The 72,089-nt window shown below is 36.9% G+C and overlaps 3 protein-coding genes and 2 pseudogenes across 3 annotated transcripts; 2 read left to right on the top strand and 3 right to left on the bottom strand.

Moving 5' to 3' along the window:
* Window positions 1-1,748: 1,748 nt before the first annotated feature.
* On the bottom strand, window positions 1,749-2,504 carry LOC113326878. The gene has a single exon (XM_026574545.1). It carries the CDS (start codon window positions 2,502-2,504, stop codon window positions 1,749-1,751), a length of 756 nt encoding a protein of 251 aa, XP_026430330.1.
* A 3,934-nt stretch (window positions 2,505-6,438) lies between these two features.
* Window positions 6,439-7,680, top strand: LOC113326046 (transcription factor MYB80-like). Its single transcript, XM_026573850.1, has 3 exons — window positions 6,439-6,571; window positions 6,675-6,804; window positions 6,921-7,680. Exons 1-3 carry the CDS (start codon window positions 6,439-6,441, stop codon window positions 7,678-7,680), a joined length of 1,023 nt encoding a protein of 340 aa, XP_026429635.1.
* A 3,675-nt stretch (window positions 7,681-11,355) lies between these two features.
* LOC113326801 (CBL-interacting serine/threonine-protein kinase 9-like) lies at window positions 11,356-15,848 on the bottom strand. Its single transcript, XM_026574460.1, has 15 exons — window positions 15,495-15,848; window positions 15,310-15,372; window positions 14,781-14,852; window positions 14,560-14,667; window positions 14,383-14,463; window positions 13,684-13,734; window positions 13,433-13,558; window positions 13,228-13,317; window positions 13,031-13,156; window positions 12,763-12,873; window positions 12,512-12,628; window positions 12,339-12,395; window positions 12,000-12,074; window positions 11,837-11,907; window positions 11,356-11,697 (listed from the first exon to the last, which is right to left on the bottom strand). Exons 1-15 carry the CDS (start codon window positions 15,684-15,686, stop codon window positions 11,694-11,696), a joined length of 1,344 nt encoding a protein of 447 aa, XP_026430245.1. The 5' UTR covers window positions 15,687-15,848; the 3' UTR covers window positions 11,356-11,693.
* Window positions 15,849-33,404: 17,556 nt separating this feature from the next.
* Window positions 33,405-54,008, bottom strand: LOC113326877 (annotated as a pseudogene).
* Window positions 44,339-46,908, top strand: LOC113326694 (annotated as a pseudogene).
* Window positions 54,009-72,089: the final 18,081 nt, after the last annotated feature.

The raw sequence follows: 72,089 nt of genomic DNA, 5'->3' as shown, positions 1-72,089 counted from the left end.
TGAATATAATTACCATACAAGTGAATGTGTCCGCTAAAAGTTGACCACCGAAAGGCATTTGCATCCAAAAGTTATAACCGGCCTTCTTCGACCCCTTCCTCCTTTTCACGTCAGAAACCAACTCCTTAAACTTCAATTCCTTCTCTTTTGGATCTCCTTCTATTTCCATTGTTAAATAGAGTTGCTTGTCCTCAACATTTGCGTCCATTTGTTTTCTTGCATATTCGATTTGGGTGAGTTTAAGTTCGTCGTCTTCATTGAAATTCCCTAATTGTTTCGTTGCAACATGGTAACCACAATTTCCATCCCCATCAACGTCGTCGGTGGATATAAGGTGATCTAAGATGATGTAAGTAAGTTGTTCGGTATACTCTTCGTACAAAGTGTAAGCAACACATACGATATGGTCTTCCTTGCGAATCTCTAAGGGTGCGCGGATTAACTTTTCTTCCTCTTATCTTCACCATTCTACTAGTTTGGATTTGTTGGGTATCGACCGCATGTTCTACAACATCCATGTCTGCCTTTGACCGACCCCTTTTCTTGGGAAGAATAGAGTTCTCATACTCCGTATATTCCTCCTGGACAAACTCATAACGTGATGGGTCACTTGTGCAGATCTTGTCCGCATTCACAGTTTCTCTAAACGACTTTTTAGTTGTTGGTCTACCCGGTGGTTTTTGTTTGATTGGTTCTTCTTCTACTCCCAAACTTTAACGGGCAGCCAGCCACAAATTAGAAACCAATATTTGTCCTCTTGCAAAATTCATTTTTCGATATTTCTCATTGATGTACTTGCCAATCTCTAAGTCCCTAAATTGTTCATCAGTGGATCCGGTGGGATTTGGGGTGAATGAAAGTTGCTTCCAAAATGGATCGATATCTTCAAGAGGAATGGTCACCTTGTACCCACCAAGCTTATGTTTACACGGGAGGCCAAGCCACGTCTCGGTTGTATAATTACATTTAATCACTTTTCCATTTGAAGCTTTCTCCCGAAATTTGTTAAGTTCAGTCATCATATGCTTTATTGCCCACCATGATACTTGGTGTGCAATACCCTTAGCAATTCTTTGTATTCTATGTATTGCATCATAAACGGTCTTTACTATACTCCATTTGAGTCACTATCTTGCTTAGATCATTCTCGGCGTGCCGTGAATAGCTTCCTGTACCGTAACTACCCCACATGTGTTCTCTTCAAGATTTTTTTTCAAACGTCTGTGAGACTTCTCTGCAATACTCGTGGACTCATTTTTGAAGTGCTTGTACTTATTGATTCATGCATAAACAAACTTCTCCTCCCAAGGATTCAACCATGAATCCAGGCAATAGTCGACCACCTTGTTATGTTCCGTACTCCAATCATCAATAAACTTCTGCAAATTAGAATAGTACTTTACTTTAGTCTTCGAATGAGCCAAATGGTCCCAATATTTGCAGAAATCCTTCAGAAGATCCCCCTCTTCATCATATTTTTCCTTTTCTTTCTTTTTCTCTTCCGCCCTTTTTTTTTGAGAGTTGGCTTAGACGCTCGTCTTCCTCCTTAGAACGTTGATTACCTTTCACAGGTTTGATCTTCTGGATATGATTATTGCAATTAGAAAAAAGATTATTTTGGATGTGCCACGTACAAAGGAAATGTTGAGAAAGTGGAAAAACTGGACGAACGACACTCATAATTGCAAAATCCCTATCCGTAAATATAACCTGCGGTGTTCTTTGCCACGGTAAATCAACCTCACTTGTTACAATGCCCAAACATAGTCCTCTATTTCTTCTTTTTCCATGAAGCACCATGCCACGGTAAATGATTGCTTATCCGAAGTATGACTAACCACATTCAACATCGGCATGTTATACCTGTTGGTATTATAAGTACAATCTATGAGCAAGACCTGGTAAAAGAATTGAGCCAAATCCACCATCCTAGGATGGGCAAGAAAAATATGAGTTACTTTGTTGCCCGGACCCACCCTTGTTTGCATGGCGTAGTTTAATTTTTCTGCCAACCACTCTGATTGTTGCATAACTAATCTACCATCCGATTCGGTTCTCTTAATCGTTGCTTTGGCAGCGTAGATTGTGGAAATAGTAGACGCGTTTGTCTTATATTCCTCCCTTATTGCATTTAGGATCTTAAAGGGCCTAAATCCCTTCATCTGACGGACCTTTTCCATTTGATGTGGTTTCAATCGGGCATATGCTGGGTGTCCCAAGAGACTTTTAGGTGGAGGATGGTTGTGACGACTATCCGGAATACTATACAATCTCCATAGATCAGTTTCATGATGCCTTTTGAACACAATCCTGAACGGGCATTTAATCTTCTTCGACGAAGTTTTGTAGACCCTCGTCGTCTTCTTATCATACTTGTAATTCTTTCTTTTCTGACTTTCTTCCTTATCCCCCGCTCTCTCGCATACCATCTCCATTTGCTTAAAATCGACGTGTTTTCTTTGAATAACTACGTACATCTTCTCCTTTTCCTTGGAAATATCCATTCCTTGACCTCAGACTTAGTTTTCCACGTCTATATTGAACAAATAATACGTTCATGAGAACACTAATTAAACAAATTTCAAAAAGATATACATCGATTCAAACAATAAAAACGTACCAAATCGGTCATATAGTGCTGGGAGGTATCCGGACCGATAGTGGAGGCGCGTTCAGGTTGAGAGATCGTCTGTACAACCAACTACATAGAAAGTACAATTTTTTCATTAAAGGATCGTCAATATATAAGATGTTAACATGACGACTCTATTGTTTATTTTAGTTTTCCATATAAAGGGTCGTCATCTTTACATTTGCAGAATGACAACCCTTAAAGTCGTCACCTTATTTTACAGGTTAACGACTTATTTGCCTGAAACTCTGATCTTCGTCCCAAGGATAGAGTCGTCATGGTGTGTTTTAGCATAACACCGATCCTTTTTAACAAACCCACGACGCAATTTAAACGCTGACGACTATACATTGACAAATATACACCATTATGTTCAGTTTTCACCTTGAGTTGTTACTGTATGTATATCTAACATGACGACTATATATGTAGTTATTGCAAATTTTGAAAATCAACGGTAAGTTTGACTAGTACGAGCAATTATTGCAAAGGTAACCGTTTTTTTTTTAAATTAGTCGTTGGGTACTTTTTTCTATAAAAGAAGACCTATCCCTTTCAAAGTTATTCACCCATCACTTTCAATCTTCCCAAATCAATCACCCATCACTTTCAAACACTATAAATGGCTCAAACTGAATTCAATAATCAAGAAGATGTTGTTATTTTTAGAGCACACATCACGATTACGAATCACGAATTTGAAAGATAGCACTGGGTCGCCAGTAACCACAACCAAACCGGAGATCCGTACCTTAACATGGGCCAAACATCCGATGCTTGGTGGAAACGTGTATTTACGATATTCAAAGCACTAAACGGAAATCGTTATAGAAGGACGCTCCAGCAGATAAGGGAAAGATACGATTATTTATACAATGAATGCGTATTGCTGAGAGACGAATTGAAAGCTCGGGCTGACGCTCTTCCCAACGAACCTCGACTGGATAGAGTAAGTTTGTGAATCAATAGGCCGTTCATCAAAAATTATTTTTTGGTTATTTTTGTTCAACAACGCTAACTTATAATTTTTTTTTACAGTACTCTTTGGGTCGTATTCAATACGAATTAAAGTACGGCCATGAGTTTAATTTGGCATGAGGACTGCTATCGTCTCTTGAGGGAACGTGAATGGCAATTCACCACATATGATTAAACTCGTTTAGGTGTTCAAACGCAATGTAGTGAACTATTTTATGTGTTTTCCTTCTATTTTATTTCATAGTACATGTATGTTTTTTTGGATTCAATAAAATGCATGAGTTCAATTGATTCAGTAAATATAATTCACAAAAGGGTCGTCAGGGTTTGTAAATATACGAGTGACGACTCTATAGATTGTTTGAAATTGCAGGTATGAGTCGTCACTTTTGGATAATAGACAGGTTAATGACTCTAAATGTTGATAGCGGAGTCGTCAGCCAATTACCATAAAAAAATGACGACTCTATGGAGCTTCAAGCGTCGTCACTTTGTTAATTTGACCGGTAACGACCCATTTAACAGTTTATGTAAATTTTGAATTCACCAAATGTGGTTGAGTCGGCCAACAGTTAAAAATTCAAATAAATGACTGTTGGGTCGTTAAATTCTATAAATAGAAACCCATATCTCACCTCTTCCTCACCCAAACCATAATTCTCAACCTTCTCTTCCCATTCTCATATATTTATCATCCAAGAGGAAAAACAAGAGGAAACACCATGGGTACTCCCTACACTTTCGAAGAGAATTGTGCCATTTTGAAAGCTTGGTTGATAGTCACAAACCACTTTGAAAGTCAAGAAAAAGACATAGATGAATCATCGGATGCTTTGTGGAACCGTGTATTCATCGTTTTTTGGCGTTAGACGGAAATTGCAACTCAAGGTCTTTGAAACTCGTCAAGGAACGGTTCGAGGAGATAAAATTGGAATGTGATGCTTTCAAAAGAGAAATTAAGTCCGTAAAGGAAGCCATGCCCAATATGTTGGGTGCTATAAGAGTAAGTATTTAAACAAGAGGTAAAATTTATCAAAAGCTTTGAACAATACTAACTATTTTTTTGTTTTGTGGTTTCAGTTGTGGAAGGCGTATGTGTGATATGAGGTGCTTTGTGGGAAAAAGTTTGAGTTTGACGATTGCTACTTTATCTTGGAAGGAACTATGTATAGTTACGCAATTTATGGTTAAGTGTATAAGTGCACCGTTGTTATCTATTGTGTTTCATTTCCTTCAATGCAACGATATGCAAGATGTATGCCTTTTACGATTCAATGAAATGATTTTGTGAAATCAAAAATCTTAAAATTCAACTATATGGGTCGTTAACGTATAGTACTATCGAGAGTGACGACTCTAATTAAAATTCTTAATGGTTGGTTAGGGTCGTCAATGTATATGAATACCCATATGACGAAGCAGAGAGTAAGTTTTTTTACAGATAGTTTGGATTTGAGAATCGTCTGGGTATAAAAAAGACACACTAACGACTCTGGCTGAAGTATCAACACGAGTTGTCACTTTTTAGCACACCAAGCTAATGATTTTTCAGAACCTGTAAAAGTTGCAGGTTAGAGTCATCATTGTTAGTGTCAACAGACTGACGACTTTGTAGAGTCGTTAGTGAATCCTAACCCCGACTATAACGACCCTCACGTTGAGTAGTTCCATAGGGACCATCAATCGACCACTTGGAGCACCATTCAGACAATTTCAAGAGTTTATGAGGTTTACCTGATTGTTTTGAGTTGTGGGTTCTTCATTTTGAGGATTGGTTCATTCATGTTGAGCAGTAGGATCTTCATTTCAACCGTTATTCATGGCTTCCTCCATTAACATCTCTTCATCAAACATCTAATCCATATCATTAGTTGAGACAATCTTCCCATCAGCACAATCATGGTTGTTATTTGAACCTTCACCAACATCATTCCCTCCATTTGAATCTCTCATTTTTGAAACCCTAGTTTTTCCTCTTGAAACTCCTCTTCTTCCTCTCAAAACACTAAAACTCAAAAATAAAATCTACACAAATTTTTATCCCAAAATCAAATTTTAATCTAAACACACTTAACTTAATTAACATTCATTAATTCTTAATACTAATCATTTAGGGGAATTTTAACCATTTAGAAAATAAATTAATAAGGGGTGACCCAAATTAGGATGAGTGATCTTTTTTGTCCTCCAGTGCATAGCCCCCAAATAGTATTCATGGCCCCAATTAAACGAGGTTAATTAGCCTTTCGAGCAGCTAGCATTCAAAACTGAGGTTTGAGGCTACTGCTGGTGATGTAATTCCAAGTTTTTTTGGATGCCGCAAGAGTTTAGATCAAGTCCATCAGAGATTCAATTACCCAAGAAGATACTGTGGAGCAGGAGGAAGAAGATGTTACTAACTAACTTGAGAGGGAATGCACTTTGGATTTTCTGCGTATGCTCATGTGAAACTGCATGACTGGTTAAAGAATATACAAAATTGTAATGCGTGTGAGCTTCGCACGTAGCTTCGACGTTGAAAGAATGTTGACCGAGCGTCTTGAGGGTGGGCTACCGGTACATAATTCACGCACATAACAGCGTTGAATTCTTTAAGCAAATCATGCATAATCAATGCCATAATGCATCCACGTGAGCACTTCTCCTCTCTTATTCCTTTTTGTTTAAAAACCTCTGCACACTAATTCTCTTCTCACTCACTTACACATTATTCTTTTTTTTTTCTCCATTTTATTGCCATTAATCAAGCCGATCTCTCTTCTAAATCTGTTTGTTGTTAGAAGTTTTTTAATTAACGGGAAAGAAAGAGACAGACTGCAGAAATTAAGATGGGAAGAATTCCATGCTGCGAGAAAGACAACGTGAAAAGGGGACAATGGACACCTGAAGAAGACAACAAACTCTCTGCATACATTGCGCAGCATGGTACTCGCAATTGGCGCCTCATCCCTAAAAATGCTGGTGTGTACATATATCTATAGTCTATAGAACACCCTCTCATTTTTTTAACATCTTTTTTTTTGTTTGCTTACATCTCATCATGAAATTTGGTTTTGTATAACAGGTCTGCAGAGATGTGGTAAGAGTTGTCGTTTGAGATGGACAAACTATCTCCGTCCCGATCTCAAACATGGTGAATTCTCTGAATCCGAAGAGCAAACCATCGTTAAGCTTCATTCTGTTGTCGGAAACAGGTAAAAAAACACATAAATACATCTTACTGGCTTCAAAATTTCTTCCATTTTCCGGTGACTATTTAGTGTCATCATATTCGTTATCTAATTTTGCGGTAAATTTTTTTGGTGCTCAGGTGGTCACTGATTGCAGCACAACTGCCTGGTCGGACTGACAATGATATAAAGAATCACTGGAACACTAAGTTGAAGAAGAAGCTGTCCGGAATGGGAATTGATCCGGTTACACACAAACCATTCTCCCATTTAATGGCTGAGATTGCAACCACATTAGCCCCACCGCAGGTAGCTCACTTGACTGAAGCTGCTCTCGGCTGCTTTAAAGACGAGATGCTTCACCTTCTCTCGAAGAAACGTGTCGCTTTCCAGTTCCAACATTCAGGAATTTCTCCACCTAGATACGACTCGCTCGTGCATCCTAACGCAAATCACCCTGCATCGACAGCTTACAACAACATTGCTGGGAAACCGGATGACAGAATCGATGAGACTATACAGAAAATAAAGATGAGTGTTTCAAGAGCAATGCAGCAAGAACACGAGAAACCTTTAACTCGACCTTGGCCAATGATAACGTCCACTGAAGAGACATCTGATGATGGGTTTATGGATGGTTTCCCCGGTTCCGCATCTGGATTTCAATATGGTCCTTCATCATATGGCAATGAAGGAGATATTAGTTCACCATGGAACCAGAGTATTTGTACGGGAAGCAATTGCACTGGTGGAGATCAACAAAATGGGCTTCAGGACAAAGGTAAAGACAGGGAACATACCGACATCGGCGCAAAATCCATCGGATTGAAGTCAAGCGAATTCGGTGCAGATTGTGTCTTGTGGGACTTATCAAATGATCTGATAAATCCTATTGTGTAATGGGTTCCCATATGTTTGTTATAGGGAAATACAGAAAATAAGGTACTGATGCAGATCAGCACCCCCCTGTCAAATGTTGATTTTTGAATATTAATAATAAGATAAGATGTGTCCATTTTAACCAACAATTTAATACTCTTACCAAAATGTCTCTACCAAATTAACTTCATTTCCACCCACACAACAACCAATTATAAAGTTGTCTTAGTTCATGTAAACACAGTACCATGACATATAGTAGATCATATAAGAAACGCCTAATACATTATAACTTTATTCATACTACTACTTAATACTACTTAGAAAACTAGATAAGAAATTTAAAACAAACTAAATGAACCAAACAACATAAGCATATGCATCATATATATATATATATATATAATTAACTGAACTACTCTTCGACGGTGAAGTACGAAACAGGAAAAGATCGATAAAGGCCAGTGGGTGTCTTGAACGTAATCTTACTCCCGGACTTCTTCTTGTCGTCTTTGTCATCCCCGGAAACGGTTAGTTCATTAACCGTGATCCAAATCAAGAGTTCTTTGGTCTTGATCCCAGTGACTTTCTTAAACTTCTTGTTTTCAGCATAACCGGTAACTTCAGATGCATAAGAAACTAGCCTATCTAGGTTCTCAAACTTGTGTTCGAGCTTGTACTTTCTTTTGAACCAATAGTAGCCCGTCTCTCGTACGAAACCACATTCATCAATGTCATGTAATGGTAGTAAACCATTTGGTAACTCATGTAGTTTTAGAAACTCTTTCACTTTCTCTTTGCATATCTCATGTCCGTAGTAAACTTCAGCTTTTGGTTTCATCTCTTCAATCACCTTTGAGGTTGCTGGTGTTGGTGATGTTGCTGCTGCTGCATTTTTCTCTTCACTCACCATTGAGGTTGGTGTTGGTGATATTGCTGTTGTTGCAGTTTTCTCTTCACTCACCATTGTGGTTGGTGTTGGCGATGTTGCTGCTACTGCCATCTTCTCTTCACTCACCACTGGGGTTGGTGTTGGCGATATTTCTACTGTTGCCATTTTCTCTTTACTCACCATTGAGGTCGGTGCTGGTGATGTTGCAGTTGTTGCCATTTTCTCTTGATCACTCTCTGCTGCTAGATATCTCTTAATATTTTTTCTTATGTAATATTTTGTTTCTTGCTAGTTATTGAGAAAGTTGAACACAATGGGGAGGGTTTATATAGTTGAGGGACTAGTACCTGGTCCTTGTTTTTAAACCACGAAAATGTCCTCTAAAGTAGATGACTATTACACCAACACCAACAAATTTCATAACTAGCTAAAAAGGTAGTATAAATGAATTAACTGATATATATTTTTTTACCCAAGTTAAAACTTCACTTAAGCGTTAACTAATTCTTCATTACATTAACATCATGTATTTTTTTTTATTATTTTCGGAATCTGACTCGTCTAGATCTGACTGAAATCACTTGATTCATTTGAAATTGACCGTATATATTTGTTTTTGAATCAAACATGACCCAGCTGACTAAAAAAATTGTGAGTCAGCGACTTGGATCATGAGTCGGGATATTTTATTCTCCAATTTAAACGGATTTGTCGAGTCAGAGATTAGGTTTGAGTCGTCAGGTTTGACTTAAATTAAGCGGCAAACGGTCCGACATCTGGTCAAATCTAAAAACCGAGTCAGCAAAAAAACATAAATACGATGTAAGCATATGTGAAACTGCATAACTATCGATATACATGAGCAATGACTATAACAATAATCCAACTTACTGAACTTGGCAATCTGACTAAATAGCTGGTCCCATGGGGCATGGGTAGCTAAACTATTTTCTGTTGGTTTAGCTGAAATTCTTGCCATTGTCAGGGATGAGTGCAATGACGTTAGTATAATGCATATTAGCTTGTCGACTTCTCCAAAACTGGCAAAGAATGTAAATGAGGAGCTGCAAAATTTACCATGCCAACTAAAATAGCGGGCACAAATTTAATGCTAGAACCTATCTCTCGTGATAGTGGTTCTTATATATTTGTTAACAAATATTATCTTGTACGGACAATTTCGGCAATGCAGGTGATGAATATTATTGTTTCTTCAGCTTTAGACCTTTTAAATGATGCAGTTGAGATCGTTGGGTTCAAATGTAGAAATAGAAAACGTGATGGGGGTATTGGGGGGTTGTAAAATGCTTACAGATGAAGCAAATGTAGTTGAAGTTATAGTTGTAGTTATGCACCGACGTACATAGTAGATGTTGGTGGGCAAAGGCATTTACTAGTCAGGGTAGTTCTACTTTAACAATTGCTATATAATCCAACCATTTCTTAACCACATGATATTGACTTTCTCCAAATTGTCACATCGACTTTACTCCGGTTTATGTCTCTGGATACGTAAACTCTTAATGCTGTTGATGTTAGACTAGAGAGCCACTTAATAAGGCTACCAAAGCCAGTGTCACATCAATTTTACTCTGGATAAACTCTTAATAATGCTGTTGTTGTTAGACTTGAGGGCCACGTAACAAGGTTTCCAAAGCCATTAATTCATGAAGCTAACAGTCTAAGACCATGAAATACCAGGTTGTCACTTGGCAATTTAATTATAGCCTTATAGGCCTTCGACACTTGGGGTCGTATTCAACTTTTTAAAGCTGAAAAAGAAATTCATAAAAGGAACTTAGATCGATTTATCACGATGTTTAGTTGGTCTCTTAGCAGTAAGTTTTTTTTTTTTTTTGATGGTTATTCATTGAGCACCTTGATTTGTAATTGGGAAGCTATAGTAGACAGCATTTAATTAGCTATAGCTTTTTCTGTAATTTTGAAACTTCATTATTACTCCCATGATGTTCTTAATAAATAAGTTCTGTCAAAAATTATACTTATAAACTTCTGTTCGGTTAAAAATAATATAAAAAATACCGTTTCTAACGAGAGCCCAAATAGGGCAATATAACGAGACACAAAAATGTCAAAAATAAAATAAGCCAACGGTATTTAAGGATTTTAACAAGTAACTTCACCGCAAAAACAAATCGATACAGCTTTGCGGGTGAGTACAAAATACCATGGATGATTAAAAACATGCACCGCGTGTTCTATCTATATATATTAAGAATAACTGAATAATATTAGTGTCAGCGTTCATCCTTCATTGTTGGACAGGGAACCCCTCAGTACGGGGGGATTTATTTGGCTTCATTTTCCTAATTACGCCAAACATTTCAGCACCAGAAGGCGTTCTTATAATTGGCTAATTTTTAGAGTCAGATATGCATCAGCCGAATGCCAAGATTGGTATACCTATTTACCCACATAATCATTGCCTTCACAAGATTAGTGTCAGCGTTCATCCTTCATTGTTGGACAGGGAACCCCTCAGTACGCAGGGGCGGAGCCAGCCCATTGCAAGGGTGGGTAGTTGCACCCCCTGCCCAGCTGGCTCCATAGCCTAATATAGGTCCAACAAGATTTTTTTTTTAAAACATAAGCCTATTTTTGCTCTTTTGCACCCTTATAATATTTTTTTGAACCCATTAGCAAATTTTGCACCCCCTTCTCATAGTTTCTGGCTCCGCCCCTGTCAGTACGGGGGGATTTATTTGGCTTCATTTTCCTAATTACGCCAAACATTTCAGCACCAGAAGGCATTCTTATAATTGGCTAATTTTTAGAGTCAGATATGCATCAGCCGAATGCCAAGATTGGTATACCTATTTACCCACATAATCATTGCCTTCACAAGATTACATCTTATCATTATACATCAATAGTTTATGTTTACTTTCACACGGAAACATAAACAGAAGACCTCTCTAAAATCTAATCTGATCACCGATTAGCTTTGGAAGAAAAAGAAGAAGAAAAACCAAACAACCGGCAAAGACTCAAGATTTAGATTTCTTTCCCCACCCTAATATATGTATCATTTATACGAAAGGGACAACTCTTCGACAATCCCATATCCTATATAGAGTACGTATACAATGAAGGGTGACAGCAAGCCCGACTAACAAATGGATCAACTGCACAAGTAAGACAGTAACATTTTAATGCTCAACTTCATTTAAACCTACCCCTACATCTCGCCCACATTATGGCCCGATGTGGGTGGGTATTACTGTACTATACAGTGAACCAAATAAAAGAAGCAGTATAACTTACCTTGATTCTTCCGGTATTTTTTCTGCTTTCCAGACGATATCTTTTAATCCAGTTGAAAAGCTCTCGTAGAACTGTCATTTATTCCAACAACCATATTTTTTTAAAATGCCATTGACCTTAAAGACCAAATTGAAGTTTTCAATGTACAAATTTAGCTACATGCCTGTTTAAATTCCAGTGTATCACCACCAGTCTTTCGAAGCTCCACCATGTGTAGAGACGGAGCCACCTCAAAAACCTGGATGTTAGGTGATTAAAGAAACTCCAGGAGTGAAAAGGGGATAGGTAGTAGAGAATCACAAAAAACAATGATAAGCCAACTTCATTTCTTGGTGTGGTTTTGAGTTTAATCTCTTAATGCTAGTGCGAGTAGCCATACTTCTTCTATCAGTGCCACGGCATACTGCAGATTTAGGCTTATAGTAGTGTATTCTTTAAAAGTAGGCATGCTTTGTCCAACCAATTAAAATGGATGCATATCCTAAACATAGTTGGTATGTACCTCTGTAGCAACAGAAAGATGGCCTTTTCGTCCTGTTTTATCACCTTGCAACTTCATCTACAATGGGTTCAGAACAAATAAGAAACTAACATCAGTCCCTACTGTTGCCAGACTTAACACAAAAATGAAGAAGAACAATTTGTAAAAAAACCTTGAGAAGAGTAAGAATATACCTTATAATTTTGTTTGCGAACATTAAAACCAAGAGGTTTAGCCGTTTGTTCAATCTTACACATTATCTCATTAGCAGGACACTGAGAAGTAAAATGCGTTTCTCTCTTTATAGAATTCTGTATACACAATTACTATGGAAGATTAAAATAAGAACACCCAGATTTTTTTTTTTATGAGAACTGAATAATGAACACAATAAGTAAGAATTTTCCTGCCAAGTAATTTATCTTTTGTAGTTTGTAAAACGTACCGTTCGGTGGTTCTCGAACAAATTGCCCAGGTTTAGACCTTGAGACTTGGAAATAAGTTCGAATGCATTCATTGATACAGGTTTTTCTCTTCTCTCTGTTACCAAATGCTCCTGGTAGGTGAGAACAAGAGATACAAGTAAGCTACAAATTTGTAAATATTGTTATGTGTTAACCAAACAGGGTAGAGAAAAACACCAAACCCTGCTAATAACTAAGCATTTACGGGTAGTCCTGATAAACATATATTTCGACAGAGGCATTGATTACCTCGGAATCATTAAAAACTGCATCAATGTCAGAAAGGCTTATATCCTCCTCGTCCTGCTTAAAATTTGGTGGCTTATACCCTTTCTTAAACCACTCAGTTTCTAAAATTTGTGGAATTGTAATCCTCTGTAATGAAAATAAATGATGTTAAATAGGGAAATGTTTTTACTCAAAAGTGAGAAAAGGTTGACACTTACAGTAGCAGGATCAGGATCAAGGATACACTTAATAAGTTTCTTCGAACTTGATGAAAACCATCCAGGAAATGAAAATTCAGCTCTGTAGATCTGCAGGTTTTTGAGATATACAAGATAAAGAAAGTGTTATTCACTTCTTTGTTCAGTATTCTAGAGTGCGAGAACGCACGAGAATCATATCGGTGATTATGGATCATGCACCTACTTTTCGGTATAAAGCCATGATATTTGAGTCATCAAAAGGCAAGTAACCAGCCATTAGAACAAATAGAATGACTCCACAAGACCATACATCGGAAGTTGAACCATGATAGCCTTTGTCTTTAAGCACCTAATCATCATGATACCAAATTAATAGAAAATATATAGGAATTTATCAAGAGATCAATGAAGTAGAACTGTAGAAGTTCAAGAAAAAGAAATGTGTGAGTCTTAAAAACATGGTATGATAGATACCTCAGGCGCAACATAATTTGGAGTTCCACAGGCTGTGTGGCAGAGACCATCCTACAGTAATTAATATATCAATTAGAATGGCATCTTAGTGCACTACACTAAGTGTGCTTGATATAGCAGACTGAATTTATCACGAACAAGCAAAACCACGATGGAGCGAAAGAGATAAAATTTGGGATGCAAGATTCCTTGAGAAATTATAGAGACGGTGAAGCCCAAACGACGAAGGTGTGAAACAATTCATAAAACTCTTAACTAGATTAAGAGACAACGTTGTCAAAGAGTTTGTATTAAAAACAAGTAATTCCATACTTGGCCAAGTAGAAGGATCACATAGAACTCTAACACAGCAACAAGGACCACAGCCAATGTCTTCGGCATCTAGACAACTTAAAGTTTGGCCAAGCCTCAGCATCTTTAGATGCTTAAACCTTGCAAATTTCTCAAACTAAATGCAATGCAAACTTCTAATACCAAATTATATGTATCCAAGGGTTAAAATAAATCCAACCTCAATTCATACAACCGCAAGATTCAAGACAAACTCATCAAGCAACACTCAGCGTTTCAAATAAAGATAAGAGTGAATTGACGCCAATTTGAGCAAACGTTGTCCTTAAATCTTGCACGACTGATAAATTCGGTCACAGCGGATTTGGATTCCTAGATAAATTGATGTAAATCCAAATACTTAATTACCTGTGATTCTTGTGAAAATGTGCTTAATCCGAAATCTGTAACTTTAAGAACACCATGTGTATCCAAAAGCAAATTTTCTGGCTGCACTATAAAAGAAAGGATCAATAAATAATTTCACAAGCATATAACCAGCATGTATTCATCTACATATCAAAAGTAGAAGATTGGGAAGTTAACCTTCAAATCTCTGTGGTAAACACCTCTACTGTGGCAATAATCCACAGCATTGATCAGTTGTTGGAAATAACTTCTTGCTTCATCCTCCTTTAACTTTCCACGGTGAGCCTAATTAATCAACTCAGAATCGATCAAACATCTCAAAGAGCAAACACATCTCAAAATCAAATGTGATACACATGTATGTTAACAATACGCACAAAGATACGTATTCAACTTACAATTTTGTCGAAGAGTTCACGACCATCAACATATTCAAGCACAATGTATACTTTTGTCTTGCTTGCCATAACCTATATGCATACATACTTACAAGTGCAATTAATGCTGATAATAGCTTATTAAAAATTACAACAAACTCGACAATAACCCATATATGTTTTACTGTGCAGGCTGCTCTAGCATTTTTGATCTAGTTATAGCAGCATCACACCTACCCATTGTGAAATATGAACAACATTTGATCAATCGAATTAAATTTTGCCAGAATAACAATCACCAACCAAAATGGTTGGTTGCAATGCTGAAAGATTAAAAATGCTCAAACAGCGACAATAAAAAAAAAAAAAAAAAAAAAAAAAAAAAAAAAAAAAAAAAAAAAAAAAAAAAAAAAAAAAAAAAAAAAAAAAAAAAAAAAAAAAAAAAAAAAAAAAAAAAAAAAAAAAAAAAAAAAAAAAAAACCCACCAATCAAAGGTATTAAAGCCTAAATAAATGAGAAAATAAAGAAAGATATTTGTCAACAATGATACCTCATGAAGCTGTATAACATTAGGGTGCTTAATCATCTTCATTGTCGAAATTTCTCTTTTAATCTTCAAAATGAAATCAATCACACAAATCAAGAGCTGAAAATTTCTACAGACGAGTAATTGAACAAATGAATGTAATTAAAAACCCAGAAAATGAATAACAAGAAATTAATAAATTTTTGTACCATTTGGATCATTTCATGACGGAGGACTTTATTCTTGTCAAGGATTTTAATGGCAACGCAATCACCATTTTCAACATTCTTAGCGAATTTCACCTTTGCAAAACTACCTTCGCCCAATGTTCTTCCCATTGCATATTTTCCAACCCTAGTGCGTGGGGTTCCGCTTCCACCATTGCTGCTGCCGCCGCTCATCTTTTAGTTTTGCAAAATCTCTCTGGTTTTTCTTGGATTTCTAGTGCGAATTACTATCGGAGAGAAATGTACGGCGGCTATGGCCGATGAAAAACGCGATGATATACATCTCTCTCTGGAGAAGTTTGGTTTGTTATTTTCTCTCCGGAGTAATTGTGATTTGTCATCAGCCGAAATTATAGGGTCTTCGTTTTTCTCGCCACTTTCTTCTTCCGGGTCGCCAATTTTTAGTTTCTAGTTCAGCCCACCAACTGGGCTAGGGTTTGAAATTTTGAAATTATTTTTTTATAGGAAACTTTAATCATGCGAAATAAATCAAGAGCAACACAAAAGTAAGTCACTTTTTTTTCATTTTACAAGATAAAAAGAAAATATCAAAAATAATTAAATAAACTATAATAAAATTTAAAATATCCAATTAAAATATAAAAACGAATTACCGTTAAAAATCTAAATATTTTTTGGGTTTGGATGGAAGACAATAATATTTGACAAATAATTTCTTTTTTCTTTTCGTTTTTAGCATTCCACCAACTATTTACATTTTCATGCATTGCGTATAGACACCGACAATGTGCCAAATTGTTTGCGCTAACTTTTGGGCACATACTAAAATTTTACATCAATAAAAGAGTTAACATCGTATTTTTCTAGAATTACAGACTGTCTCTTTTTTATTTAGGGTATCTGTTACATCTCCTAGAACAGTCGCAGTGACATTAGTTGCTTCACCTTCAATAAGATTATGTTAAAAAGAAATTTTTCGTCTGTCGCATACGTAATTTTCAAGCAATAGACTCTACCAATAATGAAGAACTAGATTTTGTGTGATTGTTAGCTCCTGCTACTCCACTGTTAGGGAAAATGCAGCATCCACATTGATCTTGATGGACTGAGGTTCTGGAGGAGTCCAACTATGATTTCGAGAAGCTTGAGCATTAATAGTCCTTTCTTCAACAAGTTCATCATCCACGGATTAAAATCTTAAAGCGCATTATTGATGAATAAACTCTCTGACAAATTCACTTTAGGAAAAATCATATCATTTCTCATTTTCTAAGAAGATTCTAAACAATGCATATCCTGGTCATAAACTTGTGATCTAAATTATATATCTTCCATCCAGTCTGTTAACATCTCATTTTAATTGTCCACAAAATAGATAACTTAAGTTCTATCTAAGACCAATTTTGTTCTAAGGTTCTAGGACAATCAAATAGTAAATGAGAAGTAAATTCTTCCTCCTGCCAACAAAAAGTGCATGCAATTTCAATATTGTAAACTCATTAGTGACAAAAAAAATGTTTTACTCATCACGTGACATCCCTTAGCTCTGTAGAATGGATGGTCTAAGTACTTCTTTTTTTTTTGGTCAATCAACATATTTCGATTCATTTTAAAAGATATACTGATTACATGATCGCTTACAAGAATAACAAAAACATAAAATACAAGATGATTAAATCCCTAATACAATTAAAGATAACAATTACAAGTATATCGCTAAGAGAAAGAGCGATAAACCGTAAAGATACCCAATTTTTGTTTATATAGTAGGGAAAAATGATGGTATTATCCGGAATCAATCCTGACCATTTAATATGATTTTATTCTTCTTTGATAAGAGATGCTCCTGAAACAAAGGAGTACTTTGCCCGAAATCTTGTATACCCAAATTAACCCGGATGCCCTAAATCTCTTATGTTGAAAATAGATTCAAAGCGATACCGTGTTGAATGATTGATATTTTTGAACCGAGAATAGCAAGCCACGATCTATCCATGAAGATTTGAAAAAATCGCCCGCAAAGCGAAGAGACAATCGTCCAAAATGACGAAAAAAAATCGCCCCAAATGGCGAAGAAATATGCCGAAAGACATCAAAACAATAGAAAACATGTTTTATTTGATTAACTAAAGACTAAACCTTAAAAAAGAAATGAAATCTTGCTCAACTATGGTCCAAAGGACCAAATCTGAGCAAGAGGTTGACGAAAGGTTAGGTTTTTTTTTCTTCTTTTGGAGAGAGGAGGAAGGATTGGATGGTCTAAGTGCTTGATGATTCCCTTGAATATTTGATGGTGCCTAAAAAATCGTTTTAAAAAACGTTCAAGTTTATGCTTTAACATGAAACCAAGCTAGCACGGTGGTTCAAAGCTTGCACCTGGACTCCATGAGCGTTTTAAGTTCGAGTCCGAGTCAGACTCGTGGAGTCTCATCAACTGTTGACATGTTAAATAGTTTTGGATTGTGATTAAATCAAAAAAAGTGTTCGACTTCGGGTCCTATCTAAAGTGTCAAATCGTGGATCATTCAATCTTTCTGAATTCAATAGGAAATTAGAAGAAACAAGGAATCAGACGAATCATGAGTTGACTCGGCGATTTACCTTAGAAAAGCCGAGACACGGTTAAGAAAACCAGGAGTCAGACGAATCGTGAGTTGACTATGCGATCCAACTTTGAAAAATCCGAGTCGTTATCAATATGATGCATAACTAATTTAGTAAGCATTGTTGGATGATGAGTCTCAAATATTAAAGATTAAAGAACAATCTCCTGTAATAAGTTTTAGAAGAAGTTTTCCTCTTCACTCAGTGTAATGTGATTCGTGCTCGACATAAGAATGCCAGTAACACATGAGTACGGCTCTTACGATATCTTGACTGTCTATCTCCAAACCATAGAAAGAGTTTTCAGAACTACTGAAATCTATATTTAGGGTAGGGACACATGCCTAGTTTGTGTACCATAGATATCTGAGTTTCTGGAATATAGGTAGGTATGCATACCCAATACACGTACCATGGTGTTCTGAATTCGTGAATGGGGAGAGGTACGCGTACCTCAAGAGCATGAGTTCGTGAATAGCCTTTGGTATAGATACCCGGTACGCGTACCCTCGCATACCTACCAACTGCGAATTAGCACACTATTACGTAAATACGCTTAGCATTGTTACGACTCTCGTAGACACCTCTAAGACATCTTTCATCACTAAAAAACTTTGTGTATGGGCATCATGATTCAAGTCTTAAGTGTTTAAATGAACACGATATTCATTATTAGTTCTCATGGCGTATTTTCCAATAACTATCATTATACAGGGTGCCCTTACCCGGACCATAATGCATATTCTTTTAAGAAATTTCAGTATAAACATCTCACATACTTACTTGAACTCCTAACAGGAGTTTCATATAAACGCATAAAGTGTTTGCTTGAATCTCAGGTTATCCTAGATTGAATTCTAAGCACACTTAGTCTTGAAAGAGACTCAAACAACTAGAAATTTAATTCCTGACAATTATATTTCCTAGTTTTTTGCGCATAATGCAGGATATTGTCCTAGAGCTAATATTGCACAATCATTGTGAATCATGTCAGAGAGGGCTGGCCGAGTGAATATTGCACAATCATTGTGCAATACGCCCGAGTGAATATTGCGTAATATCCAGAACCAGTATTCCACATTCATTGTGCAATAGCCAAAACGAGTGGTGCGCAATCATTATGTATTAGAAAACAGAACTCAGCAATCATTGCCATTTATTCAGGGATACATGGAAACGGCCATGAATAGTGAAGCAAGCATGTCAATCCTCTCCGCTTTCCCAAGTTATAGAAATGGTAAGTTAACATACATAGGGAGGGGTAGTTGGTTGAAGGTGCATGTGCGTACCATGCACCAAATAAGCTTCATAGCTTAGCCGAAAGAGCATAAATGATGCTTAGGCCTCATTTATAACTGCGTAACCTTGAAAATAGGGCATTTGATGGTTAGGCATCACTACACCATGCCGCAGACTCAATAATGCTTAACCTTTGTGCATTTTGGCGGAACGGCCTATACGGACTAGGCCATTACCATTATTGCTAGCTAGGCCACGACCTTGGAAACGAGTACGATTAAGTTGTGGTCCCTTCGTGGATGAACTACGGCATGTGCTTGATCCCTTTAAAGTATGGAAGGGTACGTAGGCAGCCGCGATGAGTTGCAGCATTGCCGATCCAGCAATTTTTCACTAATATCATCTAGAGATAATTGTGGCATACTGGCCTCTCATATCATCAGGCTCGGTAGCTCGAGGCAAGAGATGATGGTGGCCAAACTTGATAAGGCAAGTTGCATTCCATTCCTTGGATGCTATTACTTCCAATCAAGGTTCTCGACTTAGGCATGTACCAATGGCGCATTGGGCGTGGCCTTTAAAGTAAGCAACATCCATATGCAATTTAGCGGAGTTTGCATAAGCCTAAGGAAAGTAAGGCATGAACCTGATTGATGCACCCTTGGCACGAGAAAGACAAGTGCATTTTCTCAACAATGCCTAAGCTAAGTGAAGAAGGGTTATTAGGCCTGCAAAGGTCGATGCATAAGTTCAAGGCCTACAATGGACTCGGAAGCCAGTGATGCATATCCATATCCTTCAAGGCTTTAAACCCTTCGCAGAACAAGGATAAGTTATAAAGGTGTAGAAGCTAAATTAGATGCATCATGCTCCACGGGCATGCTTGTAAGGGAAACATTAACGTGCATTTTCCTATATTTAAGGCCCGGTAAGTAGCATTATCATGGCGCATCGGGGAAGTTTTGGCCTACGCGCCCTGGCAAGCCACGCGTAATTTTTCGGTCTGTCACAGTTGGTATCAGAGCGAGTTCCGTGATAAATCTAGGGACTATGCGGAGTGGACTCATTGTCGAGTATTTTCCTTAAATGGAAAACCTAAAGTTGCAGAGTAGGAAAAATTTTGCCGGACGAGTTTGTAACTGTTATGCCAGTTACTTTGCGATTCGCGTTGAACCTGTTTAAGTACTGTGAGTTTTCCTGGCCTAAGTGGCACCCCACTTACGAGTGTATATCCGGAAGACGGTTCGGAACGGTAGGAAGACAATGGGAATGATCATTCCACACACTAGAAACTGTCCAACGGTGTGTGTTGTCAGGCCGGCTAGTGATAGACACATTTTTGTGTCTAATTTGTCCTCAATGTCTGTATTGTTGGAACTCTATTTTTGTACTAATATTGTGTTTTTATGTATTTTTAGGAAATAAACATTTTTGGAAAATTCGGCTCGAAAAGATGATTTTGGCACCCGGAGGACAAGTGTTATTCAAACTCTCGCTTTTGGATAAGGGGTAACCTAATTACTAAGGGGCACCCCCAGGTCACCCCCAAGGCATCTGCTATTCGCACCCCAGTCCAGGATAGGGGGCATATCATCTTCAACCTTTTGAAATTCAAATTTTGGCGGGAAAAAATTGTTCTTGAACTGCCGTGACTAGGGTTGAGGATTTGAAGGTGTTCCAGTGAGATTCAACGGCCCAAATTAAATGGGTTTGTTCCTAGGGCCTAGACAGAGCTGGTATGGGTGTTGGATTCGGTTAAATTTAGTTAGATAATCGGTGGGAATCAAAACAGGGAAGATATTCTCAAATAGGGAAGATATTCTATTCTTGGAATTGTTGGATGGAAGAGACGTGCATGGGTTAACTCTATTGGCTGGAAACTTCTCCTACAGCTCAGAGATGATGCGCGAAAGAGATAAACCAGGAAACAATCCGTAAAAAATCAGAGAAATAAATAAAAAATATTTCGGAAAATATTCTTTTTATGGCCGGATATTCTTGGAGTTATTACAAGGATTGGAGTGACCTGTTGTGTATAAATAGGTCCCTAGTGTCGAGCAGAAGGGGTTAGCGAAGTTTAGAGGAAATTGGGAGAGGTTTAGAGCATTACAGAGCAAGAAAATCCAAGTTGCAGAGATTCTGGTTCTGCTACTGCGAGGAGGAAGAACGTGAAGAACAGACTCTCCAAGACCGTCGTTTATCAACAGTGACATCGACTGTCACCCGTGGGTCGTAGTTTCCCAACGACAACAGCACTTCAGCTCTGTCGTTGACTCTGGACGCCTTCTAGGGTCGCAGAATCCTGTTTTATATCATTTTCTTGTCTTTCTTTTCATTGTAAAACACTTTTGAGCATCAATGAAATATTTTGAGAGGTTTTCCAACATGATGAGCGGCTAAAATACCTGGTGATTGAGGCAATGGAGGATCTATTCACTCATGTTTGATTGGTAATATTTTTATTTATAATTTCGTTAATTATTTATTTTATTTAATTCACTTGGATAAAAATATAAAAAAAAGGGATAAAATGGTTTTCTTAATTATTTGTGAATCAGTTTGATGTTTTATGCTTAGGATATATTCTTTGATAAATCATGCTTAAGATTACAACTTAATATTTGGACACCTTTTAAATTAAAAAGTGATTTAATAAGAAAAATAGCTTAATAATAATTTCTGAAATATTATTTATAACCAATCAACTTGAAGTAATAGTGAATCCTGAGCCTTAATCTTTCTAAAATCTTGACATTACTATTAATTCCTTCATTTATTTATTTGTTTAAATCTTAAAAAAAGGATCTACCTTCACAAGTTCGAAAAGAACCCAGTTTTCACCACTATATACAACAACATTTGAAAATACATCAAATTTTTGGCGCCGCCGACGCGGACCTGTGCTTAGGTAGAATTTTTTTTTTTTAAGTTTATTATTTTTTTAGAATTGTTTGTTCCTTTTTACGTTTCTTTTTGTCTTTATTTTGCAGGTTCAAAGTGAAAACTAAGGACTTGGAGAGGAAAAAGCTTAAAGCGAAAAGAGAAGAAAATAGGACAATTTTAGGATTTAATTTTTAATTCTTTTTGAGTGTGTGAGGAAAACTGTAATTTTTTTTATTTTTTCTTTTTGAACTTTAAATTGGACTGGACATTTGGAATTTAATTTTTAAACCCTACGGAAGGGTACCCTTAAATACAAACTGTGTGCAGGGAAGGACGGTGATTACAATATCACCTCGGCCCCTTGGGTTCGCACACGGCATAGGAGTCGTGGCCCGAGTCGACGACAACGGTTCATCCCCCGTCTGGTACGGGAGGTAAGTCCAATCGAAACACTCGCGAATCCCCTGCAAGCGAGTTACTGTACTCCTTAAGGTGCTAATTGTTTGAGGACGAACCAGACTGTCTTTATTTTGCTAGTAAAGGGCAAGGCCTGGCCTAAACAAGATAAGGGTTCGGATTTCATCACCGCTCCCTTCTTGCCCGCTTTAGGAGAACAAAACCTAACGCGAACCCAAGCTTTAAAATCTGATTAGAAAGAGACCTATAAGGTATCGAGCTTGTTAGGAAATTTTTCGAAGGATATTGGTTATTTTTTTAGCATACTTCGAAGTTCATGACGGTTTCTGTGAGTTGAATGCGTGACTGCGCCGCCTTGTACTGCGGTGAGGCCTTGGGTATCAAAGCTCCACTAAGCTTCCCTCGCCTCGATTCAACTTACTTTGACTCAGATTGATTCCATAGGGGTTTTCTTAAATTTTAACGAATTCCCTTTCGAGATATAGAAGCTAGTCTAGAAACAATCTAAGTGAGCCATCATGCTTGTTGTTTGCTAGAAATCTCTAGGTTTGTTGTGGTAAAGTCGAGTCAGCCTGCTGTGTGATTGCTAGAACCTTCCTGTTAGGATTTTTATTTCTTTTTGATTTTTTTTAGTGTATGCCCGATTTTGTTAATAGGGCTTGGAAAAGAGATACTCTAGGTCGATTGATTAGCGAAAAACCTAGTAGTTCTTCTGATATAAGCAGGGAGCTCGAAGATTGTTCTTCTGAGAGCCCTGTTTTTGGAAACTTCAGTTTTAAGAATCTGTCTCTTCGTGAGGAAAGTACCCCTAGTACTTCTGTTGTGCCAGCGATGGCAACTTTGAAAGATTACATGTTCCCAACTAGGTCCAACCGAGCTTCGTGCATTAAATTGCCAGCCACTACGGCTAATTTCGAGATAAAACCTAGTATTCTTCAGATGATCCCTATATTCTTAGAAAAAGATGATGAGAACCCTTATTTCCATATTAGGGACTTTGAGGAAATTTGCGGGACAATTAGAATAAAAGACCTTACTGATGAAGTCTTGAAACTTAAGATGTTTCCCTTTTCCTTGAGAGATAAAGCCAAGACCTGGCTGCACAACCTACCATCTGAATCCATAGAAACATGGCAGGAACTTATCGCTGCCTTCTATATGAAGTTCTACCCTAAGCATAAAACTGCAGCTGTTAGGCAGAACATTAGTACTAGTGTGCAACAAGAGGGAGAGTCTCTTTATAGGTTTTTAGAGAGATTCAATGATCTCTTATCCCAGTGTCCTCACCATGGATTTGATAAGATGAAACTTGTAGAGATTATTTATAATGGTTTAGACTATTCGACCAAAGCCATGGTCGAGTCTATGTGCGCTGGTGAGTTCACTAGTAAAAATGCTGATGATGCTTTTACCTTCTTAGGAGCTATCGCTGAGAAATCCCAACAGTGGGAGTCTTGTGTGGAACCCCCTAAAAGACTCTTAGTCAATAGAAGTAGCACCAATATGGTAGATACAAGTTTTGCGTCAGATGCCAAGTTTGTTGCTTTATCTAGAAGGTTAGAAGCGTTGGAAATGGGTCAACCTAAAAATAAGTCCCTTGTTGAACCTAATAGAGCCTCACAAATCTCTAGTTGTGGAATAGAGCCTGATAACTCATTTTGGGAAGGTCAGGTTAGTGAAGATCAAGCTCATGCTGTCTATAACAATGCTAGGTTTGAGAACCGTCAGAAGTTTGACCCCTACTCAGAGACCTACAACCTTGGTTGGAGAAACCATCCTAATTTCTCTTGTTCTAAGGGACAGAATCAAGGCCAGTCTAGTAATTCTCAGCCTCCCCCAGGTTTTGGTTATACTAAGAACCCTTCAGGACTGACCCAGAACCCATCTAAGAATATAATAACTAGCTTAGAGGAAACCCTTAGTATATTAAGGAAGAGCCAGGAAATGCTATCACAAAGCCAGGAAATGTTAGTAAAAAGCCAGGGTAATTTTCAAGAGGAAACCAAACATAATTTTAAGAATAGTGCCCAGTCTTTTGCTAAATTAGAACTTCAAGTCTGCCAAATAGCTAAGTATATTAATGAGAGAGAGGAAGGAAGGTTCCCTAGTCATACTGATCCTAACCCTAGAGGAGAGAAATCGTACAGTCATGTTAACTCTGTTGCGACCCTTAGGAGTGGAAGGAAAGTTGATAATAAGGTCGACATACCTGAAAGTGAACATGCTGTAGTTCACCCGTCTGAACCAGAGAATGAAGAGACTGATAGAGTCTCTAAAGAGACCAATGAGGGTCATGTTGAGTCTAATTTTGTTCCCAGAGCCCCATTCCCACAACTGCTAGTTCTGACTAAGAGGGAGTCCAACTTTAATGACATATTGGAGGTTTTTAAGCAGGTTAATATCAACCTTCCATTATTAGATGCAATTAGGCAGATTCCCTCTTATGCCAAGTTCCTTAAGGACTTGTGTACGCGAAAGCGTAAGCTCAGTGTCCAGAAGAAAGCCTTCATAGTTAGTCACGTGAGTTCTATTATTCAGAATACCACTACTCCTAAGTATAAAGACCTAGGGTCCCCTACCATTGCTTGTAAAATAGGTAAGTACCGTGTTGAGAAAGCATTGCTTGACTTAGGAGCCAGTGTGAACTTACTTCCATACCATGTGTACCTTAAGCTAGGACTTGGTGAGATGAAACCTACCCAAATGATACTTCAGTTAGCTGATAGGTCCGTTAAAATTACTCGTGGTGTGATCGAGGATGTTCTCATAGAGGTCGACAAGTTTATATATCCGGTGGATTTTTTTATCCTAGATACCCAACCTGTCCCTGACCCAGAGAACCAAATACCAGTGATTTTAGGTCGCCCGTTTTTAGCTACATCCAATGCGATCATTAACTGTCGAAATGGTATTATGAATTTGTCTTTTGGTAATATGACTATTGAGCTGAACATTTTTAATATTAGTAAGCTACCCTCTGAACTAGATGACTCGAATATAGAAGAGGTGAACATGATAGGAACATTAGTCGAGGAGTCATTACCAAACACTTTGTTAGAAGATCCATTAGAGAAATGCCTAGCTCACTTTGGGATTGATTTTGATGATAATAATGTGATTAATGAGGTGAATGCTTTGTTAGATTCAACCCCTTTGTTATATACTAGTAATGGATGGAAACCTAAGTTCGAACCACTACCAGTTTCTAAGTCTACCCTAGTTCCTTCTTTAGAAGAGCCTCCTAAGTGGGACCTAAAACCATTGCCAGATACCCTGAAGTATGTGTTTTTAGGCCCGTCTGAGACTTTACCTGTGATTGTTTCTTCCGACTTGGATAGAGATCAGGAAAGTAGGCTAGTAACCGTCCTTCAAAACAACAAGTAAGCTTTAGGGTGGAACATAGCAGACATTAAGGGTATAAGTCCTACTATTTGTATGCATCAGATCTATTTAGAAGAAGACACCAAACCTTCTAGGGAGATGCAACGTCGACTAAACCCCAATATGAAAGAAGTAGTTCGAACTGAGGTTCTTAAGCTACTAGATGCAGGCATTATCTACCCTATCTCAGACAGTAAGTGGGTTAGCCCCGTTCAGTTTGTTCCCAAGAAATCTGGTATTACTGTAGTCCAGAATGATAACAATGAGTTAATCCCGACCCGAGTGACCACGGGTTGAAGGTCACTAGGAAGGACCACTTTCCCCTTCCCTTCATAGACCAGATGCTAGAGAGATTAGATGGACATAGTCACTACTTCTTTTTAGATGGCTACTCTGGATATAATCAGATCGTTATTGCCCCAGAAGACCAGGAGAAAACCACTTTTACCTGTCCCTTTGGTACCTTTGCGTATAGACGCATGCCTTTCGGGCTATGTAATGCCCCTGCGACTTTTCAGCATTGCATGATGAGCATATTCTCTGACATGGTAGAACGGTTCTTAGAGGTCTTTATGGATGATTTTTCAGTGTTTGGGTCGTCTTTGAATGAGTGCTTGCATCATTTCTCATTAGTTTTGACTAGGTGTAAGGAAAAGAATTTAGTGCTTAATTGGGAGAAATGTCACTTTATGGTTCGTTCAGGAATTGTTCTAGGGCATATTGTATCTTCAAAGGGTATAGAGGTAGATAGAGCCAAAGTTGACCTTATTAAAACTTTACCGGTCCCAAAAACCGTAAGAGATATTATGTCATTCTTAGGGCATGCTGGTTTTTATCGTCGTTTCATTAAGGATTTTAGCTTGATGTCTAGACCTCTTTGCAATTTGCTTGCAAAAGATGTTAAGTTTGTCTTTGATGATGCTTGTTTAGAGGCTTTTGAGAATCTTAAGTCATTACTCACTACCGCCCCCATAGTCCAGGCACCCAACTGGAACCTATCCTTTGAGATCATGTGTGATGCTTCAGATTATGCTATTGGTGTTGTGTAGGTCAGCGAGAAATAAGTTACTTCATGTGATTTACTATGCTAGCAAAACTCTGAATGATGCCCAGTTGAACTATACCACTACCGAGAAGGAACTATTAGCCATTGTGTTTGCCTTAGACAAGTTTAGACCCTATCTCTTAGGTTCTAAGATCATCATATATACTGATCATGCTGCTTTAAAATATCTTTTGTCTAAGAAGGATACTAAACCTAGATTATTAGGTGGATTCTGTTGTGCAAGAGTTTTTCTCTTTTTAGACATTGAAACAAAAAGGGTGCCGAAAATGTTTGTAGCAGATCACTTGTCTAGGCTAGTGTTAGTTCCCCAGATGATTCCCTTCCTATAAGGGATAGCTTTCCTGATGAAAATTGTTCTTTGTTACCCAATTACCTGGTATGCGAATATAGTGAACTATCTTGTTACTGGTCGAATGCCCCAACATTGGGGTAAACAAGATCGTTCTAGATTTTTAGCTGAGGTTAAGCACTTCTTTTGGATGATCCTCCTATTTGTTTAAGTATTGTCCAGACCAGATATTAGGAGATGTATACCTGAGAGTGAAGTCCAGTATTGTTCCTTTGTCATGATCATGCTTGTGGGGGTCACTTTAGTGCTAAGAAACTGCTACTGCTGCTAAGATATTGCAAGTGTGGATTCTATTGGCCTTCGTTGTTTAAAGACTCCACAGTTACTGCGTTACTTGTGAACGATGCCAGAAATTAGGAACCATTTCCCGTAGGAACATGATGCCCTTGAACCCTATTTTAATTGTTGAGGTCTTTGATGTGTGGGGTATTGACTTTATGGGTCCGTTTCCTAATTCTTTTGGTAACCTATACATCCTTGTCGCCGTAGACTATGTCTCCAAGTGGATTGAGGCGGTTGCGTGTAAAACCAATGACCATAGGGTTGTGATTGAGTTCTTGAAAAATAATATACTTACACGTTTTGGTACACCGCGAGCTATAATTAGTGATGGAGGGTCGCACTTTTGTAATGGGCCTTTTAGGCTTCTGATGAAGAAATATGGTATTACACATAAGGTAGCTACCCCGTATCATCCACAGACTAGTGGTCAGGTAGAGGTTTCCAATAGGGAGATAAAACGTATATTAGAGAAAACAGTTAATCCTAATCGGAAAGACTGGTCGTCTAGGCTTACTGATGCCTTATGGGCTTACCGTAGTGCGTTTAAGACCCCCATTGGAATGTCGCCTTATCGGCTTGTTTATGGCAAGGCATGTCACTTACCTGTTGAGTTAGAACATAGAGCTTATTGGGCTGTTAAGCAGCTAAATTTTTCACTTGACGAGGCAGGAGCCCATAGGAAACTCCAGCTCAATGAGTTGGACGAGATTCGTATAGATGCTTACGATAGTGCGAAGGAGTATAAGAACAAAATGAAACTTGTGCATGATAGAAACATTTTACGGAAGTCATTTTCTCCAGGTCAAAAAGTTCTTCTGTATGATACCCGCTTGCATCTTTTCCCTGGGAAGTTACGTTCTCGGTGGACGGGTCCTTTTTATTGTTCGCACTGTTTTTCCTCATGGAGCTGTTGAGATCGAGACACCGGATGGTAGTAGTTCTTCGAAGGTTAACGGTCAGAGATTGAAACCCTTTTTAGCCCTTTCCTACAGGTGATGTTGAGGAGGTCCCTCTGGAGGACCCTGTTTACCCTTGATTGACCATCGAGGCAGTTGTATGTTGTATATTAGTTTTTGATTTTCTTCACCCAGGTACTATCTTTCCAACTTCTCCTCGTGTTATTTTACTTTTGGTACTGCTCTTTAATTAGAAACATTGAGGACAATGTTAGATTTAAGTTTGGGGGTGGGGAAGAAACTTTTTGTTAGCTTTTAGTTGCAATAAATAAACTCCAGAGCCTAGAAATTTATGCGTATTCAGGATGGCACTAACTAATCTAAGTGGATGGAAGCATCTTGGTTGTAGGAGTTGAGGAACCAATCTGAATAGATGGAAACATCTAAAGAGTCTATTCATAAAAGCACAGAGCTCAGGTGTTAGAAATAACATGATAGTTTCACCATATCTCGTTGAGTCCTTTTCACTTCTATTTTTATTTTATTTTGTTTTTAAACTATGTACTCTAAGTGATAGGTGGGGCTCACGATTCAAGTTGTTACCAATGCTAGGGTGAATTAGAGTGATTGAGATATAAAAAAAATGAAAAAAAATGGTAGTTACCAAAAAAAAAAAAAAAATTGAGACCAGACCATTTGACCAAAAGGAATAAATTCAATAAAGTCGACCACTGGTACCCTTGTATATGCCAGTTGTGTTGACCTAGAGTTAGGTTATCGACCACTGGTTCCCTTGTATATGCCAGTGTGTTGATATTAGTCAGACTAGTATCTCAATCCATTAGGATAGGTTCATTTTGGCGGAGGCCTTCAGACAGATATGGGAAACGCCGTTCACTTAGTAAACATCAAAACCATCTATGTTTTTCTATATCCATCTCTTAATCTTTCCATGTGATTAGTTTGACTCCGAATATGATGTCCATAGTGCAACTATCTGAGTAGAGCTCTGTCACTTATATATGAATTTTAGTATGCTTGAGTGCAAACTCGTGTACATCAATTGGAATTTCGCATCAGGGTACTTCCTCTTGTAGTCAATAAGTATGCCAACCAAGGAGATTCTTTAGTGCCTTCCAAGGTTCGTTGTAGATAGCTAGGGTCTGGAGTATAAAGGTTTTGTGGGTACACCTCTGGTAAACCCTCCGGAGACAACACTCCGCCACTAGGGCCACCTAGTGGTTTAACGGCTTGCTGCACGTGCTAAGTGTAGTCATTTTATTAGATTTGCTCGAGGACTAGCAAATAATAGGTTTGGGGGTATTGATAGACACATTTTTGTGTCTAATTTGTCCTCAATGTCGTATTGTTGGAACTCTATTTTTGTACTAATATTGTGTTTTTATGTATTTTTAGGAAATAAACATTTTTGGAAAATTCGGCTCGAAAAGTTGATTTTGGCCCGGAGGACAAGTGTTATTCGGACTCTCGCTTTTGGATAAGGGGTAACCTAATTACTAAGGGGCACCCCAGGTCACCCCCAAGGCATCTGCTATTCGCACCCCAGTCCAGGATAGGGGGCATATCATCTTCAACCTTTTGAAATTCAAATTTTGGCGGGAAAAAATTGTTCTTGAACTGCCGTGACTAGGGTTGAGGATTTGAAGGTGTTCCAGTGAGATTCAACGGCCCAAATTAAATGGGTTTGTTCCTAGGGCCTAGACAGAGCTGGTATGGGTGTTGGATTCGGTCAAATTTGGTTAGATAATCGGTGGGAATCAAAACAGGGAAGATATTCTCAAATAGGGAAGATATTCTATTCTTGGAATTGTTGGATGGAAGAGACGTGCATGGGTTAACTCTATTGGCTGGAAACTTCTCCTACAGCTCAGAGATGATGCGTGAAAGAGATAAACCAGGAACAATCCGTAACAAATCAGAAATAAATAAAAAATATTTCGGAAAATATTCTTTTATGGCCGGATATTCTTGGAGTTATTACAAGGATTGGAGTGACCTGTTGTGTATAAATAGGTCCCTAGTGTCGAGCAGAAGGGGTTAGCGAAGTTTAGAGGGAATTGGGAGAGGTTTAGAGCACTACAGAGCAAGAAAATCCAAGTTGCAGAGATTCTGGTTCTGCTACTGCTGCTGCGAGGAGGAAGAACGTGAAGAACAGACTCTCCAAGACCGTCGTTTATCAACAGTGACATCGACTGTCACCCGTGGGTCGTAGTTTCCCAACGACAACAGCACTTCAGCTCTGTCGTTGACTCTGGACGCCTTCTGTGGGTCGCAGAATCCTGTTTTATATAATTTTCTTGTCTTTCTCTTCATTGTAAAACACTTTTGAGCATCAATGAAATATTTTGAGAGGTTTTCCAACATGATGAGCGGCTAAAATACCTGGTGATTGAGGCAATGGAGGATCTATTCACTCATGTTTGATTGGTAATATTTTTATTTATAATTTCGTTAATTATTTATTTTATTTAATTCACTTGGATAAAAATATAAAAAAAAGGGATAAAATGGTTTTCTTAATTATTTGTGAATCAGTTTGATATTTTATGCTTAGGATATATTCTTTGATAAATCATGCTTAAGGATTACAACTTAATATTTGGACACCTTTTAAATTAAAAAGTGATTTAATAAGAAAAATAGCTTAATAATAATTTCTGAAATATTATTTATAACCAATCAACTTGAAGTAATAGTGAATCCTGAGCCTTAATCTTTCTAAAATCTTGACATTACTATTAATTTCCTTCATTTATTTATTTGTTTAAATCTTAAAAAAAAAGAGTTACCTTCACAAGTTCGAAAAGAACCCAGTTTTCACCACTATCTACAACAACATTTGAAAATACATCAGCTAGCATCCCACTTACAACTCGATTGATCTTGGATACTGAATTTTGAGATCGTCCATGTACTCTTTTATACAATCAGGTTCATGGACTTGGTTGTTTTGACTTTCTAATTGTGAAAGAGATATAAACTCATTAATTTGGTTTACTTGCAATTGCATATATTAGGTTTTGTCCATACATGTTACCGAACGAAAAATTTGGTGGTATATTTGGTGTCATCTCCTTTCCAGACCGTCAACCCAATCAATTAGGTGTTAAACATGAGTAATAGTTGTCTGTAAAAATTGTCACCACCAAACTTCTTTTTGGTTAACATCATTACTGAGCAACTTCATGTAGCCACCACTAAAATCAAGCTTTTGCTCGTATTCAACTTTAAATGGTTCTTCCTTCTTCACTAAATTCAGAGAATGCAGTTGAGATAGTATAAAATGTAGCCCTCCTACTGGTTTGAATACCTGATCAAACAAATCATAGTTAATACTATCAGTCACTTGAAAGTAACTTGAAATCTAGCAAGTCAATGAGAAATTAAACAATCTACAATTTACGAATACTAATTAATATGATTCAAAAGATCGAGTAGAAAATTATTATCTTTTTCATTAGCATCATCCTTCTTATGAACCCTAAATTCAGTTTACCTACAAACCCAATGTTGGACGATATTCAAACCCCCAATTTCATTGATAACAATTACATTAAATCCCTTGATACCATCTCAACAAGCACACCTTTCAATTTCATAGTTGCTACGTCCATTTCTCAATTGATAAATTTCAATTAAACCCCAATTTAGTTTCATCCATAGTTCCTCAAATTCCCTTGTTGCTGCTGTTGAAGGGCAAAACCGCCATAACAACTATCGGCAGTGTTTGTGCATCCAGTTTTGCTGATAAACATGAACGATCTTCCCTCCTACAGGATATACACCGACGGCTATACCTGGTGGGACTGATAAATCCATCTGCGTTGAGTCTCAATATGAAAAACACATATTTAAAATCAAGCACATATCAGTAACTTAAAGCTATTTAAGATGATTTTACTTTGGGAAAAAAGGATAATAAACCCAAGAATTCAAATGCAAAGGTTATGCGACCAATTTTGTGAATTATCAATAAAGTTCAAAAGTTGATTTTTCCATTTTTATCTTCGTTATGGTGTGCATATTTCACAAAAGAGTGTGCAGTCCGGCCATTTTATCTTTGTTACGTTGGATATTGCTATAGAACACATATAATATCTAAATATCACAAAAAATTATTTTAAAAAATATAAAATAAATGTGCAGCACGGCCTCGAACGCGAAGCAACTTAATCTCTAGCACAACACACTGGGCTCACCTCTTAATGGGTTGAGTTGTGCCGGCCCGTATGACAGCTCTATTTACAAGCCAACCAGCGAGAACAAATGTTTTTTTCCAAGAAAAAAAAAAGCAACATGTAGCTCTTCGCCTTGCACAAATTTAAAAGACCAAAATCAACAATTCCAGGGTGAAAAAGATATGTAAAATTTGATACTGTTTAAATAGACGAGAATGTAAATATAGCCAGGATGTGAACAGATGAAGTGAATAGTTTCATCAGAATGTAAAAATAGCCAGGATGTGAACAGTTTCATCCTACTCATTTTCAAATATTTTTTCTTATTTTTAATTTACATCAGGATGCATTCAGTTTTATCCTCGTTCTTTTTTAAGTTTAAGCCATTTTTAATTTACATCATGCATTCAGTTTTATCCTCGCATTTTTTAAGTTTAATCCAGGATGAATTCAATTTCATTTTTGCTATTTTTTGATGTCCATTTCACTCATACTAATTTTTACTCGTCCGTTAGAACACCATATTTTAAAAAGTTTGAACAAATGACCCATTTTCCGCTCACCCTACTACAAGAAATATACAGACCAAACCTTCTTATTTACTTTCAACTCCGTCTATAAACACCGTTAAATCTATGGTGGTATTCCCACCTTCCGGGAGAGAGCGCCTACTCGTTAAAATACAAGTATAGTTAGTTCTTCCTTCTATTCCTAGTCGTGTTGCTACAATGTCACCGATTTCTGAAAACATTGTTCATACAATCATACCATCGTACCATCATTACCCCCTAGATCGCGTTGCTTAATTGACCAAAAAAAAAAAAAGACCAATCCACCGGACACCACGTCACAGGACATTTACCATCCACTTCTCTCCTGGACAGGATTTTCTTGTTTTGGGGCAATACTTGGAGTTTCAGGTGACCCTCTACTGAACGATACTGGAACATATCCTTGGTTAGTGGATGGGGCATTTGTTGGCGGCCACCAGCCACGATTTCGCATCTGCTTTTCTGTGTTAGAAGTTGAACCGGATTGATTGGTATTCAACGCTCTCTGTTGCTCATTTCTTTTCCAACTAGCTTGATTGGATTTTCATGGTTCACCACTCCAACGTTGTGCCACATAAGACGGACTACGTGCCACATATGAGGGACCACTTGAAGAGTCATTAGCAGCGGGAGAGGGTTGAAAGCGGCTACGAGTGTTGTAGCTGTCGTAAGAAGACACTCGTTGCGTAAAAGCTTTTCCTCTGTTAGGATAAGATCTGCGGCCCTTCCCATTGTTCAGTCCACCTCCCGCAGTAGACGGCTGGATATTAGTATCTGGACATGATGTCTTTTGAATTGTTTTCCCCCTTCCAGCACTGAAACCAGTGCCAGCTCCTCTCCATGCCTCATTATCATTCAGTTCAGGCACAGACCTCTTAGCATTGGTTACTTGTTTACATTCGCTCTGGATAATCTGCGATCTGTTTCCAGTCAGATAACAATCGAACACATTGTTAGTAATCTTTGAAATCAGATGTCCAAGTCCTAACACAAAAATAAAGGATCGAATAACCATACCACAACTGGATGGCCATAACAAAGTTACCTGTCTCGGGGAGGCTCCCAGCCTTCGTATTCATGCCACAATGGTTGCTTCACGATATCAGCCTCGGTTATTGCCTACAGAATTTTATAGGACGTTAAACCAAAACTAGCAACACAAACATTGCTCAGCTAAAATGACAAGCTTGAAAACACACCTTTTCTGGAAGTTCAACTTTCTCAACCAACCGGGGAGTGTGCAGATGGTTGTCAGGCAACTCATAGTGTACACACCTGCATTAATTTATATTAGGCACCTAAAGTCAAAACTAACTACAGATATTTATTAAGTTGCATCTTCAGAACTTACATTACGCCGGCTCCTTATCAATAAAGTTAGCCAATTCGTCGCTACATCCGAAAACATAGCCGTTTAATCCAGCACTGTGAGAGACAGAAAAGCAATGCTTTATGTGAGCATTCAGACAGCAAAGAGAATTAATCATGTTCTGTGCTAGAAAGAACAATAATAGAAACTCGAGGATTTTCTTAATCCAGCGTCGTTTGCTTTCAATTAATTACCTCAGTTGAACGTTAATAGGAACTTTAGTAAACGCGCTTTTACACAACAAAATATTTGGAACCAAATCGTGAAATTGGCCAATAAACATCAGATCCACCGTCTCAGAATTCCTCCTCGACTCTTCCTCCTTAGATATTGAAAAAACAGTCACAACCAAGCATATGATAAATAATAAATCAACTTAACAGGAAGACAAATTGAATCATTATGCATTACCTTAAGCTCCTTCTCAACTTTCTTGGTTTCCAGGAGCAGTCTTCCTTCATTTATGAAAGGAAGCTTGGCAGTTCCCTTCAATATCAGCCAACCATATAGTTAGATACACTTACTAGGATAGCAAATTGGATTGAATAATGACAAATAAAGGATCTAGTCACAACCTGCCACGAGTACCGCTTCCCATCAGCGTCAACCTCGAAATCTGATCATGAAATGTTAATATGTTAATTAAATCGTCAATACCCTTCAATCAAAACCATAAAACCAGTTCCTAATTACCCGCTGGATAGAAGTCGAGTACATTGGATTCTTCCGAAGTCATTAGACTCCAATAAGGTGCAGGAAGTCACTACAAGAAAAACTGGATTAAGCAACCTGGCACTTTTGGTTGGAAAAGCCCATATTGAATCGTTCTAACCCTTAGAGCGACTTAATTTGGCTCTCGCTCTTAAGTTATAAAAGGTGGGATCTCTATAGGTTTAGAGCAGCTAGGCAATTGCTTTAATAATCAACCAACTATCATGTAGCATCTCCTTTGTTCATTGCTTCATAGCTAGACCGACTCACCTAGAGCAAGCAAAATAATCATCGCTTCATAGCTAGACCGACTCACCTAGAGCAAGCAAAATAAACATCGCTTCATAGCTAGACCGACCTGCTTAGAACAAGCAAAATAAGCATCGCTTTAGAGTTAGACCAACCATACTTGAGCAAGTGAAACGCCGATCGCTTCATAGATAGACCAACAAAAACTAGAGAGTGAAATACCGATCGCTTCTTAGCTAGACCAAGTACCCTTTGAGCAATTAAAATAAATTCTGATTGCTTCATAGCTAGACCAAGCAACCCAAGAGCATTTAAAATACCTATACATGGCCTGAAGTTGGTTGCTTAAACCAAATTTTTGTACTCCTGGTTTGGAAATCCGAAAATTAATTACAATTTAAAAATTAATACCGAAGGTAATTACTAATTAAGATTTCATAATTATAATTATCCACTTCCAATTAATTAAAACCATTCCTTAATTACACGTAGAATCCCCACCCAAGCAAATTAACTTGTTATAAAAAAACCAAAACCATCAATTTTCGGATGGTTTGCAAACCATCCCCGAAAAGAACAAGAACCATACAGGTCCACACAAAAAAGTAACAAAAGGAGACAGTGAAGGCAATGGACCTGTATGTTCACCAAAATAAAACTGCACATTCAACATTCATCCTATTCATCCTCCCCTGACAATTCATTCTCCTAATTATCATTAGCACATCCATCTGCCTGCAAATCATCATCGTCCCCAACATAATTGTTCTCATCTTCTTGCAAATCATCATCGTCCCTAGCATAGCCATTTTCATCTTCTTGCACATCATCCCAAGTAAATCGATCATCAACTTCATGTTCACCTTCATCTTGGGACTCATCTTCTGAATCATCTGGCACAGGTTGACAACCAAGCGTCTGCAAAACATCATTCAAGTACTCTCTGAGATTACGCTCCCTCTTTTGAAGCTTTGAGATTTCTTTGTCTTGCTCGCAACTTTCTTCTTTTCAGAGTCCAACTGTTCTTGGAGAGCAACCATTTGTGCTTCATTTTTCTCATATAAACTGAAGCGGCAACAACTTTTGACTTACGAGTACGCTTAGCCCCTATCGACGTGGATCAACAACCATTGCATATATTTCCTCAGGTGGTGGTTGATTCTCCTCGGCGACCTGCTCACTGATCTGGTTCATCTCTTTCTGCATACAAGTTGTAAAAACAAGCAACTAAATCAAAATTCAAGCTTGTACTATTATGAAGAAAATGAAGAAAAGACAACAAACAAAATTACAGTAATAGAATAAGCAAATTTTCATTTAAAATGCAGTAACTAGAGTAAAAAAGCAAAAGATAAATTGATCAATACTACCCTAAATTAGGTTTCCATGTATCATCAAAGAACCCAAAATCTGGAACAAAAAATAGTTCATAACAAATCATAGTTTGACAACACATGCAGCATTTAAAACATCAACGAAAAAAAAGAATTAATGGATCCTGAAAATGGAAAACTACGCGCAATAATCCTATCTTCCCGAGTTGCTCAAAAGTTTGTTATCGTACAAACAGGTTGAAAATGTTACGAAAGTTTGTGCGTCCATCATCCTATACAAATTTAAATTTCCTAGAAGATATGCATGAGACAATTCTAAGGGGTAAGAGTCAGTGCCCAATAAGTGGCATGTCTGTGATCTGTTACAAGTTGAAGAGAACTTAACCAAGTGAAAAGGCATGTGTCTATTATATCTGCACTATCTCTTTTTTTCTTTGCAGTTTCATTTTATTGCCTAAAAATATAAAGTTTTTGCGACCATCTCCAAACGGATTCAAATTAAATATTGCAACATCTGCTAATCAAAGTCTTAGGAAGAATGAAAACATTGCCATCATACCAACAGTAAGAAATGCATAGCCAAAAAGCTACACAAATTTGAGCTACACATTGCCATCAGACCAACAGTAACAAATGACACATGTTGCGTATCTGGACCTTGTAGCTTGGGATGCTTAGTTCACATTTAGACCAACAGTAAGTCTCAAGAATTATTCAAATTTATTACTAGTAAGTGAAGGAGATTCGTACCTGCCAATCTTCACACAGTTTACCAAGCTTCTTAGCCTTGTGGGTTACCATGAACATACTGAGTGGATCAATCGGGAGATTTTTGCGCGCCTAATGAAATAGAACTTGTGAGTTTACCACCGTTAAAAGTAATTAACACATGAAGAACAAGGAAAATGCATCAATGAATAATTTAAAACTTACCCTATCATACGCTTTTCTAGCGAAACTCTCTGTACCATTGGTATGGTTCAGAACTTGTGCCTTACGTGCATCCCTTGATTCTCAGACGCAGCCTACAATTAAATATAAAATGAAAATTAGAGACACTCCTTCATCAAAAATATAGCTTTTTACTGTTTCTTATGATAGAGAAATCATAATCAGATTTACAAGCAACTAGCTGGACACCGCAGCTCATGTTAAAGGTTAACACATAAATATAATTATCTAAAATGTCAATTCATTGCAAAGGGTAAGACCAGCAAATTTTATATACCTTAAACTTTACATTAGTGTTAAAGAAGTCACACATATAAGCCCAATCATCACATTGTGGATTTTGGGGATGGATGTCGCAAAGCTTCCTCATGACTATCAAACGTTTTGTAGTACGCCGCCAACTCAGATCGATATCTAAATAAGCCAACCTCATTTGTGTTCTATCGCCTCTCCAGCGTTTTCATCATCAGGTACTAAGATATAGTAATCCTAGAACAAAAAAAAAGTTAAATAGTGACCAGTGATCAAAAATTCCAAGAACTAGAAAAAAATAGAAACGGTGAATTAAGTATTACCCTGACAAGTTTAGATACTCTTTGCTATCTTTTCTTCAGGCATGTTTCTAAACAATGCACAGTCAAAGGGAAGTTGTCACTTTGGCGCACCCACATTCCTATCATGAGAATCATTCAGGCTGAAGTACCCACCAAGATCTTTTCAAAAACTTTCACTTTCAGTTATCCGTGTCAGTATCTCTAATTGCAACTTAGGAAGGGTGGTAATACCCCTAGTCTCTGTGCAAGAAACGGACATCACCCAACAAAATAGTTTTAGGATAATCGTGTTAACTATCAACTGTGACAGAATAGAGAGAAGTTAACAGATTTTACTTATAGCTGGTGGATGGGCAGAATCAGTTTCCACAGGAGAATTTGAAGCTTCTGCGAAAAAACCTCGACGACTTAACTCTGGTGATATATCTTCATTTTCAGCCAACTGAGTTGTTGTCGATGAGACAATCGAGTACTCCGACGGGTGTTGATTCACTGCATCATGAGCCATAGAGTACGTCGTAGAGGACTCCGACGAGATGTTGATCACGTTCATTACGAGCAAACTGAGTATGTCGTCGAGGAGACACCCGAGGCCTGCTGTGGTACACAGATGTCGGTTGAGAAGCTGAAGTAGAACGCTTCCTGCTACGATTTTCAAACTCAAAGACGCTGTGGATGAGAAACTGCCTAGAAGAAAAACGTTGACTGAAGCTGCCTTCAACATCATTATGTGGTGGAACAGATGATTGACGCTTTCTACATCACCCAAACAATGATCGTTTTGCTTGAATTAAACTTTTGTGGGCCTTTTGAGTACTAGATGCTTTGTAATGCAATATCTATCACTGATGTTTTTTCTAACGGCCTTTGAGGAGTTTGTTACTCTGCTGCAGCAGGTCGCTTCCTGGATTTTGATACATTTAAAGACGTACCACCCTTGCTGCAGTAACCCGTAAACAAAACAATTAAATATGAAAAAAAATGAAATGATCCGATGAACAAAATAGGGAGAACTACGAGAAAGGGGAAGGAATATTGTTACCGTTTACAGATCGCATATTAGCCGGCGCCCTTTCTTGTGTTGGGGGAGAAGAAGAGTACTGTGGAGTGGTCATGGGATCACCACGGGAAATGTTTCACGTGACCACTCTATGTCTAGCCATTTTGAAACAAAAATCAGCAAATCACTCAACAAGCTAAACTTCATAAGTTCCGCACCAAAACTTACAGCAAAGGTATAAAATGACAAAAAAAAATCTATAAAACTTAAATGTTCTTTCTTTTTTTAAAAGAGAACTATACAAAGCTTAAAGCAGCAAAAAAGATACATCAAAAGAAAAGAAAAGAAAAAAACCTTCTATTTCTATCCATTTCTAAAACAACTATAGGGAAATCACTCAACAAGCATACTTCACATTTACCAACACCCAAAACTTATAGCAAGGGTATATGAACTTCAAAGTAAAAATCCATGGAACATAAGGTAAATCAAAGGATTTAGAGTTCTTCCTTTCTTTTTAAGTTACAGGAGAAGTTACAGAGAAAGAAGAAAAACAAAAAAAAAAACAAAGGTTAATGGAAGATTCCATCCAACCCAAAAACAAATGTAAAAGAGAATTAAACAAACATCAAAAGACAAAAAAGAAAAAAAAAAATAATCCCCGAACTGAACCCTAGGCGGTGGAATCTTAAAATGACATACATGCATGCTCAAAATGAGATCCTAAGCTTAAAATCAAAGCTTAAAGTAGCAAAAAGACAACTTCAAAGACTAAAACTAAAACTAAAAATCAATACTTTTGATGAATCCCCAAATTAAACCCTAGACAGTGAATCTAAAAGCTTAAAATCAAAGGTATGCATGCTCAGATAGAAAACATGAACTTAAAATCGAAGTAAAGAACAATGACTTACCCAAGAATATAGAATGCAATGAAGAGAGACTAAAACATGAACTTAAAATCGAAGTAAAGAACAATGATTTACCCAAGAATATAGAATGCAATGAAGAGAGACTCTCGATTGTCCTGCAGCCGCTGCTACTAAACCTAAAAGAGAGAGAGAACGAGAACTTAAAAATGTGAAGATGAAACCCTAGCTTCTAACTTATACGACTCATATGGGTGAGAATATAGTCGATAATTTTTGTTCCCATTTCACATGGGGTGGAAACAAATTTACTCGGGGAGATTTCTTTTATTTTATTAAGATATTTTTTCGCCTAGTGAATGTTGGCGGGGAGAGTTCGCGCTCGGAAAATTAACAAAATTTGAACCAAATTTTTTTGGCCTGTGAGTAAGAAGTTGGGGGGAAATTTGGCTCGCCAAATTACCAAAATTTAAACCAAATTTTGTTTGGTACATGTTGGAAAATTTGGCGCCCAGCCAAATTATTAAAATTTAAACAAAATGTTATTTGTCATGTGAATCACTTGTCAGGGTAATTTGCGGTTCAACAAAATGTTCCAATTCTACGATTGGCGACCAGAAAAGATGGCGATGTAATTTTTAGGTGGGGAAAAATTTATATGATACAAATAAGCACATACAGAGGTTACCGGCCACATGATACTCGATATTTTTTCCGCACTTTAATTGATTTTTTAGTATAAGTTGAGTTGATTTCAAATTATGAAGCATTTTACGTTAAACATAGTGATTTTATGGTTTTTCATATTTAGTACATGCATTTGACGACTTTTTATTTATGTGGGCATAAATGCGATGTCCCTATAACCCTTCGTCCCTCCAAAAAATGCGCACGCAAATCGGCTAAATGTGCAAAAACGTCGATCGGCATTATGTGGGCACAAAATAGAAGTGTAAAATGTAAATTTGATTGAATATCATATTTTGTCAAATTTAGATTATTCGCGGGTCCAATTTCTTCAATTTTAATTGAATTCATATTAATTTTAGGGTTCTCATTTCAATGAATTCATATTAATCGTAGTCCACTTCCGGCCAGCTTTAATGGGTTTGTTTAAGGTTTCAGAGAATATTTCGATGGAATCTTACTTGTAAATGGGTGGATTCATCGTTCTTACGAAGCTTCTAACTTATCGTAGTCCACTTCCGGCCAGCTTTCGTACTCAGAGCCACTTGCGTTCTCGAAGTCGCCGGAAAAGGATTTGTCTAAGGTTTCAGAGAATATTTTGATGGAGTTTTACTTGTAAATAGGTGGATTCATCGTTCTTACGAAGTTTCTGAGTTATAGTGGTCCACTCCCGGCCAGGTTTCGAACTTGGAGCCACTTTCTTTCTCGAAGTCGCCAGAAAAGGGTTTGTCTTAGGTTTCAAAGAATATTTCGATGAAATCTTACTTGTAAATAGGTGGATTCATCGTTCTTACGAAGTCTCTGACTTATAGTAGTCCACTCCCGGCCAGGTTTCGAACTCGGAGCCACTTTCGTTCTCGAAGTCGCCGGAATATGATTTGTTTAAGGTTTCAGAGAATATTTCGATGGAATCTTACTTGTAAATGGGTTTATTCATCATTCTTACGAAGTTTCTGACTTATAGTAGTCCACTCCCGCCCAGGTTTCGAACTCGGAGCCACTTTCTTACTCGAAGTCGCCAGAAAAGGGTTTTCCTAAGGTTTCAGAGAATATTTCGATGGAATCTTACTTGTAAAATAGGTGGATTCATCGTTCTTACGAAGTCTCTGACTTATAGTAGTCCACTCCCGGCCAGGTTTCGAACTCGGAGCCACTTTCGTTCTTGAAGTCGTCGGAATATGATTTGTTTAAGGTTTCAGAGAATATTTCGATGGAATCTTACTTATAAATGGGTATATTCATCGTTCTTACGAAGTATCTGACTTATAGTAGTCTACTCCCGGCCAGGTTTCGAACTCGGAGCCACTTTCGTTCTTGAAGTCGTCGGAATATGATTTGTTTAAGGTTTCAGAGAATATTTCGATGGAATCTTACTTGTAAATGGGTTTATTCATCGTTCTTACGAAGTTTCTGACTTATAGTAGTCCACTCCCGCCCAGGTTTCGAACTCGGAGCCACTTTCTTTCTCGAAGTCGCCAGAAAAGGGTTTGCCTAAGGTTTCAGAGAATATTTCGATGGAATCTTACTTGTAAATGGGTAGATTCATCGTTCTTATGAAGTCTCTGACTTATAGTAGTCCACTCCCGGCCAGGTTTCGAACTCGGAGCCACTTTCTTACTCGAAGTCGCCAGAAAAGGGTTTTCCTAAGGTTTCAAAGAATATTTCGATGGAATCTTACTTGTAAAATAGGTGGATTCATCGTTCTTACGAAGTCTCTGACTTATAGTAGTTCACTCCCGGCCAGGTTTCGAACTCGGAGCCACTTTCATTCTCGAAGTCGCCGGAATATGATTTGTTTAAGGTTTCAGAGAATATTTCGATGGAATCTTACATGTAAATGGGTTTATTCATCAATCGTACGAAATTTTTGACTTATAGTAGTCCACTCCCGCCCAGGTTTCGAACTCGGAGCCACTTTCTTACTCGAAGTCGCCAGAAAAGGGTTTTCCTAAGGTTTCAAAGAATATTTCGATGGAATCTTACTTGTAAAATAGGTGGATTCATCGTTTCTAATCCATCACTCTTACTCAATGTTGGTCAGTCTCACTCAATTTCCCTCACTCAATTTGTGATCTATCAATTTTGTTACTATTAATTGCATTATCCACCAACATTTTGCTACTCAACTTATCGGTTTCCCCTTCTGTCATAAACTCTCTTAATTGCCTTATCCACCAACATTTTTCCACTCAACTTACCTTAACTTTACTCAATTTCTTGTTATTTTTCGATACTTAGTACTATTATTTAGAGATCAATTACCGATGCAAATCACACAAGATGCTTCCCACACTAGAGATACCAATTATGATCCTCATGATGCATATCTAGCCAATTGAAAACACCAAAGCTACCAGATATGATCCGCATGATATATATTTAGCCAATAGGAAACAAGGATCTTTAATCGTATGGCTATAAACGCAAAACACAAGCATGGATTCGGATTACTACCTTATCCAACGGTACCAAAACTACAACTCTTATGTGGCGCGAAAACATCTTAGGGTAAACGAATTGGCGGGAATGTTGGCGCTTTTTTTGGGTGGAATCTAAAATTCATGTTTGGTAAATCTAGAATTGAAACCCTGAGGCAAAAACTCTCTCCTTCTCTCTCATTTGGAACCTTTTCACAGTTTCTTTCTTTCTTTCTTTTTGTGTCTCAATTTCTTTAAAAAAACTCCGATCCATCACATATCTTATGAAGTAAAACAAAAAGTAAAACTTTTTTCCGGAATTAAACCTCAAATCCGTAACATCTCTAGTTCACAGTTTGAAAGGAACTCGAATCCCTCGTTTCTCTCTCAGAAATTGAAAGGGAATGACGCGGCCGTTACAGTTTAGGTTTGTTCTGATTTCTCTTTTTATTCCCTTGAGAAAGTTTTGATGCTATATATTGTTCAGATCCAGGGTTTTATCAGTATGGGATTTGTTTGATTTTTGGATTTCTTGAGCGGTTCATTTAATTTTGGGGTTTTAATCAATTTATTACTTCGATTTTGTCCGGTTAATTACTATTGACAATTGATTGATTCAATTTTTTTTCAGTGAAAATTGTTTCTTTTACCAAGAATTTATCAAGATTTAGTAAGCTAGATATTTCATCTGTTTACTTAAATCTCTTTGGGCGTGCTCGTTTTATTTAGTTTTTATACAGGCTTGTATCTTTCTCTATTAGATGTTTTCTTCGTTTATTTTACTTTTCTTAGATAGACTTTCATTGAATTAAGGAACAAAATTGATTTTCTTCAAAGTGGGATTTCATTCAATTGAAATGTGGGTTGAGTTTTTAGAATTGTCTGTTCATGTAATAGGGGAAATTTGAGATTTTTAGAAGTGGGTAGTGATGGAGTTGAGCTTAACAAATTGGGCTTTCTGTGTATTACAAATTTGTTACTACCCAAATTAAAATCCCTGTGAATTTTAATCGTTTGGGTATTGATTTTTCGGTTGTGATTGCTTAGTCATTGTCTTATGAATCGCTGCTTTTGGTTCTGATTAGAAGATATTTTTATTTAACAAATATGTGATTTATGTTGTTCCAGTCGGGCAGCCATGTGGGTAACAGTAGTCTGATTTGCTTTCTGTTGCAATACGAGAGGGTTTGTGAAAGAAAAGGCTCATTCTTATGCTCACCATTAGGCATTATGCTTTGGTAGATTTTTTTGCTCAGTGTGTTTATTTGAAGCCTGTTTAGGTATGGGATAAGATTTGTGAACTATATCATTTCTATGCGAATCCATTGGATTCAGTTGCTGGTTCATCTTCATTTGTATGTGATAATGAAGTACCATGACTGTCAACTTTTTTGTCAGGGATCCTACCTTTACTCACTTGTTTCTAGTTGGAACCTTTTTATTATAATTGACCTTGCTCTATCTTTTTTTTACTGTACACTTCCCTCAAGCCGTTGGGAGACACAAGCCCTTGGGAGACAGGGTGCTTATTGTAACCAAGACAGCAGAGCAGAAGACCACAGGTGATATTCATTCGCCTTCTACCGCTCAGACTAAGCCACAAGGAAGTGAGCTCCTTGCTATTGAGAAGGGTAAGACCGTCGGAAAGGCCCAAGTCGATGTTAGTGTGAAGGTAATGATTAACTCAGCTAAGGGTATTTATCTTCTGTGTGTCTATGGTTTTGAATTGACATTAACAATTGTAAGCTGATTTGTTGGTAGACTGGTGCTCAAATCATTTACTCCAAATATGACGGAACTGAAGTGGACTTGAATGGAGTAAGCCATCTTTTATTGAATGACAATGGCATTGTTGGTATTCTCCGAGACCGAAGATGTCAAGGATTTTAAGCCCCTGAGCGAACGCGTGTTAATTAACGTCTGTTCCCACTTTACATAGTCAGATTCTTCATAAATCTATAGAAATTTAAGGTGTCGATATAAGTAAACAATGGCTTGGGAGAGTAATAAATTGGAAAAACAATTGCACGTAAATTTTACAGGGGAGGGTTGGACCTTGCACTATGAGGCACCATAGTAGTATTGGGTTCATGTGAACATGGTTTCTTTTACCTAAGCAGGCAATATTTTAGATTGGGGTTGTTACTCGTTGCATTATTTTGGTTGTAGTATAATTTTTGATTACATATTTGAGTGATTGCCTATTTAATAGTGGTTCTTACACATGATCGTGTTCAGGTTGAGGAGGCCGAGAAGGAAACTGCTGGTGGGTTACTTCTAACAGAGGATAGCAAGGAGAAGCCCTCCATTGGAACGGTAAGAAAACTTCTGTTTTACGGGATTGAGTTACACATGTATTACCTGCTAGGTTCATCTCAGTCAATATCCATGTAAGTCCTACCTTTGAGTTGTGTACAAATGTCCATTTAGAGTGCTTCAGAGTATACAATTGAATTGTACAAATTCTTATATAGGTATAACAGTTTGTCCTTTCTTTGTACATGTACTATGTAAGCTGATGTGACCTGTGCCATTCGAAGCAATAGCCATGATAATTTTACACCTATCTTGACATTTACTTAGGCAATTCTCCTCTATGTTTTTTTTTATCCTAGTTTGTCCATCATGAGTAGTCACTGTTTTCTTATAATTCTGCAGATAAAAGGTCCTTCATTTCAGAGTTTACAAACACGAATGCAACACCTGAAAAACAAATCAAGCCATCAAAGAAGGAAGTCCTGCATATCTCTTTTAACCTTGCATAATGATTGTTTGGTTAGTTATTCAGGAATATCAATTTGGTGACTAACGGGGAACTCATAAGAACATGTGTAACTTCAGTTCAGGGTAAATACTCATATTGATTCATCTTTAAAATACAACCTATTTAACAAGACGAGGAGTTCAATCATAAGTGTTTTGTATTCACCTAGTTTCCGTAAACCATGAATCTAATGTCGGGTATTTACAAAAGTTCGAAGATTGGTTCTGCCAGATCATCTCTGCAGACCGACATTTCTTTTTCTTTTTATTTTCTTTCTTGATTAGCAAAACCTGCTGTCTTCTCATCACCTTGCTTGCACTAGTATATGCGCATACCCATTTTACGAATCTTGCTATAGTCACCATCTTGCATAATCTGTATATACTCACAAGGCATAACTAGTATTCATTTCTGCTTAAAGGTCTGGACCTGAATCAGAAGTAATTCAATTGCAGCGAGAGCTTAAAAAAAGCCTTCCGGCCAACTTGAGGTGTGTCACTCTCTCCTAGTTCTTATTTCTGCTTCTGTTATCTGTTGTGTTTTCATATTTTAACTTGATGTATGCGTAATGACCCTTGTCGTTCTGTTTTGCATTAATATGAGCAGTTTCAAACGGAGCTACAAAAAGCTGTTGGAGGAGAAGAAAGTGGGGAGAAGCAATAATGCTTGCAAGCAAGTCATTATCTACACAAATCTGGCAGTGTGTTGAGTAATAGAATAAATGACTTGTACTAGTGTGAATTTTGAGTTTTTATTAGTGTTTCTCGGATTTTGAACATATGTGTCGATTGAATTCAGCTGTAAGTTGGATTAAGTGTAACTTGACACAAACAATTGTTTAGGGGAGAATTTGAATTACGATTGGGTGTATATCTATTGGATTAAATTCATTGTTTTTTTCGAACCCTTATGCAGGATGATTAGTAAACTGTCCAACCAATGAGCTAAGTTAGCTACATGCTCGTGATCTCTTCTGATTTGGTGATTCTAAACTTGGTTGCTGAGACAGGTTTGACCGACCAAAATTTATTTTGACTTGCTAGTCTGTGGTCGCTTGACGTAAATAGCTACTAACCTACTATGGAACTCGGTATACAGAACTTGGAAAAAGTACTTGAACAACCAAAAACATTATTTGGTATCTAAGTAGCGGTAACAGGTTAGCAACCGCTAAAACTTATGGTAGTCGGAATTTTGGTTGCTTGACTGTTAAAGCGACCAAAATTTTGGGCTCTTGCTAAGATTTTGGTTGCTCAAACCAAGTTTTCTTGTAGTGAGTGCACTTACACTACACAGGTAACTTTGGACAAGTTAATTGTGAAAAGGACTTCTTATTTTAATCCAAGCGCCTCCCAGAAGATAGTACCAGATGAGAGTTATTTACCTTCTTGGTGGAAGCACAGCCATCAACTGATCAAATGGCTTGAATGGAGCACCCATCTGAAACTTTATGTATGTGCTCCCAAGACCTTTGAAATCCGAAGCGAACGGACCATAATGGTAAGGATAATACCTGTTAAGTACCAAAATTTAATATTCACTCGACAAAACAAAAAACTCAACTAGCAAAGGAACAACTAAAATTACCAGGTCCAGGAAGGAACTCCAGAGAAGTAGTATTCCAAAACCCAACATAATCCTTCAGTGTACTTTTTGACCTGCATATAAGAATGTATCAATCTCCTAAAAAGGAAAGCAACCCTTGGTCTCAATGAAATTCCACCATATTACATGAATTAGATTTACGTGTGAACATTAAATTAATACATTCATGATTGAGTTAAAAAAAATAAAATTGTGACTCAATGATGACGGCATACAAGTTCTTGCCGAGTACTCTCAATATCATCCACCAGAAACTTCTCCTTATAGTAGCGTTGTTTCCACCCGGGAAGACCCAATTTGACCTGCAGTATATGCAACCTAAGATGAAGATCCGCCTTCACAGCAGCTAACCAATTCAAGAGAAGTGAGGGCAAATCCAGAAAACACAAACCTTGTCATTTGATACAAGTCCTTGTTTATATAGGTCATTCTGCTTCTGCATGTAGTCTTTAACTTTTTTATGAAGTTCTTTTGTGTTTTCCAACACCTATGTGAAAAAAAGCAACAACCAGATCTTCAACAAAAAGAGAAGCTGACAACTAGATTTCGAATACACCAAAAGAACTGTACAGTGTACACACTGTGAGATCCTAGTCTTTAACAGACATCGGTATCTTCACAAGGCATTGATGAATGCACCTCTGGCTCCTTCTCTAGACGCAACTCTCTAAGAGGTCCACTTAAAGAGGAGGAATCCTGCATTAACTTAATGCAAAACAGTGCCATTAGATCGCAAAATAACCTAAGCTCGTTCCTGCAACAGCAAGAAAGAAAAAGAAATACCCTAAATATTTGAGTTCTCACCTCAGCAGCTTGCTCATTAGCCATCTTACGTATGAAGCTTCTTATGGTGCGCTCCTTCAAATCTGCTCTCTTTTTGAAAATGCGATCCTTGTATGTACCAACTGCCAGAATAAACTTCTCTACCCTCTTAAGCTTCATGTAAGAAGCTTTTTTTTCTTTCACCTGCTCACATAAATCAAAAACACGAGTTTAATTGTGCACTTTATAAGATCTCAAAATGTAATGAAACCGTGATGAGATCTGTTATTACTTTTTGCATATCGACGAGATAGCCTCCAAGGCTCTTGAACTTGTCTTTATAAACAGATATTAGTAAATCGATAGCACCCTGTCCAGACAAAGTAAGCATGAAATTTTAGCATTTAACTGACAAAAAAGACGTTTTAGATTGACAAGTGAATCCACTGACAAACCTCGTTGATATTTAATGACGGTATATGTGGTAGGAAGTCGTTTCCAGCAAAGAAACACATCAAAATGAAGTCGTCTATTATTTTTTTATATCAATTGCAAATGGAGGGTCGGAAATTCTCAAATCCAGCTCTAAGAACTCCCTTAATGTCCAAATTTGAAGGAACTGGTAAAAAGTAAACAATAACAATCAAAAGATAGTCAAAAGATGAGCCAGAAACTTATGTTTAAAGGACAGTGAGGATTTCTTTTTTACCTGGTAAGATTTTTTTACTGAAGACTGCATCCTATGGGTTGGCCTCTGTACGTGAGTGACCTCCTGAAATTATAAAGTGAAAGAAAGAAACTCGTTATGACTAGTTGACTGTCTGAGGACACTCAGTTTGGCCTCTACTGAAGATGCTGGGCGTGAAAGCACAGTTTACCTCTCTCAGAACTGCAAAGTGAGGCTCATGGCTTGCTAAAGCAAGCATGATTAGATCAGCATCCTGGAACAAAACAAAAGTATTTAACCCTGAATATAAGCAATCGAAAACATGATACCACCAAAGCAGACACATTTTTCTCAAGGAGTTGAATTGTATTTTCTCGTACCAATCCGTATAAGCAATGTCTTGTGTTCGGCTCATACCCCCGGAGATTCCTCCGAAGGCGGATGAAATTCATTACCTTATGTTCCCCTTCACCAGGCACATTGGCATATGATATTATTACCTTCACATGAAATCAAAATTAAGTTGGTTAATGTTTTATAAATGTCTACTCTTCCACGTAAAAGCAGCACAACTATGTCATAGATTGATAATCATCGGTAGAATGATAAGAAACAAAAACCTTAACATGCTTCCACCCTGGATCGTTGTTGAGGCGTGAACGTACATAAAACTGTAAAGCCTTGGACAATCTTTCCATAAATTCTGTTCCTGGGGTAATAATGTTAGAATCTGAAACTTCCGACTGGAGTTTGGGCAGCACACTCCGGCCTTCCTCTTCAAATTCTTTTCTAATCATCTCCTCATGCGCTTCCTATATACAAGTACAACAACAAGAACAACTGTATTTGTGAGAGTATACTGAGCATCACCTGCAAGTAACTAGGATACTAGTCCAATATTTGTTGTTATAACTCATGATAGAAAACTGAAAACGTACAGCCATCTCTGCATCTTTTGCAGTTCGAAAGCGTCTAGATCGTTGTTGGTTCATCTTAGCTCTTGGAGCTACTCCATCTACAAACAATGTAATACACCCATCAAGAAAACTCCATTTCAAACGAAACTTTCGCTGAGGTCAGTAGATGAGTCTCCCCTGTGCGGACCGTTTTCCTAAACAAAAATTAACGATAAAGAGCAAAAAACCGGTGCATTGAGTAATGGAGGGAAATGATTATACCGATGGCTAGATAGAGAAGCTTTCTGGGCCGCACTATTTGAAATAGGCGATCGATGTAATCAAATATGGTTTGGAACACCTCGTCAAAAGTACTTGGCGGTGCAACCTGCACCAACCGTGACCACAAGTTCATTCAACATACACCCAGTAAATGAAATTAATGAATACTAAAATGAAGCATAACCCATAATAAAAAAATCAAAGAAGATGAACATGCAAACGGTCAGCTAAAACTTATGATAACCTAGTTTAGTGATGATAATCAAGTTTAGTGTTAATGATTAATTACACTTATATTAACTCAAAATCAAAACCAAAATCAGATTTTTAAAGTTTAAAGGAGAAGGTCAATCTCAATCAATTGAAGAAATTAACCAACAAAATGAAGAACCATGACCTGAGACCGGGTATACTTCTAAATTAGTCCCAACTAGCTTTTTGTTGCTCAAAGTTATCTAAAGGACGTAAAAAATTCAATTTTTTTACATTTTCAGAGCTAATTACGGTTGGAATTGTGCTCATAACCAACCGTAAATCGAAGTTACGGTTCGTAAAAGATGAACTACCAACCGTAACTGGTTAAATTTGAAGAAAACCTAATCGTAAAACCAATTACGGTTGGTAATTAAATGCTCGATACGAACCGTAACTCAGTTACGGTTGGTAACCAAATGCTCGATACCAACCGTAACTGAAGAAAATTCTCAGATATAAGAACATACGGTTGGTAATTGAACTATTACCAACCGTAACAACATCAAAATATCCAGTTAAAATCGAGCATAACTCACATAAACCCATAAATTTCAATTTCAATTTTCATCTAAAACCCTAATTTTCGATAGAAATTAAACTTAAATCGAACAAAATAAACCAAATTGTAACTGGGTTTTCAAAACCTACCTCATATAAGTCATTACATTACACTTGATTAATTTTCGAATCGTCGATTAATCGAAGACGATGAAATTTTGAGTTTTAATGGAGGTTACGGTTGATGGGAGGAGGAGAAGAGAATAAGAAAGAAAACAAATTTTCAATTTAGCTTTGATTTAGGTTAAAAAATGGGGAGGGTAATCTAGTTAATTTACACCCCCTATAGGACATCCCCTAACCAACTTGAGGGACATTACTATCACACTGCCGCCCCTCTAATAAAACCATGCCGCCCCTATAACAGGTTACATTTAAATTGTATTTGTTTGACACCTTGTCCAGCAGTAGGTTAATATAAATAATGTTTGTTTCAAACTCCTAAATTTAAATGTGCAATATAAAATCAACATACGACATTTTAATATAAAAACATTTTAAAATATAAATATTTGGCATATGGATATGGTTTGGGATTTTGGCTTTCACTATTTTAGGTGAGGTTAAGGATATTGTATGTTTTTTTAAGCGTTTGAAATATTGTTTAGATAGTAGTGATGTTGGTAGTGCTCTAACCAGTTTTATTGCTCATGGATTGGATATTGCTATCCAAAAAGTTGTTGGGCCCATCTTGTTGCTAGGTTACCAACTAGAGCTTTGTAAGACTCCATATAACTGGATATACCATCTTTTTAATTAAATACAATATGATATAAAGAGAAAAGAAAAATCATAAAAAATAAAAATTTGATAAAAAATAAAAATATCCTAAAATGTGAATACTAAAAGAAGAATTGGATAGAAATTAATAAAAAAAAACTAAATAGTACGACGATGTCGTCGATAATTATTCCACGTTGCATGAGCAATTGAATTACGAAACTCTAACGCTAAATGTCGTTATTTATTTCTTCCGAGTCTAGCACCTTCGTTATTGTATTCTGATAACCCAGGTTCAGTTTCTGGTACAATGACAACATGCTCATCGTCAAGAAACAAATCATTCATACTCCCTGCGAACGTGGTAATGGATGATGCAACATGCTATCACAATTTTCACTTGTGATTCTTATGGATATCGAGGTTGCGCTTGAAAAATAATGAATCGCCTTTTAAATATTCCAATACACGTTCAACTACATTCCGTAATTATGAGTGTCGAGGATTAAATAATTCTTTGACATCTTTTGGACGATTTGTCCCATACTCTTTAAAGTGATAACGAACGCTTTGATGTGGAGTAATAAAACTTGGTGAAAGGGCGAAACCTGCATCTCCAAGATAATATTTTTCTACATAAACAAAATTTTAAGATTATATTACCCCAATTGTAGAGGCAAAAGAAATATTTTATGATATATATCATACCTTCTGGTACTATTAATTAATCTGATCTTGTTAAGGCCGAGTACAATACACGCTTGTCATGAGCAGAACGTTCCCAACCCGCAAGAACATAATGAAATTGCAAATCGAATGCGCATACTACTAAAACGTTTTGAGAAATAAATCCTTTTTTATTCCGAGAAACAGGTTGTTCTTCCTCACTAACCATTGCCGGTACGTGAGTTCCCTATGTTGCTCCAACACAATTCTAGGTTGAACGCATACAATTAATTGGTTCATTATATGTAAATATAAGTATATACTTATAAGATGATAAAAACAAATAATTTGAAGTAATAAATAACAATAAAATTTGTGTACCTTAAAATATGGATAAATTTTTTAATTTTCTCTTTATCTCATCGGGAATACAAGGCCCTGATGGTTACAAAAAATGTTCTGCAAGTTAAACAATAGCATCCAAAACAACTTTAAAGTGTCGATTGATTGTCTCACCGAAATGTTGAAAACGTTCTTGGAGTATTCTATTGCGTTCATTATGACCAATGGCCAGCATAAATATTGCCACCTTCTCCTCAACTCTAACACCCTTGCTATATATGGTGAAGCAACTGTTTTTCTGTAACAATTCACATAATAGCAAAAGACATGCTTTTCCATTCGAAAACTGTTTTGACATCGCGCATCATGTCCATTTAGAATTTCATCTACGTGAGCTGAGCCACTAAGAATTGAGTGATATTATCCACAAAGTATCGATAATAACATGCTATCAATGACGTTGTAGCTGTTGTGCCAGCTACTATGGTATCCTCGTTATCTTCGAAACTAACCATAGATAAAGTATGTTATTTACTAAACAATGAAAACCAAATAAATGAAAAACTAAAATTTCATGTAAATTTTAAATAAATAAACATAACAAAGTTTCACAATTAATAAATAATTAAAATACAATATCATTGTCGATTAAAATTTGGAACTAAAACTAAAAGGATAAAACTCAAAATATCCACCTACTTAATTGATAATCAAAGCATATAAACCCAGACTAAACTCAAATTATCAACCTAATCACTCTAACACTTTAATAGTAGTTGCAGAAGTTAAGCTTTGACAATAACCAACGTCGTCTCTTATCCCTACTCAACGCTATGAAAATCTTTGCTTTCTTCTTATCTTCCAATAACTCTAAACCTTGCATGATCGAAATCTGGTATTTCCTCAAATGTAGCAACTACACTTTTCTCTGTAGAAGAGTTTTTGTCTTCCTCTGGATTGGTCGCTATATTGTTAACAATACTTGCCATAAAATTAATTGCTTCCACCATCCCTTCTCCGGTACTCGTTTTTGTCTTTGTAAATGAACGGGAACTAGATCTTATTGAAGTTCTCAGTTTTTTTGGCATTTCAGATATATTACCATCACTAACATTGTCGTTTCCATGCGTATTCTCGTTCTGGTCTTCAACATTCTAATTCTCGTATTGAGTATTATCATCTCGGTCATCATCGACCTCGTTATTTTTCCTGATTCTTATCATCCCTAAACCTGTTATGCATTTCGGTCGCCCTACCGTCAGCAAATATCATAGCTAGTTCATTATATTGTGAAAGAGATCTTGTCCTCCATTGTTTGCATTCTGGATGTTTCTACCAGTTCAATTTATAATTTAGTTACTGAGAAACATGGAGATTATATAATAAAACTTGATAAAATAGATTGAAAAGACGAGGGTACCCAAATACACCACAATCTTTTAAATATCCACCTATAAGTCCTCTTGCCGAAAGTGACCGTTTGTGGACAAAGTCGAGACAATACAACAAATCGGTACTCATACTTTGTATGATTTTCCATGGATATGAGATCCAGACAATACGACAACCAAAGTGTGATACTTGATAATAGGTTTGGACTTAACCAAACTCTACAGGATTACTATCAAGTATGTACGGAGTTAATGTTTGCGTATTTTACTTTTAATTATAATAAAATAATTATAATTGCGGAAATAGAAAAGTAAAAGACAAAGCAATATTTTGTTAATAGGGAAACTGCAAATGCAGAAAAACCCAGGGACCTAGTCTAGAATTGAATACTCTCAGAATTAATCCGTTATACAAAATCTAAACCAACTTCGTACAGTTGAGACCAAGCAACAACTCCTAATTCACTTAGTTCACTCAGTATCCCTGCGTTTCCGACTTCGATGAGTGCACGCAATCATATTCCAAACAGCAAAGGAACAACAAATCTGTTTGGTAACAACTCTTTCGATTCTTTCAAGATAAAGATATCTCAAGTCATACGCAAAGGCTCTTCCATTTAATCTAATAAACTCCTTTGCATCTAATCGAAAGAATCGATATAGATTCCAACAAGAAACTATAAAGTGATGCCGATCTCACACAACTAATCAATCGGATATATCCGATTCTAGTTGGATCCTAACCGATCAAGGTTTTTTCACACCCAAAGATAAGAGAACCAAATAAAAATCTTCTTTGTATTCGAATATTCTTTAATCTTCAATAAACACCTGCACAACACCACTTGAATCTCTTGTGATCAATCACACACAGAACAAAGTTTGTTAACAATGGATTATCACAAGTTATCTTTAGATCTACAAACAGTTCTAAAGATACCGTCGATACTTCGATCTAGTTTGAGTGAATCTTATATCAGAAAAGAAGATTCCCAAAACAAACTAGGTGTAGTCAAAGTTTCAACAACCGTTAGTCAATCAAATTACTCAAAAACTAATAACACTGCAATTACCTAGTTTCCCACCAACGGTACTCGTAAAGCTTCTTGATCTCACAGAAGTCTTTAAATGAGCGGTCGTAAGATATTTCGCCTAATTAGAGTACTTTCCTCTCCGATTAGATGGCTCCACCAGAAACAACAAAAAAATGAAGTTTTTCTGGATCTTAGAATAGTTTGCTAGAAATGCAAACTTAGGTATTTATAGACCAAGGATGTTTGGACACCAAAGAATTTCCAAAACCTAAAATATTCTCAAGATATGCAATAAATAGCAAAATTCGGGTTTCCTAATTCCCATAAATGCTTGTCCAAAATTTCCGAAATCTCTCAATAGAAGATCTCCAATTAGTAAATGCACATTACTAATTTTTATTCTCTAGATACATGCATTTAATTGCTGGTAATTAATTAAAGCATATAAAACCAAAAACCTTAATTAAAAGATTCTCAATTTATTTCGGCACATGATCTCCTTGAATACTAAGTAATATCTTTGAAAAATAAATGATAAGAGTTACTGAACTTATTCAAAGTATGTTGACATCTTTTCACCGTAAATCCTTATTCATATTTACACAGATTTGCATTCTTGGAATTGGTTATACCACACTTCCAAACAAGTTTAGAATTGATTAAACTATATTCCAAGATCACTATGTGATTGATCAAATATCAAATCACATTCATGGGTTCAATCGGTTATACATTAATATGGAAATACTTGTGATCATCCATACAAGTTACCAGGACCGCTTACATCAGTTTCCAGGATCAGTTACATCAATTACCAGGATCGGTTACCATATACTCATGGTATTGCTTGTGATCGGTCACACCAGTTACCAGGATCGGTTACACCAATTACCAGGATCGGTTACATCAATTACAAGGATCGATTACATACACACTCTGTGATCGGTCACACCAATTACTAGGATCGGTCACACCAATTACAAATATCGATCATGCCATCTCATGGTGATAACTTAGGAACGGTTACACTAATTAATAAAAATAGTCATGCCAAATCATAAGTCAAGCATTGTGATTATTTATACCAAAATACATAACAAAGTTAAGATCGGTTCTACCATCTCACACATATTGGTAATTCAAAGATTTGCAATGAATAGCCGTACCAATAAGCCTCGCGATTTCCCTTTCGATTCATAAAACAAGTTCATGAATGTACTTCCTTTAAAAAAATATAAAACATTGTTTCCTAGGATGAAATTTCACGATAACTCATTCACATAATCAGAACAGTATATACAAGACTACGGCGATGTCATATCTACGAAGTTCAAAAGATAAGTGTTACTTCGTATTCTAATTTTATGATCATACAATCATGACCATGTCACATCGCTATAGTATCATACAATATGTACAATACATACAGCTTCGCAGTTATGTTTTCAATATAGCACGACTTGAAAGATACGTTAGGAATGAAACAGTTCAAGTCAATATTACTAACATCAAGAGGAAGGATGATGTTGTCGTTGTAGTTCGCTTCTTCTTCTTCACTTTCTTCAGGTCTTTGGAGTAATACTTGTATGTCTCAATATTCCTAGACTTTCTAGTCTAACCTAAACGAAGTTGACTCTAGTATACAACCAAGAGACTTTAGATGAGTTTTGAGTCACTAAAATATGACAACCAAACTTGACATACCAACGTGATAGGTGTTGTAAAATACCTAAATTTATATCTATTGTTTATGCTTTCTTTGTGAGTTTCTTGTAAATTATGTATCTTATAATTGCTTTTGGGTTTATCATGTGCAATGGAGTCATTATGAGCAAAAGAATGAGAAATCAATCACTTTGACCAAGGAGCGGAATTTGGTCATTTTATAGACGAGTGATACCCGAAGCCCAGTCATAGATAAGGGACAACCAGCTGGAGTCTAGTGAGAATTGCTAAAATAACCCATGGGTGTTAATAACCGCCCATACTATTAGACCTAGTTGGGTCGAATTCTGTTGTTTCAGACAACATTTCTTTCATTTCTTCTTGAGCTGTAAATGAATCGGAGGGAATAGTAGTGGATTGGTGATGAACCAGTGAAGAATTATAAATCTAGGTCAGTTTGGTGGATGTGTTCAGTTTACAAGAGTAGGGGTTCGAGTGCAGAAGACATGAAAGAAATTAGGCTGGAGATTAATTAGGTCTGTATTTGATACTGAATGAATGGTTTTAAGATGATGAAATGGAGGACATTAGGCGGTGGTTGAAGGGATTGTGACGAATTGGAATCTGGGTTGGAGTTCAATTGGTGATTAATTCAAGAATGAAACTGGAATTGAAGGTCAGAGGAAATTCAAGGGTTTTAGGTTGATTTCAGGTTGGGTTCGTGAATTGAAGCTGGTGAAGCTGCTACAACTGTCTGCCATAGAGAATGATTACAAGATGGAGGAGAAAGTGGTATTGTGACCTGAGATGCAGATGATGCTGCAGAGATGGGTTTGCGGACTGAAGGTGTTAGTAAAGTGAATCTAAGCTGCAACTGAAGATGGGTCTGATGCTGTTATTAAGGTTACATCTGTTTAGGGGACTTGCATTTGAGCAGAATGGTGTTGAGTTGTTGGTTCTGGTTCTGTTACTGTGATGATATGGGTTTGCTGGCTGTGATACAGGGAAGAAATGTCGCAGAATGAAGACAATGAAGCTGCAGTTCAGTGAGGATTATGGAATCGGTGGCTCGAGTTTGGCTAGAGGCAGAGAAGGTTATAATGAACTTGCAGGAAGAAAACCATGTTGTTGCTAAACTGACAAGAGGTTACAGTAGAAGACTATGGTGGTAAGCTGTAAAGAATGGGGACTGCAGACATGTCTTAGATGAATGTTAGGACAGCGATTTGATGCATTGCCGGAAGGAAATGGAATTCTGAAGCAGATGGAGAATTTGAGGGTTTGGTGGAGCTGTTGCTGCTTGATTACAGTCAATGGAGTTGAGGACCCGAACGAAGGAAGTTACAGCTGAGATGAAAATGGCAGTGGAGCTTGACTTGGTGGAAATGGAATTACAGCTGAAGCAAAGTAGGTGCAGTGGATGTGAAACTGTGAGATGTATGGAATTGCAGGAATAGAAGGGTGGTCTTGCTGTTGTATGCAGCTGAAGAGAAGGATGAATTGCAGTTGTTGCAGAAGCGGATTGAATGAATGAATAGATGCATGTTAGGAGCTAAAACTGTCCAGGATGGAGAGTTGAGACAGAGCTGGACGTGTATGGTGCTAGAACAGACTATGTTGGCTTGTCAGTTCCAGGCATATGATGTTGTTGGGCCTGAAACTGAGTTGTCCTGGGATGTGAATTGGGCTTACCTTGGCGTGGAAACTAAATTGGTCTCAGCCGGATGCCGTAATGGGGTGACCTCCTGGAAGTTAAAATACTATAAAAAGCAATCTCTCTGGACACATAGAGACAATCTCTTGCTCTACTTTTGTTCTAGGGTTTTACAACATGAAAGTTTTTCTTTTTCTTCTTGTTATGAACTCCATGAACATGAGCTAGATTATTATTGGTTATGGATTAGTTGGATTTCACATAACAACCATCCTTGTTTGATATATTAATTTTGTCTCAATATTATCGTTTATGATTCACCATTAATATTGTTACATGATTTGAATGCTTGTTTAATCGAGTCGCGAATCGATTGAGTTTCCTTTCATCTTTATTGCTAGATTAGAGTTTATTATATGCAAAAGTGATAAATTTCTGATTGCAAGTAGCATAATTATGAGTATTTCTTGTGGTGATACATCCTGGTAGTCACAATTGAATTATAACCTTTGTTAAATCGGATTAGTGCTTTTACACGTTTGATTGCATTGGCCTAATTTCATAAATCTTAATGCTCCTTGGGAATTAAACTGGATTAGTGCTTTTACACGTTAGGTTGTTCTCTTAGGTAGAATTCATATTCACATCTTTTAATGTGTTTGTTGATGACTAAAGGAAATTAGCGGGATATTCTTGCGATCTAGGTATCTTAGAGCTTTTGATAAAGTAGAGATTAAATATCAATTCTTATTATTATGACAAGAACATGTTTGTGATTGAAAACGAGATCCTTAACCATTACCTTCACATATTTCTGATTTGCTTGCTTTATTGCTTTGTTTTACCTTTTGTTTAATTTACTTTACATAAATCAGAAAACCTCCCTTATTCTATTTAGGAAACCAAAACATTTTGACAATCAAGACCTCTCTGTGGGAATGATCCTTTCTTGCCCTTGCTATATTGTATATTTTGAGTAGTGAGAAAGTGATTTATTTTTGACGCATATGATAGCGATCACAACGCTTGGTGAGTTCAACCGAGATATGCTCTAACAATCTCCCTGTTTTTCAATCTTAGTGACAAAACTCTTAATACATATGGATAAACAAACTACAAGAATTCATTCTTCATATGCTTGATTCCAAGTTTCAACATCACAATAACCTGCATATATTCAATCAATAAATGCCGTTGTTGACATTAGAATAACAAAGCTTATACTCCCCCTAAAGGAAAGCTAGGTAGATATTCAATCCGAACATCTGTGTTATTCCCCTATTTGTTGTCAGAATACTACAACAACAATATGATATGTTTCTCCCCCTTAGTCAATGTTTTACTCTTTTGTTAGATATAACGTTTAAGCACAAATGTCTTTTCATTAGTGATTACAAATCACTTGTTTACTCCATATATTTCTCCCCCTTTTTGTCACAAAATGACAAAGGTACGAGAAAATAAAGGACGGACCGAAAGGATCTTACAAATCCAAAATACTTGCATAATCTATAAGAGTTAAGCACGAAGGTTTCACATACCATTTTAGATAACCAATATCAAAACCGAAATTACAAGTAATTTAGTTTTAATATGTTATCAAGGAAACAATTGCCTGAAGCAATTTTCCTTAATAGTTTAACAATTCGGTTAGGAAACTTAATTCTCTTAAACCGATTGTAAACATACAATCGCTTATTTGGATAAAACCAAAATAAAGTTCAGAATTAGCTTTATTTTTCTCCTCAGTCTCTAATTATTCAGACAATAACTTAGACCTTTCCTTTTAGACAAGACAAACACTGGGTTAGTTAACTAGTTTTTCTTGTCAAGGGATTTGGTTAGACTTGAATAACCGAATCCTCCAATTTGATAAGTCTAACTAAGATCAAAATTAACTTAGTTTCTCTTATCCGGAATCGATTTGGACTAAACAAATGATCCCGTATTTTGTCAACCCATAAACAATACATACAAACCAAAATAAATTGACTTGCACAATTATTTTCTTAACCGAAAGCAATTGAAAAAAACATCGACATTATGGCACCGTGATAGACATATTTTCGTGTCTGATTTGTCTCGATTCTATATATTGTTAGTGCTCAATTATTGTACTTATTGTGTTTTTTATGTGTTTGTAGGTATTTTTGGGAAAATAAACATTTCTGGAAAAATCAGCCGAAAAAGTTAATAAAGGCACCCTGAGGACACTTGTTATTCGGACTCTCATTTTGGATAAGGGGCACCTCAATTACTAAGGGGTACCACCCTGCTATCAGCATCCCCTCAGTGGATTAGGGGCACCATCATCTTCAGGGTTTAAGAATCCAGTTTTGGCGGGAAAACAGATTGGACATCTGCGTATTTCTCTGGAGCAAATTTGGACGTGTTCTTGGTGGATTTTCTCATGGGTTTGGATTCTTTTGGGCCTTATTAGTAAAACAGGATTGGTATGTCTTAAAATATCGTAAAAGAATGGAAGGAAAAGAATATTTCGCTAAAACAGGGAAAGGAAATATCGGTATTTTAGATTTGTTTTGGACAAGATTTTCTCGAGATTCTTTTGGATATTTTCACGACTTTTGGATTAATATGGAGTGGTTGCAAGAAAACAGGTATGGTAAGAGTTTTATGCTCGAGGAAACAAGACGATTTTCATTGATTCCCGACAACACATAGTGAAACATTCTCGGGATTTCTAGGCTTGGAAGAAGAAAAATACGTTGAGATTTTGGCAATATCTAAGCTGTAGAAATGATTTGGTCCAATTTAGAGAAGATTTGGAAGCTACAGGTGCGCAGAAGATAAACCAAAGGAATAAGAAAATTGTCGTAACTTTCAGAGAAGAAAACAGATAGTTCGAATATATATCTCGAAATAACATCACCTGTTGGGTATATATAGCCTGGATATGAGTCGTATAGAGGGGACTGATGCAGTTTTTACAAGTGGTAAGTATATGATATCGTTCACTTAGACTTTTTAAAGATTTCGGTTTTTAGACTTAAAAATGATAATTTTTATAAAACTTTAAAATAATGGAAATGCTAAAAATGATTTTTGTATTCAATTAAAGGAGTCTAGGATGTCAAGATTCCATCACTACGATGCATACTAAATGATTGTAACTATTCCCTGTAACACTCTCTAAAAATTACACAAGACAATTTAGGACAAATAATACGCCTCGGAAAATAAATCTTTTCAAACAAATATTTCTCTCAAAAAATTAACAATCTTCTTCACTATAAGATGCTAGTCTCCAATAAAGAATATATAAGTCACTATGTAAGCATTATAGGACACAGGAAGGAAAATCATTATCGTGACAAATCGAGAATAAAGACCAAGAGAATTGTTATAGAAAATAATCAAAACATATTAGCACACCCAGTAGGACTTCCTCTCTAATCCTAGATAAAAATTTAGCTACTCATGGAGAAATTAAAGAAAAAAAGAAATAAACCATCGTATTTATTTGAATAGAAATGCTTACAAGACAGAGACGATCGGTGCCAAGCAATGTGACCAAGAAATACTCGCCTTAATTTTGATTATAATGGATTTATTCACTTCTTTTTCTTAGTTACCAAACACCATACAGTGGACAAAACAATGGAAAATAAAAAGTTTACAAATGATGAAACATGAGCAGCTCTCAAACTCCCGTAAGTGGACCCGAAACAAAGATGTCCATGACGAACACTAACTCCCCTTTGTATATGCAGGCTCCTAGTCTTCATATGTGATCTCCCCATTTAGTGCTAATATATTCCCTTCCTTGTATAATCAGTTTGCCACCTCCTCTTTACTCACATGCAACCATTTTGACTTTCCTAAAAATTGGCATATGATCCAAGCAAACAATGGAAGTATCGTTTCATGCAGATTCCATTAGTATTTGATGTCGACATTTTCCACCATTCCATTTCAAGTGAAGTTGTGCACCTGCACCCCACGCTTTGCTACGGACTATTGGAGCAAAATTGCTTGATTGTGGCATTCAATTAATTGATGTGTCTACTTTTGCATGCAAAAACGTGTCTACTTGCAAGATGACACAAGTTCTCCAGAAAATATCGAAACAATATGTAGTTTCCACTAGTGTTCTACTCATGCTACCATGGTCCCGACATTAAGTGCATGAGACTCTTTGCGTTCTTGGACCCATTGAATATTAATTTAGAACTTTGGGCCCTCCTATTACATGTTGACCGGTTAACTGTATTTGACTTCCATGTGTCTTGAGATAAGTTTCCCGGCCCATTAGCTTCCAATTTTTGTCCATTTTAGGAAAAATCACCGTACTCCCGTCTGTTGGGTTTATTTGTAAAAATCTGCAAAACTAAACAAAAACCATCAAATGGTACAAAATAGAGGACTGATAATTGTAAATTAAGATGTAAAAATGTTGTGTTTACACATTCATCAGGGACATAAATCTTGGGTAGTTTCAGAGAAGTTTGAGGTTGCAGAGACGATTTCACAATTCACAGTCGAGTTGCAGAGAAGAGGAAGAGGAAGAACAAAGAACAAAACTTAGGGAAAGTCGCAGATTCCGTTACCTGTTCTTTCAAATCCAATCACTTTAACAATTTCCCAACAATTATTTTCAGTTCCCAACAGTTCTGTTAGAGTTTCTGTGTAATAGTGGCTTCTGTAACAATTATATCTGTTACAAACACACTGCTTTATACCTCTTCATCTTTGTGAACACCTTTTGATCAATGAAATCAGCTTGAGCATATTTGGAACATAAGGAGCTAAAAACCCCTTTGCTGATGCGACGGAGGAAGGTATTTTTCTAGTTTTTGTGTGGTAATTTTCTATTTAATTAATTATTGCAACTCTTTTTATGATTATTTTCCTTGATGAGAAAAAATGATTTATTGATTTTTGTTAAACAATTGTCATTTCTTTTGATAAAGCATGCTTGCCTAGGGTTTGATGTTCTATGCTTTCGATAAACAGTTGTTATTTCTAAAAATCTAATTATTGCAATATATTAGAATCACTTGAACGTATGAGTTGCATGATTATTATTAATTAAATCACATAAAACTGGAAAATAGGGGAATCCTAAGTCTCAGTATCTCTACAATCTTGATAACAACTTTGAATTAAGTTTTCTTATTTGTAGTTTTATTTAAGTCTAAAATGAAAAATCTTCACAAGTCTCAACGAACCTTTTTCTACAACTATGAAAAATTTCATCAATTTTTGGCACCGCCGACGCGGACTTGTATTTAGGTTGAGGTTTTAGATTTTTATTTTTATTTTCTTTGAATTTACTTTGGGTATTTTTTCTTTTGTTGTGCAGGTTTTGCTTGAAACGAAAGGTGAAAAGTTGGACTTCCATAAAAGGAAAAGGCCGAAGATTTTATTATTAAGGACTTTTATTTTTGGTAGTTTTTATTTATTTTTGGACTTATAATTTTCTTTTTGTGTTTATTTTTAGTATTTTATTTATAAAAAAAAAACACTTCACACACCAATTGCATCTTCGTCAGCTGAACCCGTGCCTTGGGTCTTGTAGGAGTTACCAGCTGAAAGTCCACAAACCTTAGCCTCGTACCTTTTGGTATATTTCGTTGTAGGTAACCCAAGCTTACCTAAATTAGTTATCCCAGCATTTGCATGTGCACAGATTTTTGTTGAACTTTTGTATGCCAGAACGTAAGAGAGACGCTCTAGGACGGCTTATGCGTGAAAAACCTAGAAATGATATTTTACAAAAACAAGAGTCTTCTTGATTACCTTAATATAGAGAGTCCTATATTTGAACGTCCTGATTTTAGTGAGGAAAAGATCCCTAGTACTTTGATAGTTCAAGCAATGGCAACTATAAGAGATTACATGTACCCAACTAGGTCCACCCGACCATCGTGCATAAGATTACCAGCCTCTTCGTCTAGTTATGAGTTGAAACCTAGTACTATTCAGATGATCCTTGTATTCTTAGGGAAAGATGATGAGAACCCATACTTTCATGTAAGGGACTTTGAGGAAATTTGTGGAACAATTAAGATTAAAGCCCTTAGTGACGAAATTTTAAAACTTAGATTGTTTCCTCTTTCCTTAAGAGATAAAGATAAATCTTGGCTAAATAATTTACCATCTGATTCCATAACAACATGGGATGAACTCACTTCTGTGTTCTTCCAGAAGTTTTACCCAAAATATAAAACCTCATCTATTAGGAAGAAAATTAGTGCCAGTATGAAGCAAGAAGGAGAGTCTCTTTATAGGTTTTCAGAAAGATTCAATGATCTCTTGGCACAGTTTCCCCGTCATGGGTTTGAAAAAATGAAATTAGTGCAAATTTTTTTTGACGGGTTAGACTACTCGACCAAATCCTTGGTTGAGTTATTATGTGCTGGAGGGTTCTTAAATAAAACTGTTGATCAAGTATATTTTGTTTTAGAAGAGGTAGCTGACAAATCCCAACAGTAGGAATCATGTGTAGAGCCCACTAAAAGACTTTTGGTAAATAGAAATAGCACCAATATGGTAGACTCAAGCTTTGAGTCAGATGCCAAGTTTGTTGCCTTATCTAGACGGTTAGAAGCTTTAGAATTAAGTCAAACTAAACATAAGTCTTTTGTTGAACTGATGATAGGCTTAGAAACTCTCAAGTATCTAGTTGTGGAATAGAGCCCAATAACTCATTTTGGGAAGGACAGATTAGTGAAGAGCAAGACCGTGCTCTTTATAACAACTCTAGATTTGAAAATCGTCAAAAATTTGACCCATATTCAGAGACCTATAACCCCGGTTGGAAAAAGCATCCTAATTTTTCATGGTCTCAGGGTCAGAATCAAGGTCAGATTAGTAATTCTCAGGCACCCCCAGGTTTTGGGTATACTAAAAATCTTTCGGGTTCAACCCAATCTAAAAACCCTTATGAGAATAAAATATCTAGCTTAGAGGAAACTCTTATTATGCTAGCAAAGAACCATGAAATGTTATAAAACTATCACTCTAGATTTCAACAAGAAACCAGGCAGAGTTTACAAAATAATGCTCAGACTCTATCTAAGTTGGAACATCAAGTAGGTCAAATAGCTAAGACTCTAAGTGAAAGAGATAATGGAAGGTTCCCTAGTCAGCCTAATACAAATCCCAAAGGAATGAATGCAATTAGAAACTTTAGGAGTGGTAGAGTAGTACACAATCAGGTAACCATGCCCGATAGTGAACATACTATAGCTCACCCCTCAAGACCACCAGTAGCTGAGGAGACTGATAAAGTTCTTGATGATTCCAATTCGGTTCTTGATAAGTATGATTTTGTTCCTAGAGCCCCATTTCCTGAGAGGTATGATTATGTGCATAGAGCCCCATTTCCCCAACTACTAGTACCAACCAAAAAGGAATCCCATTTTAATGACATACTGGAAGTTTTTAAGCAAGTTACCATAAACCTTCCTTTATTAGATGCAATTAGGCAACTTCCTGCTTACACTAAGTTCCTTAAGGATATGTGTACAAGAAATAGAAAGCTAAATATCCCTAAGAAAGCCTTCTTAGCTACTCATTTAAGTTCGATTATCCAGAATACCACTTCTCCTAAATACAAAGACCCAGGTTCCCCTACCATTTCTTGCATAGGTAACTACCGGGTAGAAAAAGATTTACTTGACTTAGGAGCTAGTGTGAACTTACTTCCGTACCATGTGTACCTCGATCTAGGGCATGAAGAAATGAATCCTACCAAGATAACACTTCAGTTAGCTGATAGGTCTGTGAAAATTACTCGAGGAGTTATAGAAGATGTTCTAATTGAGGTCGAAAAGTTTATATATCAAGTGGATTTTATTATCCTAGATACTCAACGTGTCTCGGACCCAGAAAACCAGATACCTGTGATTTTAGGTCGCCCATTCTTAGCTACATCCAATGAGATCATAAACTGTCGAAATGGTATCATGAATTTTTCTTTTGGTAATATGACTATTGAGCTTAATATTTTCAATATTTGTAAGCAACCCTCTGAGTTAGATGACTCGTCCTTTGAGGAGGTAAACATGATAGGAACCTTGATTCAGGAGTTATTACAAAACAATTTGCTAGATGATCCATTAGAGAAATGCCTAGCCCACTTTGGGTTTGACTTTGATAACGATAGTGTTATTAATGAGGTGAATGCTTTGCTAGATGCCCTCACTTTGATGGATACTAGTAATGGATGGAGGCCTAAGTTCGAACCGCTACCAGTTTCTAAATCTACCTTAATTCCTTCTTTACAAGATCCCCTAAGTTGGACCTTAAACCATTACCAGATATCCTGAAATATGTGTTTTTAGGCCCATATGAAACTTTACATGTGATTCTTGCTTCCGACTTGGATAGTGATCAGGAAAGTAGGCTAGTCACTGTACTTCAGGACAATAAGGAAGATTTAGGATGGACCATAGCAGACATTAAGGGTATAATTCCTACTGTTTGTATGCATCAGATTCGTTTAGAAGATGACGCTAAACCTTCTATGGAGATGCAACGTCGACTGAACCCTAATATGAAAAAAATAGTTCGAACTGAAGTTATTAAGTTGTTAGATGCGAGTATTATCTACCCCATTTCAGATAGTAACTGGGTCAGCCCCGTTCGGTTTGTTCCCAAGAATCAGGTATCACTGTAGTCCAGAATGATAACAATGAATTAATCCCAACCGAGTGACCACGGGATGGCGTGTCTGTATTGACTATAGAAATTGAACAAGGTCACAAGAAAGGATCACTTTCCTCTTCCTTTTATCGACCAAATGCTAGAGAGATTAGTTGTACATAGTCATTATTGCTTCTTAGATGGCTACCCTGGCTATAATTAGATCGTTATTTCTCAAGAGGGCCAAGATAAAACTACTTTTACCTGTCCTTTTGGTACCTTTGCGTATAGAAGCATGCCTTTCGGGTTGTGTAATGCACATGCTACTTTCCAGCGGTGTATGATGAGCATATTTTCTAACATGGTAGAACGTTTATTAGAGGTCTTTATGGATGACTTTTCAGTGTTTGGTTCATATTTTGACGAGTGCTTGCATCATTTGACACTAGTGTTGACTATGTGTAAGGAAAATAATTTAGTGCTTAATTGGGAAAAATTCCATTTCATGGTTAAATCAGGAATTGTGTTAGGGCATATCGTATCTTCAAAGGGTATAGAGGTAGACAAATCCAAAGTTGACCTTATTAAAACTTTAAGGTCCCAAAAACCATAAAACAGATTAGGTCATTCTTAGGGCATGCAGGATTATATCGTCGATTCATTAAGGACTTTAGCTTGATTTGTAGACCTCTTTGCAATTTACTTGCGAAAGATATTAAGTTTGTCTTTGATGATGCTTGTTTAGAGTCTTTTGAGAAGCTTAAGACGTTACTCACTACCGCCCCCATAATCTAGGCACCTAACTGAAACCTACCCTTTAAAATTATGTGTGATGCGTCAGATATGCCATAGGTGTTTTGTTAGGTCAGAGAGAAAACAAATTCCTTCATGTGATTTACTATGCTAGCAAAACTCTAAATGATGACCAACTAAAATATACACCCACTGAGAAGGAATTGTTAGCCATCGTTTTTTCCTTGGATAAGTTTAGATCATACCTATTGGGTTCTGTTAGAGCATTTCTCGGTCGAACTCGTATGCGTTTCTATCTCAAGCATGTTTGTCAATGTTAGTGATCAAAAATATAAGTCTTGATTTCTAGCTTATTTATAGATGTCTCGGACGAGGACATAGATAGTGTAGTTGATCTTAGATCTCTCGGCGTTCATCATTTGAAGATGAAGAACTACTAAGGGGAGCTTGTGTAACTTCATCAAACAAAAGGTATGTGGAGACTTAAACTCATCTATCACTTGGAAAGTCTATTTCTTCTCTATCTCATATATTGAGACATAAGTCGTGTTACGATATAGTTTTCTATTATACACATTTGAGATTTCGAGCTGAGTTTATCTCGCTTATATATTTCTCTAAATATGTGTTGCCAAGCTTTCGCTTTAGCCGTGTTCATCTTACATTCGTGGAGAAAGTCCGAATAAGATCATATGAAAATTGTCGAGTAACATCTAACATGGTTTGTGTGATACAGTCATTTGATATTTCCTTGAAATGTTTCATTATGATAATTTCAATAACTTGAAAATCGCTTTGACAAAAAATAGTTTGTGAACAACAACTATATAACGTCCTCTAAGAAAGTTTCAATGATTGAAACTAAGAGTTGATGAGATAATCATCCTTGGATATAAGCATATATAGTGTGTTTGCACATTAGTGTATAAATCCATAAACCGGGGACCAAATGTACGCATATGTGTGTATACAAAATTGGTGAAGGGGACAAGATAAGTATGCGTACCCGTACGCATACTGGTAGAAGTTTTCGAACCGAAAATAACTACTGGAGTTAGGAATTAAAAACTCCTAAACTAGTCACCTTAAGTATGCATACCCATATGCATACTAGAGGGAGTTTTGGAACCGAAAATATCTGCTGAGTTTGGGAATTACAAACTCCTAAGCTGGTCACCTTAAGTGTTCTTACCCGTGCGCATACTTGTAGAAGTTTTCCAACCGAAAATTTCTGTTGAGTTTGGAAACTTGACAAACTCAAATCCGGTTGCTTAAGTACGCATAACCGTACGCATACTTAAGCTGGTTATTTTGTTAAATCGGTCAGTTCATGAACTTAAACATTTAAATCTTAAGGAATGCAATCTTTGCAAACAGTGGCTATAATGTTCATGATTTATTCAAGTGAATCAAACCGATTTGATTTTGATTGTATCTTCTATGCAATTGAACAACTCCTTAACTAGTTTCATTTGAGTCATTTGAACTAGTTATGGATAAGATGAATAGCGTTAATATGAGAGTAACCATGTGGCTAACCTCGGTTAACTATTTGATGAGCCAACATGAGAGTACATGTTTGGGTATGGTTCATAAACCTAAATGAGGGTACATTTCATTTGTGTATAACAATCTAAGTTCGATCTAACTGTTGAAAGATATTAGCTTGGTTGAATCAGGTTTTTCATCTAACGGTTATTATTGAATGCTTTGTTACCAAGGTAACTTGGATTGCAAACCCTGATTTAAAACTGTATAAAAGACAAATCTAACAACTGGGAAACCTAATCCCCACACCTCATGTGTGATACTAGTTGTATAGCTAGAATCGATTCTCCTTTAAACTTAGGTTTCTTCTCGAGACCCCATAGGTTAACGACTTGAAGACTTCATTAGGATTGTGAAGCCAAGGCGATACTACTTCTCTTGTAGTTGTGTGATCTGATCTTGTTGTTTCTATCGTACGAGTACAATTGTAAAATTTTCTTGAGATTTATTTCTCTGATAGGCAAGATTGAAAAGTAGTCACAAATAAACTTCGCCTCATCGGTTGTGATTCCACAATATCTAGTTTCGCCATCATACGATTTAGATTATTGTGAAGTGATTGATAACACTAGGTTGTTCTTCGGGAATATAAGTCTGGTTTATCAATTGGTTCCTGTTCACCTTGATTTATCAAAAAACGGAACAAAAACTCTTGGGTATTTCTATGGGAGACAGATTTATTCAATCATATAGACTTTTCTGTGTGAGACAGATTTGTTTATCAAGTCTTCGACTTTGGGTCGTAGCAACTCTTAGTTGTGGGTGAGATCATCTAAGGGAATCAAGTGTGTAGTATCCTGCTGGGATCATAGACGTAAGGAGGGCAACTGTACCTTGAATCAGTGTGATATTGATTAGGGTTCAACTACAGTCCAGTCAGAAGTTAATTGATAGTAGGCTAGTGTCTGTAGCGGCTTAATATAGTGTGGTGTTCAAACTGGACTAGGTCCTGGGTTTTTTTTTGCATTTGCGGTTTTCTCGTTGACAAAATTCTGGTGTCTGTGTTATTTCTTTTCCGCATTATATTTTGTTATATAATTGAAATATCACAGGTTGTGCGTTAAGATCAATCAATTAGAATATCCAACCTTTGGTTGTTGATTTACATTGATTGACACTTGAACATTGGTTTTTGATACCGTTCAAGTTTACTCCTCTATATTCAATCGGGATCGCAGATTTATATTTTGATTGCGGATTGAATTAAAGATTTAGAGATATTATACTCTTTGATATGCTTTACTCTAGATTGAGTCGGACTGTCTAGTTGATTATCTAGAAAGTGTATTGGAGTATGTCCTCTCATATTTCCAAATGAATTGTTGGATGTGGTTGTTAGACCCCCGCATTTTCAATTGGTATCATAGCAGGCAAACACATTAATGACCTTATAAGTCTGTATTTGTAGCGATATGATATGGACAAAGGTGTTATCTCTATAAACGTACCACCAGTCTTCGATGGCTCTAATTACTTATGGTGGGAAATTGCTATGCAAGCTTTTCTTCAATCGCGTGATTTTCAATCATGGGTTTATGTTGTTAATGGCTATGATGCTCATGTTATTATAGTGTAAAATGTGACCGTGCCTAAAAAATTGGTGCATATGACGCTGCTGAGATGATTGCTGCAAAGAAAAACTCGGACGGTTTGATTTCCATCATACATGCCATTACCCCAGATCTTCAGCACCATGTGACTACATGCACTAGGTCTAAAGATGCTTGGGATATCTTAGAAACCGTATTTGAAGGTAATACCATTGAGAAGTAAGCTAGGATTAAAAACCTTAATTTCGATTGGGAAAACCTTCGTATGGCAGATGAAGATTCATTTGATGAGTTTAATCACAAAGTGTCTGAAATTGTTAATGCATCTTTTGCATTGAGTAAGACTATTTCTGAAAAGGACATTGTGATGAAAATTCTCAGTTCGCTGCCATCTAGATACGATTCTAAGAAGCATGCCATCGTTGAGGGAAATAACCTTAATACGCTCTACAGGAATACATTGGTTGGAAAGCTAAAGATCTTTGATCATGAGCATACGTACATCCAAAACCGGAAAGAATGTTGCTTTTAAAGCACTAAAGAACACTAAATTACTTGATAAAAGTAAAAGTGTTTGTGTCTCTGAGGATGATCTTTATAAGGCTGAATCATCAGATGAAGATCTTGATAAGTCAGTCTCTTTGATCACAAGACAGTTTAGAGATCTTCTATTGAAGAGAAGGAAATGGTTTTCCAGAGACAAACCTAGGTCACCAGTTAAACCTCATAATCGCATTCCTCCTAAAAACAGGGATGTTGACAATGCTGATGACGAGGATATGCCTCAGTGCCTTAAGTGTAAGGGTTTCGGTCATTTTGCAAATGAGTGTCCAAACCGTAGAAAATACACAGGGAACAAAGGTCTTGCTGCAACTCTTGATGAAAT

The sequence above is a fragment of the Papaver somniferum genome, unplaced genomic scaffold (assembly GCF_003573695.1).
Source record: "Papaver somniferum cultivar HN1 unplaced genomic scaffold, ASM357369v1 unplaced-scaffold_10, whole genome shotgun sequence".
Classification (NCBI taxonomy): domain Eukaryota; kingdom Viridiplantae; phylum Streptophyta; class Magnoliopsida; order Ranunculales; family Papaveraceae; genus Papaver; species Papaver somniferum.
Note: the sequence above shows the minus strand (reverse complement) of the source record. Positions and strands in the feature narration are given on the sequence as shown.

Coding starts and splice junctions, on each gene's coding strand:
- LOC113326878 (XM_026574545.1), bottom strand. CDS start 2,504: ATGGATATTTCCAAGGAAAAGGAGAAGATGTACGTAGTTATTCAAAGA.
- LOC113326046 (XM_026573850.1), top strand. CDS start 6,439: ATGGGAAGAATTCCATGCTGCGAGAAAGACAACGTGAAAAGGGGACAA. Junction 6,572..6,674: donor CCTCATCCCTAAAAATGCTG/GTGTGTACATAT, acceptor TTTGTATAACAG/GTCTGCAGAGATGTGGTAAG. Junction 6,805..6,920: donor CATTCTGTTGTCGGAAACAG/GTAAAAAAACAC, acceptor TTTGGTGCTCAG/GTGGTCACTGATTGCAGCAC.
- LOC113326801 (XM_026574460.1), bottom strand. CDS start 15,686: ATGAGCGGCGGCAGCAGCAATGGTGGAAGCGGAACCCCACGCACTAGG. Junction 13,735..14,382: donor CATTTTCACAAGAATCACAG/GTAATTAAGTAT, acceptor TAATTACTGTAG/GATGGTCTCTGCCACACAGC. Junction 13,318..13,432: donor TCATGGCTTTATACCGAAAA/GTAGGTGCATGA, acceptor AAAAACCTGCAG/ATCTACAGAGCTGAATTTTC.